We start from the raw sequence: 72,089 nt of genomic DNA, 5'->3' as shown, positions 1-72,089 counted from the left end.
GTTCCGGAAGTTCCCACCTCTTCGGCGTCCTCCTCCCACTTGGCATCTCAATGTCATCTTAGCCCAACTAATGAAGGCGCCATTCGAGCCTATCCATAGGGCGGACTTAAAGTTTCTGACCTGGAAGGTATCCCTTCTCCTTGCTCTGACGTCATCTCGTCGCGTGCGTGATCTTCACGCTTTTACTGTTAAACCTCCTTTTCTCCAATTCAAACCTGACTGTGTGGTGCTTCGCACCAACCCAACTTTCCTGCCGAAGGTGCCTACGGCTTTCCATCTAAATGAGCCTGTTTTCTTAAAGACTTTCTTTGCCGATCCTCAATCTCCGGCAGAGCAACGATTGCACTCTTTGGACATCAAACGATGCCTTAAATTTTACATCAGCAGGACTGCCCCTTTTCGCAGGTCCGATCAACTGTTCATTGCCTACGGACGCATGCGTAAAGGGCGCCCTGTTACCAAGCCAACTATTACATGTCGAATTTCTTCAGCCATTGTCTTCTGCCATCAGCAGGCCGGCAAGCCTCTACAATCTTCAGGGAGGGCTCATTCCACCAGGGCGATGTCATCCTCTACCGCCCTGTTTGCTGGTGTGCCGCTTCATCAGATCTGCCGAGCATCCGGCACACGTTCACGAAGCACTACTGCTTGGATGCCATCAACGAGGCAGATACAGTAGTGGGACAGGCAGTCCTTTGTCATCTTTTTAACTAAGGTGAGCCTCTGTCTTCCCTCCTCCGCTATGGTTTTATATGATTGCTATAAGTACTTACATGACTTTAATATTACTGTCTCTTTGGTTTTCTCCATGCTGTTGCATAGCAACCGGACCTCTTCGGATGTTACTGCTCTCTATTCTATTCAATACAATCAGAAAAAGGAGTGCCTCTCCACAACTCAGTAACACCCCTATTCATGGGAAATTGAAAACGCAAGCTGTCGTTTCCAACAAGGTACTTTTATTTATACCATTCAATTAAACACTTATATTTAATTTGTCGAACAAAACATATTAAATGCAGACAAGACCTGTGTTAAACATAAGTTCAAACTAAAATGAGACTTTTGAATACACTACAGTGTAAGCACAATTTAACAAACACACAATGTGTAAAAAACAATGTATGGAAAAACAATGTATGAAAAAACAGACAGTGACATTTAAACATACATCACACTAAATAGTGAATACATTTACATTTGACATTTATAACCAGCCCAACAGTCAATTACCTCTTGAACTCCCGTCACCTTGACCCACATCATTGTTCTCGCACACAGCGCCACAGGCCAGTTTACTCATTTAAGTGCGACGAAGAACCTGCACTCAACTTAGAGACAACCGCCAACATCGATCTTCAAATAAATGACGGTATGTCCAACTATAATTAATTCATATCGCGCTCCTAGTCTACCCATTAGCGTTTCAATTGGTATAATGTTAATTCACTTTGTTGTAGGTAGTTCCATTGCCTTGGACCCCTCTACAATCTGCACTGCCATACGTTCAATGATTTAGCCTCCTTCAAATAGCGGTAGGTCCTTTATGCTGAGTGTCACTACACAGGGAGACTTTGTCCCTTCTTTAAGATACTCATACATTGTTTTTTTGATAATTTCACAGACAGAATAACCATGCCCTGAAGAGAATCCGGATAGTAATTCCCAGGATTCGAAACGCGTCGGCTAATGTGAAAAGACAATTCACACACCAGCTACCACTGGTGTCATAAGATTCTCGAATTCATTTTTCGCGTCTCTTCTTTCAACTTCTTTCTTTCCTTCTCCATTTTTCCACTTTGCTTCAATCAAATGTTAAAATGTATTCACTATTTAGTGTGATGTATGTTTAAATGTCACTGTCTGTTTTTTCATACATTGTTTTTCCATACATTGTTTTTTACACATTGTGTGTTTGTTAAATTGTGCTTACACTGTAGTGTATTCAAAAGTCTCATTTTGGTTTGAACTTATGTTTAACACAGGTCTTGTCTGCATTTAATATGTTTTGTTCGACAAATTAAATATAAGTGTTTAATTGAATGGTATAAATAAAAGTACCTTGTTGGAAACGACAGCTTGCGTTTTCAATTTCCCATGAATAGGGGTGTTACTGAGTTGTGGAGAGGCACTCCTTTTTCTGATTGTATTTACTAGGCCCAGCCTCCCCACTCGTCCACTAGGGCCAAGCTCCCCTTGTACTCCTCTATTCTATTCAAGCATGCGAATCTATGAAAGACACCCTAATACTGGAGAAGAACAATTGTTACTTACTTGTAAACAGGTGGTTCTCCAGTACTGGTGTCTTTTATAGATTGAACACTCCGAAATCCAGTTTAGAAAAAAGCTTTCAGTAGATAGCTTGGTTGGGAGGAGGGGGGGACAGTCACTCCACTTGTCATAGCGCGGGGACACGCCAGTGGCGTAACCAGGCGCTTAATAAATGTCCAATAATAATAATAATAATAATTCACATGCGACCCACCCTCCTCCCCTCAGAGGCTCGTTTCTCCTCATAGACTCTTTTGTCACTCTTGTGCTACGAAAATCTGAGGGTCTGAGCTCTGAGGAGAAGGTTCTGGAAGGGTGCTGGCACCTGATTGGCTGTAGTTTGGACTAACATAATAACAGGAATATGTTACAAGTGTTTTTTCTCTCTATCATGTATTCCTATGTAGGAATTGGTTCTTTGAGCCTTTATTATGTATTTACTACTATTATTTGATGTGTTATGTATTTACATGCATATGTTATTGGTATGTTATTGCTATTTTATTTACCGTGGGACTCCCAATTCGACGACGAGGAATATTCAAGCATGTGAATCTATGAAAGACATCAATACTGGAGAACCACCTATTTACAGGTAAGTAACAATTGCTCTTCTGCAGAGACTGCAATTTATGTTCTTGAGTGTCCGTGCATAAATTAACCATGAGCCATGATGTGAAGAAAGGGTTGGAACTGAAAAGGGAAAAAAAATGGAAAAAAACAAAAAAATAACATTTAGAATGGCCTTCATGTTCATATATCTGCCGGCCGCTGTCAGAGACTAGTGCAAAAAAGTGAAATTTATTATCTTACTAAAGTGAGGTGATGTCTTCCTTCCAAATGAAGAAAAGGGTAGGGAAACAGTGAAGTGCCCAAAAATGTGAAGTCTCCCTTCCTTTCCTCCTGAAAGAAACATATAAACAAACTGTTAAAATCAACATTGAATTAAAATGTAGAAACTTATTCACATTGTTGCAGTACTACACATTTAAACAGATGGAAGAAATATATATATATATATAAATACAAATCTACCAATACTTATATCCAGACTTTCCTCTTGACAGATCCCTGTACCAAGTTATACAGCTATTAATCTTCATGTAAGTGAGTTGCTAATTCCTCATCTAAATTGTGGCCCCCACGTCTCCCTATATTCACTTGTTCCACTGCAAAGAATCTCAAAAGGGAGGTATTTGACTGGTGGAATTCCTGGAAGTGTCGTGCAATGGAGTAATGTACATCTACGTGTGTTATCGCCCTAAGGTGTTCTTGTATGCGTTTCTTGACCATGCATATAGTGCTCCCCACATATCTCCGTTTGCACGGACACTCAAGAACATAAATAACATAGTTCGTATTGCATGTGAGAAATTGTTTGTTTTTCTGCGTTCCGAATTTCCTGGAATTTCGACCTCCCTTACCATGTTACTGGATTTGCATGCCCTGCAATGTCCACAAGGGTAGAAACCTTTAAGACCCTGTATGTGCTGTTTCTTATTATCTGAGATGTCTCCTTTTACCAGGATGTCTCTCAGGTTCTTGCCTCTTCTGTATGTAATGTGTGGTCTTTCCTTCAATTGAGGGCCTACAATGTTGTCTGCTTTAAAAAAATTCCAGTTATCTACCAGGATCTTGCGAACCTTGTCTGATCCTTGGTGGAAAGTGGTGATGACTCTAGTCATTACGTTGTCCGTCTTGGTGTGAGGTTTGGGTGTGAGTCTTTCTGATCTTTCTACATCTGCTACTTTTTTAGCGGCTTTTTGCAAGACCCATTCTGGATAGCCCCTCTCTCTAAATCTGGCCAACATAGTCTCCTGCTCTTAAGCAAATCCATCATTGCTGCTGCAATTTCTTCTTGCCATCAGTAGCTCTCCATATGATATGCTCCATTTTAATGGGTCTGGATGAGCCCTGAGGGCATGCAAGAGGCTGTTGCCTGCTGTTTCCTTCCTGTGAAGATTAGAAACTAGGGTACCATTTCCAACCTTAATTTCTGTGTCTAGGAATTCGATACAATCTCTACTCATGTTGTATGTAAGATGTATGTTGTATCCGGTATTGTTGAGTTTGTCGATAAAGATTTCCGCTTCCTTCTCTGTACCTCGCCAAACAATAAACAGATCATCAATATATCTGATCCAGGTATCCACCTTAGCAAAATTTGACAATAGACTAACATCACTCCTGATCTCCTCTTCCCACTTCCCTAGGAAGAGATTAGCAAAACTTGGTACAAATGCTGAACCCATGGCCGCGCCACGTACCTGTTTGTAAATCTCTCCATCGAACAAGCCTATATCCCTGTTCCTGAGGAAGTGGTAACTATCTGCCATACCCTGGACGTGGTCTATGATAGTATACAATGCACTCACGTCCATTGTAATGAGCAGAGATCTCTCTGTCCACTGTATGTTGTCTATTTTATTTAAAAAGTCTGTGTTATCTCTTGTATACGAAGGTAAAAGGCAAACATATTCCCTTAGAAAGTGATCAATGTATTTTCATACATTTTCATTTTCATTGATACTTCCTATAGAGGATATAATGGGCCTACCCGGTGGCTCCCTGGGATTTTTGTGAACCTTCGGTAGAAGGTAAAAGATGGGTAGTTTGGGATAATCCTTCATTAAAAAGCGGAATTCCTGCCATGTGAGCAGGCCTTCAGTACGCCATTCATTCCGTTTCTCCCATGTGTCAGAGATGCTCTCATTATATTCACTAATGTTGCATCTACAATAAAAATTACTTCCATCGAGTTGTTTGAGGGCTTCTCTCACATACATGTCCCTTCCCCATAAGATAATGTTACCCCCTTTGTCGGAGGGTCTCAAAATAACATTTCTATCCTCAGCAAGTGAAAAAATGAATTCCCTTTGTTCCTTGGAAAGGTTAATGTCCCCATTTGTGAAATTCAGACGCTTATGTTTAAGTTTAGTGAGTTCCTTGGTCACTACCTTGTGGAAGGTATCTATGGAGTCATGGGGCAGGGTAGGACAAAAGACAGATTTGGGTTTTAATGAGGTACATGCGGCCCTGTCTGTCCTCATCTCCCTGAGGCCTACTACTTGATTATCATTCTCACCATTAAATGTGATATCCCCTAACGAATATACCCTGTGTAGCATATCCACATCACCTACAGTAAGTTCAGGCAAGCTGCTACTAACCACTGGTTCTGTTACTGTTCTGTTACTAACGAGGGTATGCCATTTTGACAATTTCAATGTTCTCACAAATGTAAAAATATCTACCCTCGTATCAGAATAGTCAAACAGTAAAATCAGCCGAACTACGAATTCCGATTTGCTCACCTGTTATCAAGAGAGACCTCAGTGCTGCATCTTTCAGCCCACTACTGATCCTGAAAAGTAATTCTAATCGTAGTTACAGTAACTTTAGTTTCCTTCCGTAGGCTAACATTGACTGGTTTCACATGGAAATTTTTCTAAGTGTGGAGTTTTGGAAGTTTAAAGAATTCCTGTAAAATCAGCCGAACTACGAATTCCGATTTACTCACCTATTATCACGAGAGACGTCAGTGCTGCATCTTTGAGCCCAGGATGGCCCCTGAAAACTAAATGTAACCATACTTACAGTAACTTGAATTTCCTTCCATAGGCTAACATTGACATGTTTTACTTGGAAATTCTTCTAAGTGTGGAGTTTTTGAACTTTAAAAAATTCCTCTAAAATCAGCCGAACTGCGAATTCTGATTTACTCACCTCTTATCAAGAGAGACCTCAGTGCTGCATCTTTCAGCCCACTACTGATCCTGAAAAGTAATTCTAATCGTATTTACAGTAACTTGAATTTCCTTCCATAGGCTAACATTGACTGGTTTCACATGGAAGTTTTTCTAAGTGTGGAGTTTTGGAAGTTAAAATAATTTCTGCAAAATCAGCCGAACTACGAATTCCGATTTACTCACCTGTTATCATGAGAGACATCAGTGCTGCATCTTTGAGCCCAGGACGGACCCTGAAAAGTAAATGTAACCATACTTACAGTAACTTGAATTTCCTTCAATAAGCTAACATTGACATGTTTTACTTGGAAATTTTTCAAAGTGTGGAGTTTTGGAACTTTAAAAAATTCCCCTAAAATCAGCCGAACTACGAATTCCGATTTACTCACCTGTTATCAAGAGAGACCTCAGTGCTGCATCTTTCAGCCCACTACTGATTCTGAAAAGTAATTCTAATCGTAGTTACAGTAACTTGAATTTCCTTCCATAGGCAAGTATTGACATGTTTTACTTGGAAATTCTTCTAAGTGTGGAGTTTTGGAACTTTATAAAATTCTTCTAAAATCAGTCGAACTACGAATTGCGATTTACTCACCTGTTATCAGGAGAGACCTCAGTGCTGCATTTTTTAGCCCACTACTGATCCTGAAAAAAGATTCTAATCGTAGTTACAGTAACTTGAATTTCCTTCCATAGGGTAACATTGACATGTTTCACTTTGAAATTTTTCAAAGTGTGGAGTTTTGGAACTTTAAAAAATTCCTCAAAAATCAGCCGAACTTCAAATTCCGATTTAATCAGCTGTTTTGATGAGAGACCTCAGTGCTGCATCTTTCAGCTCACTACTGTTCCTGAAAAGTAAATTTAACTGTACTTACCAGTAACTTGAATTTTCTTCCATAGGATATAATTGCCTGCTATATAAAATATATATAAATTAAAAAAATATTGAAAGAAATAAAAATATTACAATTTCAATATTTTTAAAAACATTTATTTTTCAATTTATATAAAAAATATGTAATGTAATTAAAAAAATAAAAGATCTAAAAATAAATAAATTAAAATAATGTAGTAAATCAGTATAAAAAAATATAACAATTAATACATTTAAAAATTATCATTTACAAAACCTTTGAAATTCACTAAAAAAACATAGGTTTCTGCCACGTTATAGTTAAAAATGAGCATTTAAAAAACCTTAGAAATTCACAGAAAAAACCATAGGTTTCACCCGCGTTATAGTTAAAAATTAGCATTTAAAAAGCCTTAGAAATTCACTGAAAAAAACCATAGGTTTCACACACGTTATAGTTAAAAATTAGAATTTAAAAAACCTTATAAATTCACTGAAAAACCATAGGTTTCACACATGTTATAGTTAGCTGGACATTTCACTCATTAAAACCATTGAAATTCCCCCGTTATAGTTAACTATAACTCGCACGCCTGCAATGCACTGCTGATGACGTCTGCCAGATCCGAGGAAACTCTTTTGGGCTTGGCCGCACAGGAACAGAGATGCCTTGTCCCAAATCCACCTTAACAACAATCCAGAGCTCGGAGTAAATGAGTCTCTAAATTATTATCTTGGGGGAAGGGGGATATTGGATAAAATAATAAACAGAAAAGAGATGAGAAGAAACTGTCTTGGGTGGTCAATTCGTCCAGCCCGTCCTGCAGACTGTTCTATGGTACCTGAAGGGAAAATAATATATTATTTCTAACTTCCTACTCTAGCACCCTGACTCCCTTATATATTTGTATATATATATGGTATGTTTCTAACTACACTTACCCACTACTTCCAAGAACTAGCCTCTCTCCTACTGCTCGCATTAGGTTTCGTTTTTTCTTGGCTTGTAGTCTTCTTCCTAACGGCTCTCTCTCTTCTAGTCTGTAACTCTGCACAATTTAAATTAACACATTTAAACTCTCTCTCCTCACTGGAACCCTTACTTTTATTATTCCCTACCATGCCCTAATACTCACTTATTTGTTATCTGATGAATCATTGTCTTTCTTTCCTTCTTGTTAATGTATTCCTTCGTGTAATGCTATCTGTGTTGTTTGTAGAACTTAATCCTCAATACTTTTATTTCTCTCACTCTCTAGGCATTCCAAAAGAACAAGTACACTTCTTCTTTAATGCTACTATAATTCTTTGTCTCAAAATGTGGTATGTACTCTTTAATTTATTTTCTTTTACTCTTGCTGTAAATATTTGAAAATGTCTATTGACTTAGCTCTCATGGGTTGCTGTTCTCTCTCTCTCTCCTCTCTTCAGGAGCTCAAGACGACTACACAGCTCGAAGTCTTCGGAAAAACCCAACCTCCGTTGAGTTCTGTGTTCTGACTAGGGTAACGATAATCTCTAATGAATGTAGAGACTCGCAAAATCGTTAACTTCAACTCTCACAAGATTTAAACTCTATTAGATTTTCCGATTTTCTGTGACGCTTCCTCTCAGGATAGAATCCTTGGTGAAGTGCGCAGCTTCAATGTAGAGCACGCGTCACCCGAACTCTAGCGATGACTTAAACTGAAAACTAGACTGCTAACCCGAGCGCGAACCCGGCGGACATCTTAGAATGCCGAATTCGCGTTAGCTCGGACCATGTACTCTTGACCGGGCCAATTCCTTTACAACTTGATCTTGTATGTTGAATGGTGGCCACTTGAGCTCCGTGGGTTCTGACAACGTCACATATTACATCACTCATGACATGGTCAGTGACATCACTCATGACATCACTGATGACATCTCAAATGACATCACGGATGACATCACTGATGACATCATCCTTGTGAAAGAGTGACAGACCTCCTCTCGGCGTAATAGCGTAATGTAACCCTTGATACACACATTCAAAAATAGAAACTAAAATTTTAAAAAAAAATGGAAATACCAATTCAAGTTAGAACAACCTATTCAGTAATTCTAAAATCTACATGCACATCCAATCATTCACTAACAGTTCTATATAGGCACTCATACATGTACTCACTCATATGTACTCATAAATCTATACATCTTATTACACACCGACACTCATCTATAGAGTTACTCACACATAAACTGACACATGCAAATAAACTATCAAACATCCATTTACTTGCATATACAGCTATACACCCACCACTACACTTACTTCTACAGATTCGTACACATACTTACTCTCTTAAACAATCACTTATAGAAACAAATACTTATTTATACAGGAACTCTTACAATCTCTCGCTCTCACATATACTCACTTATATACATCACTTTTATACATCAATACTCACATATACTAGTTTAAAACATATGTAGTTACTCATAAAGATACTATTGAGACAGTGATTCACTCACTAACACACCCATACACACACTCATCCACCCATACAGTCCTGCAAACATGCTGTCTTCAAAACACATACAAACAGTGAGTCACCCATTCATGCATCTATGCGGTAAGTAATACCCCCACCAAACCATACAGACACTCATACTGATACAACTAATAACCCATATCGACACTCATGTAGCTAGTCACCAACCCATGCAGCCACTTATACACAAAGTGAGACACTGATACAGATATTTACATATGTAAACATTACTCGCTAATACATGTATTCACTAAGATACACTTAATAAGTCAGTTATACAATCATTTTTACAAAAAAAAACATCCATTTAGACACTTATTTACACATTTATTCTTCCATCGGCCTTTAGATATACATATATAAAACATATTTATTATTCAGAAAGACACACATTCATAGGATGATGTCATCAGTGATGTCATTTGTGTTGTCATCAGTGATGTCATGAGTGATGTCACTGACCATGTCATGAGTCATGTAATATGTGACGTCATCAGCAGTGCATTGCGGGAGCGCACGTTATAGTTAACTATAACAGGGGAATTTCAATGGTTTTGTATGAGTGAAATGTCCAGCTAACTATAAAATGTGTGAAACCTATGGTTTTTCAGTGAATTTCTAAGGTTTTTTAAATGCTAATTTTTAACTATAACGTGTGTGAAACCTATGGTTTTTCAGTGAATATATATATATATATACATATATATTAGATTCCGTTGTCTACCTGGATTCTTCCTGCACACGGACACAGACCACCAGATAAGTGCACAAATTATTTTGTTGCGAGGCAGCCATTACGCGTTTCAGCTCAAAATGAGCCTTGAACATATATAAATGCTACTTTTTCCACCCTTGGCCAGCGCACTCGCAGACGAGTGCCTCAGTCGCAGGTGTGTACCCACATTAATCAGTTTCAGCTTTGCAAAGTCAGGGAAAGTCCTACCTTGAATAAGAGGCATTCGCAGGGGTGAGTTTCAAAAGTTGTTTAATTACTCATGCAAAAACAAACGCGTTTTGCAGTTGCCTTCTTCTGTGTCATCAGGCGCATCGGAAACGGTTTACAATTATGCATGTAAATTCATTATAATAGAAAATGGACTGCATTTGAAAATGTCCTTGTTATCTATAATCAAAAGGCAGTGCCTTCTTAGCATGATTAAGTGTCAATGTCAAACAATTATTACTTCAACGTTGATATAAATGTTGCTACTGTCATGCATATATGCAACAAAATTCTTCTGATTTCCTTGTGTTTGCTTTGTTTGTCCTAAGTTGGCATGGTATGCCCAGACGTGTGTCCCTTGCTCACTTTGCCACTGGATTCAAGCTAGCCTGGCTGATGAGGGGTGTTACCCCGAAACCGGTCCCAGGACGCTTGTTTCCGGTCCAAGGAAAACATGGCTTAGAGGTTTGGGCTTGACTATTCCGTTGAGGCACAGGGTCAAGACTGATTTGCGTATAGCTGTGTCTGAACTGGGGTGGCGAAGTGAGCTAAAGAACGATGATGGATTAAACCCAGATCTGTGACTGTGGGTGAGTGTCTGAAAAGTTTCAGAGCTCCGTCCATCATCTCCTTGTGTTTGCTTTGTTCGCCCTAAGTTGTCAGGGTATGCCAAGACATGGGGTCCCTTACTCACTTTGAACTGAATTCAAGCTAGTCTAGCTGGTGAAGGGTGATTCACCGAAACTGGTCTGTGAGGAGGTGGCCTCCGTAGACACCATGCCCCTCCTACCGTCGTACCTGAAACCGAACCATCCCGTTCCTCGGAGGCAGGGAGAGAAAGAGTTAATCTCTTCCACTGCCTCATGCACACAGGGAGGAGTTCCATCTGAGGAATGCGGGAACAAATGGCACAACAGGAAGGCGGACTTGGGGAGTACTTAAGGATCCCGGGAGAACAGCTTGACGTTCTTGAACCGGAAGGAGGAGGAGAGCGGAGCAGCAAGGAGAGGAGCCAGACGGAGGACGAAAGTAACGAGGAGAACAGAGAACAACTTGAAGAGACGAGTGAGGAAACCAGCCCCGACGCTTCCCACGAGCCTGAGGAAGAATCGGAGTCCTGGACTGAAGAGTGGTGGGTGCCCCCGGTGGACGCTGAAGAACGCCTGCAACTCAGGAGGGTTGCGGCTCTCGGGAGGGAGGGAGGTAGTAAGGGGTGGGTCACAGGGTATCAGGTTAACAGGGCACTATGAATACCGTTTGCACGTATACCCCTTTGACACTCCACTGCTGTGTCACCTGTATCTTTATCACCAAGCACTAGTTGACGTTTACTTCTGAGCACTTGTGTCGTTCCTCTCAGTGATTCCCCACCAGCCCCTGGCATTCTTCTTAAATTACCTGCTTGTGCGTCCTGGATCGTCCTTAGTGTGTTTTTTTTTCTTTAGGTTTCTCTACCGTTTTGAAACCTTATATGTCTCCCCATAATTTCTTGACACAGTCAGGCTGTTACCAGCCAGACCTAGGGAGGAACACGAAGGGTGTACCTTACCTTGGTGAAGGGTTCTCATTCCGTAGGATGTGAGGCCAAATAATTTACCGCCATCTCTATCTTTATCTTTTCTGAGGCTGCCGGGGTGCATATCCACATCAAGACTACCAGCCAGTGATTACAGCCCTACAAAAACCCTGCAAGGAAAGAGCCTCCAGTGTCAACCAGTGAACTAACCTATGGATTACCTATATTTGTGTTGTTTATGAAGGAATCCTATCACCATTGATCCACTAATTCGGCCTCCCCGCTTTTTCTTTCACCCATCCCTCTCACACGGTCCCAGGATGCTTGTTTTCGGTCCAGGGAAGACATGGCTTGGCGATTTGGACTGGACTGTTCCCATGAGGCATAGGGTCAAGAATGATTTGCGATTAGCTGTGTTGAACTGGGAAGGCGAACTGAGCTAAAGAACGATGATGGATTAAACCCAGATCTGTGACTGGAGGTGAGTGTCTGAAAAGTTTCAGCGCTCTGTCCATCATCTCCTTGTGTTTGCTATGTCACTGACCATGTCATGATTGATGTAATATGTGAGGTCATAAGCAGTGCAATGCATGGGCGTGAGGTATAGTTAGCTCAGGTAACTATAACTGTTGAATTTCTCTGGTTTTTGACGAGTGAAATGTCAGCCTCACAATAACGTCCTTGTATCCTTTGTTTTTTTCGGTGAATTTCTAAGGGTTTTAAATTCTATTTCCAAGCTATAGCGCCCCTGTAACCTTCGTTTTTTCAGTGAATTTCTAAGGTTTTTTTAAAAGGCTAATTCTTAACTATAACGTCCCTGTAACCTCTGTTTTTTAAGTGAATTTCAGCCACCACCACATTCAAAACGTATAACTGCAAAATAGATTCTAACCGACACACTATTATCTAAATGACTCTATGATAGCATGTATAACTCCCTTAATATCTCTATAACACAGTGTGTAACAATTTCAGTGGAATTTGTGACTGCATGCATCACTGTATCAGTAAGTGTCTCATTCACTGTATACATATTTGAGTGGGTCTGTAAGGCGATGCATCAGTCTATCAATGGTTCTGTAACGAACTGTGTGACTTTCTAAGTGCAGCTATGAGTGGATGCAACCATGTCTCAATGGGTCTGTGATTCGTTGCATGAGTCTGTCAGTCGATCTGTGAGTAGGTGCCTGAGTGCTTTGTGCTTTTGGAAGTAATTATATAACTGTCTGACTGTATCTGTGAGTGGACACATGAATGTCTGAGTGGGTGTCTGAGTTGGTGAGTGAGTGGGTGCATGAGTGTCTGTGTGGGTCTGTGAGTGGGTGCATGAGTCTCTAAGTGTATGGGTGACTGGTGCAAAAATCACTGAGTGGGTCTGTCAGTGGGTATGTGAGTTTCTGAGTGGGTCTGTGAGTGGGTGTATGAGTGTCTCAATTGGTCTGTGACAGAGCATATGTCTCTGAGTGGGTGAGTGAATGGGTGCATGCATGAGTGTCTGAGTGGGTCTGTGACTGGGATGGCGAGTGTCTGAGTGGGTCTATAAGTGGATGCATGAGTCTTTGAGTGGGTGAGTGAGTGGGTACATGTATATCCGAGTGAGTCTGTGAGTGGGTGTGTCAGGGTTTCTATGGATGATCAGTTATGTCATGAGTTCTGTCATTTGAGATTTCAACAGTGATTTCATCAGTGATGTCATTTATTATGTGAGGTCAGAAGCAGTGCATTGCTGGGGCATGTGTTATAGTTAGCTCAGGTAACTATAACTGTTGAATTTCTGTGGTTTTGTACAAGTGACATGTTCGCCTCACTATAACGTCCTTGTAGCCTTTGTTTTTTTCAGTGAATTTCTAAGGTTTTTTAAAGGCTAATTCCTAACTATAATGTCCCTGTAACTGTTGTTTTTTTTAAGTGAATTTCAGCCACTACCACATTCAAAATGTGTAACTACAAAATGGATACTAACCAACACACTAAACACATTAATTTCTAAATGACTCTATAATAGCATGTATAACTCCCTTAATATCTCTATAACACAGTATGTAACAATTTCAGTAGAATCTGTGGCTGCATGCATCACTCTATCAGTAAGTGTCTCATTCACTTTATAAGTATTTGAGTGGATCTGTGAGATGGTGCATCAGTCTATCAATGGTTCTATAACAAACTGCATGACTGTCTCAGTGCTTCTATGAATGGGTGCATCAGTGTCTCAATGGGTCTGTGATTGGTTGCATGAGTCTGTCAGTCGATCTGTGAGTAAGTGCCTGAGTGCCTTTGTGCTTTTGGAAGTAATTATATGACTGACTGTATCTGTGAGTAGATACATGAATGTCTAAGTGGGTGTCTGAGTGGGTAAGTGAGTGCGTGCATGAGTGTCTGTGTGGGTCTGTGAGTGAGTGCATGAATCTCGCAGTGGGTCTTTGACTGGGAGCATGAGTATATGAGTGATTATGTGAGTGGGTGCGTGGGTCTCTGAGTGGGACTGTGAGTGGGTGTGTGAGTCTCTAAGTGTATGAGTGACTGGGTGCAAAAGTCTCTGAGTGGGTCTGTGAGTGGATGTGTGAGTTTCTGAGTGGGTCTGTGAGTGGGTGTATGAGTGTCGCAATGGGTCTGTGACTGAGAGCATAAGTGTCTGAGTGGGTGAGTGAATGGGTGCATGCATGAGTGTCTGAGTGGGTCTGTGACTGGGAGGGTGAGTGTCTGAGTGGATCTGTAAGTGGATGCATGAGTTTTTGACTGGGTGAGTGTATATATGAATGAATCTGTGAGTGGGTGTGTCAGTTATCAGTTATGTCATGAGTTCTGTAATTTGAGTTGTCAACAGTGATTTCATCAGTGATGTCACTGATCATGTCATGAGTAATGTAATATGTGAAGTCATAAGCAGTGCATTGCGGGGGCATGAGTTATAGTTAGCTCAGGTAACTCTAACTGTTGAATTTCTCTGGTTTTGTAAGAGTGAAATATCAGCCTCACTATAAAGTCCTTGTAGACTTTAGTTTTTCCAGTGAATTTATATGGGTTAATTCTATCTCCAAACTATAACGTCCCTCTAACCTTTGTTTTTTTCAGTGAATTTCTACGTTTTTTTAAAGGCTAATTCCTAACTATAATGTCCCTGTAACTGTTGTTTTTTTTAAGTGAATTTCAGCCACTACCACATTCAAAATGTGTAACTACAAAATGGATACTAACCAACACACTAAACACATTAATTTCTAAATGACTCTATAATAGCATTTATAACTCCCTTAATATCTCTATAACACAGTATGTAACAATTTCAGTAGAATCTGTGGCTGCATGCATCACTCTATCAGTAAGTGTCTCATTCACTTTATAAGTATTTGAGTGGATCTGTGAGATGGTGCATCAGTCTATCAATGGTTCTGTAACAAACTGCATGACTGTCTCAGTGCTTCTATGAGTGGGTGCATCAGTGTCTCAATGGGTCTGTGATTGGTTGCATGAGTCTGTCAGTCAATCTGTGAGTATGTACATGATTGACTTTGTGCATTTGGAAGTAATTATATGACCATCTCACTGGATCTGTGAGTAGATACATGAGTTTCTAAGTAGGTGTCTGAGTGGGTGAGTGAGTGGATACATGAGTGTCTGATTGGGTCTGTGAGTAAGTGCATGAGTCTCTCAGTGGGTTTATGACTGGGAGTCTGAGTATCTGAGTGGTTCTGTGTGTTGGTGCATGGGTCTCTGAGTGGAACTGAGTGGGTGCTAGTCTCTAATTGTATGAGTGACTGGTTGCATAAGTCTCTAAATGGATCTGTGAGTTTCTGAGTGGGTTTGTGACTGGGTGTATGAGTTTCTCAGTGGGTCTGTGACTGGGGAACACACGTCTCTGAGTGGGTGAGAGAATGCATGCATGCATGCATGAGTTTTATGAGTGGGTCTGTGACTAAGAGGGCGAGTGTCTGGATAGGTCTGTGAGTGGATGTGTGAGTCTTTGAGTGGGTGAGTGAGTGGGTGCATGTATATCTGAGTGAGAGTTTGTGAGTCTCTGGGTGTATGAGTGAGTGACTGAGTGCATAAGTCTCTGAGAGGGTCTGTGACTGAGTGTCTGAGTTACTGTATGGGTGTGTGAGTGGATGTCTGTGTGCCTGAGTGGATCTGTGAGTCAGTTGGTGTGTGAGTGTCCCAGTGGGTCTGTGAATATATATGTGATCGTGTCTGTAAGTGGGTGCATGAGTCTATGAGTGAGTCTGTACATGGGTGTGTGACTCTCTAAGTGAGTCTGTAAGTGGATGCATGAGTATCTGATTGGGTCTCCGAGTGGGTGTATGAGTGCCCAGGTTGGTCTGTGAGTTGGGGGTAAGAGTCTTGAAATGGTGAGCCTTTGCTCAGGAGTGTATGAGTGGGTCTCTAAGTAGGTGTGTGTCTCTGAGTGGGTCTGTCCTTGGGTGCGTCACTCTCCAATTGAGCCTGTAAGTGGGTGCATGAGTACCTGAACGGGCATTGAGTGGGTGCATGAGTATCTGAGTAGGTAGGTGATTCGAATGTATAAGTCTCTGAATGAGTTTGTGAGTGTGTACATGAGTCCGTAACAGTGACCTGAGAGTGTGTACAAATATTAATATATTTTTTGATATTTTCAGCAATATCTGTGATGTCACTGCGATGTTACATGGGGGCCACGCTGGCGTCATCGCACATATCGTGTGCGATCAAAAAATAATAATTCTTACAGACATTTCCCCTTTTACACCCTTATGTGTTAGAGTGGAACAATCTTTACCTGCACCTTTTTCTGTAAAAGAAATTCTTGCCTTTACTGCAAAGGCAAATATCACGTCTCTTCCATTACTTCATCATACATGTTCCTTATTAAGCGTTCATTGTTAACCAGAGATCTCTACTTGAGATTCTTTCCTACAATCTCCTGTTTGGTATAACTGTCTTATTACTATTAACAATAGACCTTTATATTGGAAATCTTGGAGACTCTGGGGAATAGTTTGGGTCCGAGATATGTTTGACGGTATGACCCCTTATTCTATCCCTCATTTTCCAGCTACTTTTAAGTGTCCACACTCTTTTTGGAGATAATTTTAGATGTCTTTTACTCCTTCCCCTCTGATGCCTCTACATCCTCAAAAGATTCACTTTTAAAAATGTTGTTGTTGTTTCGAAAAGCTTCCCTGATCTATAAACACCTTTTTACCCCAGACCATGCCCGCTCTAAAACTAATTTGCAATTGGCCTGGGAGACGGATTTGGGCTGTGTATGGAGCGTTGACTTCTGAAACAAGATCTGGGCAATATCGTTAAAAATCTCTAGATCCGCTTCTACCACTCAATCTACGTTTTTTCTATATCATAGGTTGTATCTCGCTCCCCTATTAATAGCTACATTTTCACAAACTCGTAATTATTCCTTCTGGTCCTGTAAAACCCTTTTAGATCATTTTTTGCATCTTTTGTTTTCCTGTCCCAATGTAGTCTCCTTCTGGGTGAATATATGACTACTGATATCCAAAATCTTTAATGTACATACTCCTTTATCTAGTTATACTCTTTTTGCAGGACGTATGATAGAGTGTTTGGGTTTATTTTCACTTGAAAAAAAGGGTTATTTGACCTTATTCTGGCTTTAGCTTTTCAGCACATTACACTAAACTGGAAATGTTCAACTAAACTCTCAGTTAAGTCTTGGTGGAATACTTTTTGCAATTATAATAGACTGGACATAGCTTTTGCCTCCTCTTACAATCCACTTGCTAATAGAGACTTGTATTGGTTACCATTAACTAATTATTTAAACAAAGTTGCAAAAGTGCATGTATCTTTTAAACATTCTGAAAATGTTAAACCTCCGTAAATTGGTATTTTCTCTTCTATTTACTCTACATTATTTCTTAGTATTATATTGTTTTTTAGACATGTTAATTATTTCTTTATTTATTATTAGTGTGCAATGATACGCGATACTCAGTTGTAGAATTATATTCTATCCTCTCTTCCATCCCTCCCTATGATAATGTCAAAATGTAAATAGCTTTTTACTTTGTTTAGCCTTCTCATCTTTGGTATTTTAGTTTAAGAAAATCCATATGGCTTACTCTTTATAATAGTTTTTTGTTCCAAATAAAGTTTTTAAACTTAAAAAAAATTCTATTTTGGACACTTAACTTGTGTCACTAGTACCCCCATTTCTTAAACATGGGGTCAGAGTATCTCCACCCTGACCCCTTATCTTAGCTTTCACTGAAATTTTCACCCCCGGGAACCGTTCCCGATCGATAAAATAGCGACTGCAACTTTCTTATCCGGTTGCTTGCAGCCAATCACAGCATTTTCGCTGGCACCCTTTCACGATTTACCTCGAACACGTCGTGAGTGAACTGCGATCACCGCAGAACCACCGTAATTTTCTGTTCAGGTTGCTTCCAGCCAATCAGAGCATCCGCGCTAGCGCGTGCTTTGGCGATTTACCTCAAACATGCTGTAATTTCACAGCAAAACTGCTGCGAAATATCCGCAGCCAGAGATACCACTATATTGTTTGTTTTAATTTCACAAATCTACTGAACGGATTTGCACCAAATAGCAAAAAGCACAGTCTGCATAACAACAACTACCTTTCTGCCAAGTTTGGTGAAATTCTGTCTAGCGGTTCGGGCTGTAGGTTCAACAACCAAAAAAGTGCAATTGAAAAAATGCTGTTCCTATGGAAACTAGGTCCTAAGTATAACTATCTGCTGGCAACCGCACATCCACTATGGGTCATGTATTCTTTCTAGAAAATCCTTTTCTTTAGTCCAACTTTTATTATTTTTTTCTATTGTTTTACTACAATGAACTTTATTGTCCCACATACAGACGCCCAAATGGAGTGTTTCAGTAGTTTGATACACTGATGTGATTTCATGAGAATCTGTGTTTAAACTGAGTGTTATTGGTTTAAATATTTACAAATCTATAAATAGCAGCGCACGCCAAACGTCTACCCAATTGAAGAACCGGGTTTTTCTAGACCCAGTGGCGCCAGGGGCACGCCCAAAGTCTTCAGGTTCACCTGTCTTAGAATACAGAGACACGGGATACTTCTTGGTGGCGTCAAAGATCGAATTTATTGGCTGCAACCAGAAACAGAAGTCCACGAAGTACAACACAGCGTATATTCGTAGGAGACTGCTCAAATTTGTAAAACGAGTCATCCCCTTATATGCCAAAAATCCCATTCCGGACAAACACCCACTATTTACAATTCGTCCAATCATAGGTATTATTACAAAAGGCATCGCATGACGGCAAACCCACTTTTCGGTTGTCCGGCCCATCATTAATTATACAGAAAAGACCAACATTCCTTCTCACACAAGTCGGACAAACCCATAATAAAAGGACCACAACCCATGTCATAAAAGAGGCCATAAAGGAAGAAACAGAAATAGATACAGAGCAGGATAGGGGATGTGTGTGCATATCAAACTTTACAATGTCCTGTGCTCTGATCCTCAATCTTGATCAGCTATCGGGCAAAGAACTGGCCTAGCAAGATCAGCTTCAGGCAACGAGGTCAGTTCACTTGGTTCATCCAGAAGTCAGCTCGACCTCGAGCTAACATGTACGTGTACCAAGGACTCGTTCGGCCGCAGTCGACGGCCTATGTGAGGGCAACCAAAATGAATGGCTGCCATGCACAAAATGGAACCCATGGTTTGGAACGAAATCTCCAAATACATAGTGAATCTGTCGGTTTAACATGACGAAATCACTCGTACTTGCCAAACTCACTGGTTACGGTTTACTGCTATCAAATTCATAACGAAACCATGACATTAATAGAACGGGTTCAGAATTCACGGAACCTCAGCCCCTCCTTTTGCCCTTACATAGGCAATCACTCAGTCTGCGTCTGAATCGATGTCAATATTCATCAGATCATCAAGATGCTGCTGGAGCATCATCCTATTACTCTGTACTTCTCTCGGAACGGGTCTTTTCACACACGTAGTAGCACAAAGGCCACATATGGCAGGACCACACTGTAGACAGAGACAACATGAGAAAAGGATCGCTAAAACCATCTCGATGATCATCAGAATCTTCCATCCCCAAGTGGATAACAGTCACCAGAACCATCCAGTCAACGACCAATCTCCTTCGTCCACGTATATAGACTCGGAGATCTTATGTAACCTAGAAATGGCCTGGTATACTGTAGGAGCATTAGCTGGTATGAAAACGCAGCAACTCGATTGGATCAATTTACATACCCCACCTCGATCTGCAAGTATGACATCTAAAACCATTTGATTCTGTAATGTCATAAAGCTATCCGCTTGAAGTTCAGCAGTCAAATTACTAAGGGCACTGGCAGTTTCATTTATGGTGGACTCAACCACTCTCGTCAATTGCCGTATGTTTCTACTATTAGTCATAGGTCCCTAAAACGGTAGGAAACCCTTGAGAAAGTCTCCCACTTCTTGTCCCGCGGTATCTTCCTGATTGAAGACACCCCTGACAACTCTCGTTCTGCAGCAGCAGTATACGTAGGGTTACAAATATGCAACATAACATGTTCCCGAAAAATCAGGAGGCAACCATGTGTATGCTCTATCATAGCAAACAAAATATGTGCCCTTAGCTGCTAAAAACGGTGGGGAAGTTTGGGACGCAAAAACATACGTCTGAGTGCAAACACTCTTCCCTAACTGAGCTCTCGGATTCTTGCCTTTACCTTGTAGACAAAAATGACCACAATGGGGTACGATCGAAATCGGAGGTGATCTTTTTCGTCTCTGCTTTTCACTCAGACTAACACTATATCCAGTCACGTTCCATCCGATATAAGCTAATGCCTCATCCTTAGGAATAATCTCATATGTGTCGAAATCTCTGATCATATCCGTTATTCCCTTCACTAAGGCACTATTACTCGAGTTCTCTTTCATGGAACGCAGGGGATAGATTTTGTTGGCATAAATAAACATCGTCTGATATGCCCATACAGACCCATTATAACTAAATGGCAGAACCAAATAGGGAATACCTCTATCCGTATTATGTGGCATAAGACCACACACCCAACAATTAGTGGTGTTCACTACCAATTGGTGTTGATGCAGAAGTTGTACAAAAGAATTATTAATAAACTCTGACCTTCTAATCAGTTCATGTTCAGGTAAAGTATGGAACGAATGCAAAGAAGTAGTAGTAGGGAAAGACATAGGTTGGGAGGTGGGTGTAAAAGTCAATTGGGTAGCAAAAACAATCCCACCCATCAGAGACAACGTCATGCTAAAAAACAATATAAGACACGTTATTAAAAAACATTTGCTTCGAATCAATTTACACAATTTTGGCCTAAAGTTCATCTCTGCAACAGCTCTCTCAATCTCAAAAAAACTCCATCCTCTAACCGTGCTGTTCGCGGCAGTTGGTTTTCTTCACTCAGGTGTGCGTCTGCAAGTCTAGGGAACACCCTAGAACAAACCAGAACCGTCAACCTTGAGTCTACACGGTTTGCCACTCCAAGTCTTGATACCGCGACCCTACAGCTGAACCCGGATGGTGGTTCGAAAAAGGAAAAAAAAGAACAAAACAGCTTCTTGGATGAGAGAGTGCAGTCCCCCCCCCAAAAAGTGTGGGGGGGGGGGGGGTTCAGAAAGAGATAATTTTTTTATTAGTCCATTGTTTCTTGGTCGCAAATTATAACGGCCTTTACCAGGCACCGTCTGATCTCGGAACAACAATTCAGGCTCGGTGTCCAATCTCAAAGGCGGAGGCACAGCTGCTTGCAAGATATCGTCGCCCTCTCGCTCAGACCTGGTCCATACCTAATGTGCGTCGCTAAACTGCATGAATTTCGGCACTCTTTCTGTTTCTGAATTGCCAATACCCTCACGGATCCACTGGTCGTACGGCAGAGATAAAGGTACCCTCTTACAATGTACGCCGTGGATCCAATTTTTCTTGCCTTGGACTCTTACTGCTGTTCGTGTCGATAGAAGTACTTTGTATGGGCCGGTCCAACGGGGCTGAATGTTCTTGGTCCGCTGGAAATTTTGCACTAATATCCAGTCTCCAGATTGATGGTGTGACCTGGATCTTCAGATGCTTATGGGAGGTTATCATGAACCTGTTGATGTAAGACGTGTAATTTAGCCGTCAGATCATACAAGTAATCAACCAACACAGGATGTTCGATGTCGCTAAACTTCATTGGTCTTGGCACTCCCCACACATTAGCCGGGCGACCAAACACAATTCCGTATGGACTAAGTCCTATTCGGGAATGCACTGTAGTTCTAGTTGACAAAAGTGCCAACGGCAACGCATCGGCCCATTGGAGACCAGAACTCTCCTGAATCTTGGCTAACTTAAGCTTCAGAGTACCATTATAGCACTCGACTAACCCAGCTGATTGGGGGTGATTCGCAGCATGAAATTTCTGCCTTATGCCCAAACCTTCACACACTCTCTTCATGATCTGGCCCATAAATTCACTTCCGTTATCACTCCACACCATCCTTGGCAAACCAAACCTAGGGAAAAATTCCTTGAGCAAAACTTTAGCTGTGGATAAGGCAGTGTTATCCTTTAGGGGATAAGCCTCTACCCATCTTGAAAAGGCACAGACAACCACAAGGACGTATTTCAGATTGTTACATCTATCCATGTGGATAAAATCCAATTGCAACACCTCGAACGGATACGTCGGAGGCGCGAAGTGACCGGCTGGAGTTGGGGTTCCCTTACCAGGATTATGCATCAAACAAACCATGCAGTTTTTGACCAGATTCTCCGCACACTTAGGAATTCCACCATTCTCCCACACTGGAGCCAACAACTTACAAATCCCTTTCGCACTAATGTGAGCCATTCCGTGTGCCATCGTAACCACTGCAAGCACATACGCATCAGGCAACAACCATCGCTGGTGTTCTGACAACTCAACCCAACAACCGGTCGAATCCAACATTCCCGTACTCTCTCTCCACACACTTAATTCTTTCTCAGTAGCTTCAGCTTGAATCAATTTCACACTCTCTATTGTGTCTTCACACATTCCTCTATCCGGAACCCATCTCGCTGGACCTGCAACATACATTCGACTTGTCACATCTTTCGCCGTTTCTCTCGCTACATCATCCGCAAACGCATTACCACGACTAACATCATCTGTAACTTTCTTATGCGCACTGCATTTCACAATCGCAACTTGCGTCGGCAACGTAAGTGACTCAAGATGTTCATTCACCAACTGTCCGTGCTGAATCTTCGAACCATGGGAAGTAAGGAATCCACGTTCCTTCCACAATCGCCCAAAGCTATGGGCAACGCCAAACGCATATTGACTATCGGTATACACAGTCACTCTCTTTCCTTCTGACAACACACACGCTCTTGTCAGTGCAATCAATTTTGCTGCTTGAGCTGAATTCTGTGGAATATGTGAAGCTTCAACAATCGTGTGCAAAGTCGTAACCGCATACGCTGCAATCGTATCGCCATTCGGAAGCTTAAAGCATGAACCATCTACCCATAAGGTGAGGTTCCGTGAATTCTGAACCCGTTTTATAAAGGTCATGGTTTTGTTACGAATTTGATAGTAGCGGACCGTAACTAGTGAGTGCGGCAAGTACGAGTGATTTCGCCATATTAGACCGATGGCTTCACTACGTATTTAGGGATTTCGTTCCAAACCCTCGGGTTCCATTTTGTGTATTGCAGCCATTTTGTGGTTGCCCTCACATACGCCAATGACTACGGCCGAACGAGTCTTTGGTACACGTAAACTTTAGCTGACTCCTAGGTGACCTGAGCGAACTGACCCTGTTGCCTGAAGCTAACCTTGCAAAGCCAGTTCCTTGTCCAGTAGTTGATCGAGATAGAGATCAAAGAACAGGACATAGTTGAGTTTATGGCACACGCACACACCCATTATCTTGTTTCTCATCTGTTACTGTTCCTTCTTATATGGCCTATTTATGGTTTGGGTTGTGGTCTTTTATTATGGGTTTGTCCGGCCTGTCCGAGCAAGAATGTTGGGCTTTCCTGTGTAATTGATGATGGGCTGGACAACTGAAAAGTGGGTTTGTCGTCATGCGATACCTTTTTGCAATGTTACCTTTGATTGGACAAACTGTAACTAATGGGTGTTTGTCCGGAATGTGATTTTTAGCATAAAAGACGATGTCTTGCAAAAGGAAAGTTGAGCCGTCTCTGACAAACCTACTTGTGTCGTACTTCGTAGACTTCTGTTCCTGGTTGCAGCCAATAAATTTGATCTTTGACGCCACCAAGAAGTATCCCGTGTCTCTGTATTCTAAGACAGGTGAACCCGAAGACTTTGGGCGTGCCCCCTGGCGCCGCTGGGTTCTAAACCCGGTTCTTCAGTTGGCGCCCAACGTGGGGCGACTTCAGTGGTACCGGTCCAAGCCTGAAGATCGTGAGGAGCTTCGTGAGGAAATTCTGGAAGACGGCCCCCACATCATCGACCCCTGCATGTCGAACGTGGACTGAAGGTTCTTTCTGCGAGGCTTCCCGCTTTCCGACGGCTAAGAAGGACTGCTGCCCTGACTGTCGCCCTGTCTTGGACCCTTCGTGATGATTTGTAGAGCGAGACGATAGACGGGTCTTCTGGTGACGTGATTGATACTTCAGTTAAGTATAAGTGGGTCGCTCCCAGTCCTTAGTTTTGGGTTTCCTTCGGGATCTTTGATTTGGTACTTGCAAAGTGCCAAAGCCGAGGGACTCGTATATTTGCGAGACTATCGTTTTTGGTAATCCCTTGAAGTTTGAAGCTAGATTAGTGAGCGAAGATGCCTGGTCTCAGCAAACTTGGAAAGATATTTTGTTGTAGTTGTAACAGGGATTCCCGATTGGAGGGCTCGTGTCCGATACCTCCGGTTGGAACTCTGACTTATGAGCTCTATTCTAAACATGGCGTGGGCCCCATTACGTATAATGAATTATGGGTCCGATACACTAGAAAAGATGGTGTTTTACAATGGCCCCAACATGGTAGCTATGACACGGAGATTTTAGATAATCTGGAAGTTAAACTATTTAAGAAGAAAGCCCGGCCGGCAATGTTTGACTCTTTCCGCCTCTGGCGTTAGGAAGCCAAACAGAGAGCAATTAAACAAGCGAAAAGAGATAAAAGAGAGAAGGGTATATCGATAATGCAAGCTGCTAGGCAGTTTAAAGATAATGAAGAAGATCAAGCGAGTGAAGAGTTGCATAGGCAACATAAAATGGCCATCGATAAATCCAAATCGATCCAGCTTTGTCACCTCTTCTACAAGGTGCAACGAAGGACCCTGAAAAGGATCCTTTGATGTCACATTTGTTGAGTTCACCACCCCCTTATGTGCAGAGTGCTACGGCACCTCCGCAACCTTCAGTTGTTCAGCCTCCTGTTGTTGCACAGCCGCCAGCTCCTCTTCAGCTGGTTCCTCCTCCTTTGGCGCAGCCTTCTCTAGGGCCGCCGACTTTGCTATCAGTTCCGCCTCAAATTCCTATGACTTTTTCTCCTGTACTTGCTACTTCTTCTGCTACTACGCCTACGTTTGTTTCATCTCAGTCTGCTTTGTCTCCTGTCCTTCTGACAACTTCTCCTTCTGTTCGACAGAGAATGACTGATACTGTTACTGGTCTTCTGTCTCCTTTCTTTGGGTCATTGAATGTGACCCCTGTTTCTGCACGTAAACAGTTACGTAGCCAGTTTCCTGGTCCCGAACAGCGGGCAGTGTTGGATTATTTGGCCCGTAAATGGGTTACTAATTCTTTGAGATATGATTTTGATTCGTTATGGATGTCTTCCGGCAATGGGAAGCACCAAAGCAGGGGTATGTCTTCGATATCATGTGTACTTTCCTCCGTGAGGAATTGGAAGATGGTGAGTTGGGTCAGACCCCATCGGAGTTGTTTAATGTACAGTCCGAATTTGCGAAAGGGACGATAGTGGATTCCGATGTTGAGAAAGCAGTCGCAACGTTGCTTGCGTTTAGGAGTGAGTGTCCTTCGCAGTCGTTGTTTGAGCCTGATCCTTCTGTTAGGAGAAAAGCTAGACAGTATCCAATAAGAGAGGTTCCTCCGGTATGGAAGGAGGCAGTTCAGGCTGATGTTAATCTGAATATTCAAGCTGTGCCGGCTCATTTTCAGGGTGTCTGGGTACATGTTCCGTGGAAGAGAGCTGAAGTTTTGGCCCTTAAGCAGACTCTACCTGACCCCCGCAAGAATCCTGCAGGGTGTCACAGACAGCTGACACGTGCATTATGAATTTAGCCAATATAGATATGTTGTATGGTAATGTGGTTCCTCAACTTTTGTGGGGAAAGATTCGTCATGTGGATCATGCGCAAGAGTTAGGTGATACATGGACTATTATTACAGCTGCAGATGGTCTTCATGGTGGAGGGGGTAAACCTGAGGCTTTAGTTGCAGAACTCCCCAGTAGGATTATTAATTATATGAAGACTCTGATGCCTGCTATGCGAGTGAACTGGGATAAGTTGTCTGCATGCAAGCAGAAGAAAGATGAAAGTGTGTCTGATTTCTTCACTAGGTTCGAAGAGACGTTTATCGATCAAAGTGGTCAAGATATGAGTACGGAAGGTGGCCAAAGGTTGTTTGTAGATAAGTTTGTTCATAATTTGCTTCCCGAGTTGTGTAATAAGTTGAAGGATTCAGAGAGTTCATGGGCTGTTTCTTCGTCGGCCCAGATATTGACTACCGCACAATATTACGAGAATAGAGATAAGGATGAGAAAGAGAAAGCAGAGAAGAAGACTAAATACTTAAAGACGAAGGTTCTTTTGGCACAGGCATATCCGCCTCGTTCTAATCAGCGTGAGTTTCAGCAACCTCAGCAGTTTCAGAGAGGATCTCAAAGGCCCGAGTCTTTTCAGCAGTGTGTTCCTCCAGGCCCTAATCAGTGTGCTTATTGTAGAGAAGGTCACTTCAAGAGCAATTGTCCGGTTCTGTTACAACGTACGAATGGTGCGTCTGGTGTGAGAGGTCGAGGTGTTCAGCAAGCTCCTAGAGGAAGAGGACGTGATGTGTTCCCCCAGAATGCACGTTCCTTTCCTCCACAGAATACGATGAATTGTTTTGATCAGCAGAATGTTGCCTCCGGTAGATCGACTCAGTATTATGCTGATGATTACTATGTTGAGAATGAGAGTACTGATTATAATGATTGCTAGGACAGCCAAGGACAAAGGGAGGGAGTAGTGTCAGTTCCAGTAGACCAGAATGGACCTTATGTTGCAGTAGTTACATCGGGTGTGGTAGAGCCTTTTCTCTTGGATACTGGTGCGGCGAAAAGTTCTATCATGCACTCTAAACTCCCTGGCGCACCTTTGTCTGGTTAACGAATGTTTCAATAGGATTTTCTGGCGCCCCAGTTCGTAATCCAGTTTCTAGTCCCTTGTCTCTTTCTATTGGGCCTCGTGAATTGGAATCACCCCTTATTCTAACGACAGGTTGTGGTGAGAATTTGTTGGGTCTGGATTTGTTAAAGAGATTGCATGCAACATTGTATTGTTCTCCCTCGGGAGTACATCTTACACTGGGTAAGAAAGTGATATCTCCGATGTATCTGTCCAAAGATCAACTTCCACTGGAATTGCGTTGTCTCCCTGATACTCTTTGGGCTACTGGTCCTAATGACGTGGGTCATTTGTAGATTCCACCATACGTTGTGACGCTGAAAGCAAATGCTAGATTACCACGTATTCCCCAATACAGGATCTCTAGTGATGGTGAAAGAGCGCTTTTAGCGATCATCTATGATCTGATCGAGAAAGGCGTGATAGAAGAAACGAGAGGTAATGTGTGCAATAGTCCGGTTTTGCCTGTATTGAAAAGTACTGATTCTTCTCAACCACCTGTGTATAGGTTTGTGATCGATCTTCGCGAAGTGAACAAGATTGTTGTACCACAGTTTCCTGTTGTTCCAGATATTACTGCTTTGCTGACTATGATTCCTGCTTCAGCTACTTGGTTTTCGGTGATTGAACTGAAGAATGCTTTCTTCAGCATCCCGATTGCGGAAGAGAGTAGAGATATTTTGGCTTCTCTTTGGGAGGCCGAAGTTTCCGGTGTAAGCGTGCTCCTCAAGGCTATTGTGAAAGTCCATCTATTTATAGTCAGGCTTTGAAAACACAACTTGATACGATTGTCTTACCTGATGGTGCCGCAACTTATTCAGTATGTAGACGATTTGTTAGTTGCTGCTGATGATGAGGAAACTTGTAAAGAAGCTACTTTTTCTTTGTTGCGACATTTGTCTGACCTCCATCATAAAGTGTCACATTCGAAGTTACAGTATTGTCGACAAGAAGTGGCCTACTTAAGTCATCTCTTATCGAAGGAGGGAAGAAAGTTGACCCCAGAACGAATTCAAGTGATTGCGAAAATGAATGTGCCAACTGCACAGAGAGAAGTGCGTGCTTTCTTGGGAATTACTTCGTACTGTAGACAATGGATCCCAAATTTTTCGCTACTTGCGAAACCTCTGTTAGCACTTACTCTTAAGGATACTCCGAATCCTCTTCCTTGGTCTGACGAATGCCAGAAGAGTTTTTCTGCATTACGTGATGCATTGTGTTCGGCTCCTGTGTTGGGTACTCCCGACTACAGTAAGCCTTTTACACTCTTATGTCCATGAGAGAGAGGGATGTGCAATGTCAGTCTTGACTCAGCAGTTTGGCAATAAACAGTGTCCATGTGCGTATTTCTCGTCGATTTTGGATCCGGTAGCTAGAGCGTTGCTGAGTTGTTTGAGAGCTACAGCAGCAGCAGCTGTTTCTATTCCACAGTCTGCTGGCTTGGTGATGGATAATACGTTGATTGTGATGGTTCCACATGCAGGGGATACTTTATTAAACAGGACGAAAACACAGCACTTGACTAGTGCTCGATTGTCAGGTTACGAGTTGACACTTTTGGCGAATCATATACATATAAAGCGATGCAACACGTTGAATCCAGCTACGTTGTTGCCGATTTCTGTAGAGACAGATGTTCAGGAACAGCATGATTGCTTTCTTAGGACAGAGGAAGAAACACAGGGTAGAATCGACTTAAAAGATACTCCTCTTGTGAAGTCTGATGGTACCTTATGGGTAGATGGTTCATGCTTTAAGCTTCCGAATGGTGATACAACTGCAGCATATGCGGTTACTACTTTGCATACGATTTTTGAAGCTGCACGTGTCCCACAGAATTCAGCTCAAGCAGCAGAGTTAATTGCACTGACGAGAGCGTGTGTGTTGTCGAAAGGAAAAAGAGTGACTGTGTATACCGATAGCCAGTATGCGTTTGGTGTTGCCCATAGCTTCGGACGCTTGTGGAAAGAACGTGGATTTCTTACGTCTCATGGTACGAAGATTCAGCATGTTCAGTTGGTGAATGAGCTTCTTGAGTCACTTACATTGCCGACGCAAGTTGCGATCGTGAAATGCAGTGCACATAAGAAGGTTACCGATTACGTTGGTCGTGGTAATGCGTTTGCGGATGAAGTTGCGAAAGAAACGGCGAAAGATGTGATGAGTCGAACGTATGTTGCATGTCCGGCGAGATGGGTTCTGGATATAGGAATGTGTGAGGATACAATAGAGAGTGTGAAGTCAATTCAGGCTGAAGCTACGGAGAAAGAATTGAATGTATGGAGAGAGAGTACGGGAAAATTGGATGCGACTGGTTGTTGGATTGAGTTGTCGGAACATCAGCGATGGTTGCTACCGGACGCGTATGTGCTTGCAGTGGTTACGATGGCGCATGGAATGGCTCACATTAGTGCGAAAGAGATTTGTAAGTTGTTGGCTCCAGTATGGCAGAATGCTGGAATTCCTAAGTGTGCGGAGAATCTGGTTAAGAATTGCATGGTTTGTCTGATGTATAATCCTGGAAAGAGAACTCCAACTCCAGCTGGTCACTTTGCACCTCCAACGTATCCGTTCGAGGTGCTGCAATTAGATTTTATACACATGGAGGGATGTAACAACTCAAAATACGTCCTTGTAGTTGTTTGTGCCTTTTCGAAATGGGTAGAAGCATACCCCCTGAAAGATAATACTGCCTTGTCCACTGCCAAAACCCTACTCAAGGAATTCTTCCCTAGATTTGGATTGCCAAGGATGGTGTGGAGTGATAATGGAAGTGAATTTGTGGGTCGAGTCATGAAGAGAGTGTGTGAAGGTTTGGGCATAAGGCAAAAATTTCATGCTGCAAATCACCCCCAATCAGCTGGTTTAGTCGAACGCTACCATGGCACCCTGAAAATGAGGTTAGCCAAGATTCAGGCGAGTTCTGGTCTCCAATGGCCCGATGCTTTGCCATTGGCACTTTTGTCAACCAGAACTACAGCACACTCTCAAATAGGTCTTAGTCCATACGAGATAGTGTTTGATCGCCTGGCGAATGTATGGGGAGTGCCGAGGCCGACAAAGTTTTGCGAGATTGAACATCCTGTACTGATCGACTATTTGTATGATTTGACGGCTTAATTGCGTGTCTTACACCAACAGGTTCACGATACACTTCCATTAGCATCTGAAGATCCAGGACACGCCATTGATCCTGGTTCATGGATATTGGTGCGCAACTTTCAGCGGACAAAGAACGATCAGCCCCGCTGGACGGGACCCTTTCAGGTCCTTTTGTCGACGCGTACCGCAGTGAGAGTGCACGGCAAGAAGAACTGGATCCACGGCGTTCATTGTAAGAGGGTTTCTTTGCCTCTGCCGTACGACCAGTGGGTCCAGGAGGGTCTTGGTGATTCAAAGACTGAGACAGTGCCACGTTTCGTTCCATTCAGTGACGCGCGTTTGGTTGGGACAAGCTCTGAGCGTGAGGACGACAATATTTTGCAAGAAGCTATGCCCCCTTCTTTAAGACTAGACACTACTGAGCCTGAGTTGTTGTTTCGCGATCAGACATTGCCTGGTAAAGGCCGTTATAATTTACGACCAAGAGTTGATGGACAAATAAAGTGATTCCTTTTTGCTTTTGAAACTACGTTCTCTCATCCAAAAAGCTATTTTGACCTATTTTTCTTTTTCGAACCGCTATCTGAGTTCAGCTGTAGGGTCGCGGTATAAAGACTTGGAGTGTACAACCGTGTAGACATAAGGTCGACAGTTCTGGTTTGTTCTAGGGCATTTCCTGGACTTACAGACGTACATCTGAGCCGAAGAGAACCACCTGCCGCGAACAGCACGGTTAGAGGATGGAGTTTTTTGAGACCGAGAGAACTGCTGTAGAAATTAACTTAAAGAGAAAAATGTGTAAATGAATGAGTAGTAAATGTTTCTTGATAACGTGTTTTCTAATGCTACTTAGCATGACGATGTTTTTGGTGGGATATGTTGTTTTCTCTTTTCTAGTGACATTTGCACCCACCACACAACCCATGTCTTTTCCTACTACTATTTCTTCGCATTCTTTTCATCCTTTGCCTGAACATGAATCCATTAGAAGATCAGAGTTTGTTAATAATTCCTTTGTGCAACTTCTGCATCAGCATCAGTTAGTAGTGAACACCACTAATTGTTGTATCCCTTATTTGGTCTTGCCATTCAGCTATAATGGATCTGTGTGGGCATATAGGACGATGTTTATTTATGCCCATGAAGTTTACCCCTTGCGTTCCATGAAAGATAGTCTGAGTAATAGTGCTCTAGTGAAGGGAATAGTGGATATGATTAGAGGAATCAATTCCTATGAGACTATTCCCAAAGATGAGACACTAGCTTATATTGGATGGAATGTGACTGGATATGGTGTTAGTCTGAGTGAGAAGCAGCGAAGGAAAAGGTCATCCCCGATTTGGATTGTACCCCATCGTGGTAATTTTTGTCTGCAAGGTAATGGCAAGAATCCGAGAGCTCAGTTAGGGAAGAGCGTTTGTACTGAGACGTATGTTTTTGCGTCCCAGACTTCCCCACCGTTTTTAGCAGCAAAGGGTACGTATTTTGTTTGCTATGATAGAGCATATACATGGTTGCCCCCTGATTTTTCGGGAACATGTTATGTTTCATTTTTGTTGCCCCCTACGTATACTGCAGCCACAGACTACCACAGAACTCGAGTAGTTAGAGGTGTCTTCAGTAAGGAAGATACTGCAGGACAAGAATTGGGAGATTTTCTTAAAGGTTTCCTGCCGTTTTGGGGACCTATGGTTAACAGTAGGAACATACGGCGATTGACGAGAGTGGTTGAGTCCACCATAATTGAGACTGCCGGTGCCCTTAGTAATTTGACTGCTGAGCTCCAACCGGATCGTCTTATGACGTTGCAGAATCGAGTTGCGTTAGATATCATACTTGCAGATAGAGGAGGGGTATGTAAATTGATTCAATCGAGCTGCTGCATTTTCATTCCAGACAATGCTCCTACAGTGTACCAGGCCATTTCCAAGCTACATAAGATCTCCGAGTCTGTACATGTGGACGAAGGAGATTGGTCGTTGATGGGATGGTTTTGGGGATTGTTATCCACTTGGGGATGGAAGATTCTGATGATCATTGGGATGGCTTTAGCAATTCTTTTCTTGTTCTGTTTTTGTGTACAGTGTGCTCCTGCTATATGTGGCCTCTGTGCTACTTCGTGTGCAAGGAGACCTGTCTCGAGAGAGTTACTAGGTACTAGGATAATGCTCCAGCAACATCTTGATGATCTGATGAATATAGACCTATATTCAGATTGACGTGAGTTTATTTTATTGCCTATGTAAGGGCAAAAGGAGGGTCTGAGGTTTCGTGAATTCTGAACCCATTTTATAAAGGTCATGGTTTCGTTACAAATTTGATAGTAGCGGATCGTAACTAGTGAGTGCGGCAAGTACGAGTGATTTCACCATATTAGACCGATGGCTTCACTACGTATTTAGGGATATCGTTCGGAACCCTCGGGTTCCATTTTGTGTATGGCAGCTATTTTGTGGTTGCCCTCACATAGGCCAATGACTACGGCCGAACGAGTCTTTGGTACACGTACACTTTAGCTGACTCCTTGGTGACCTGAGCGAACTGACCCTGTTGCCTGAAGCTAACCTTGCAAAGCCAGTTCCTTGTCCGGTAGTTGATCGAGATAGAGATCAAAGAACAGGACATTGTTGAGTTTATTGCACACGCACACACCCTTTATCTTGTTTCTCATCTGTTTCTGTTCCTTCTTTTATGGCCTATTTATGGTTTGGGTTGTGGTCTTTTATTATGGGTTTGTCCGGCCTGTCCGATCAAGAATGTTGGGCTTTCCTGTGTAATTGATGATGGGCTGGACATCTGAAAAGTGGGTTTGTCGTCATGCGATACGTTTTTACAATGTTACCTTTGATTGGACAAACTGTAACTAATGGGTGTTTGTCCAGAATGTGATTTTTATCATAAAAGACGATGTCTCGCAAAAGGAAAGTTGAGCAGTCTCTGACGGACCTACTTGTGTCGTACTTCGTAGACTTCTGTTCCTAGTTGCAGCCAATAAATGTGATCTTTGACGCCACCAAGAAGTATCCCGTGTCTCTGTATTCTAAGACAGGTGAACCCGAAGACTTTGGGCGTGCCCCCTGGCGCCGCTGGGTTCTAAACCCGGTTCTTCAAAGGTACCATCAGAATTCAAAAGAGGAGTATCTTTCAGATCAATTCTACCCTTCGTTTCTTCCTCTGTCCTGAGAAAGCAATCATGCTGCTCTTGAACATCTGTCTCTACAGAAATCGGCAACAACGTTACTGGATTCAACGTGTTGCATCGCTTTATGTGCACATGACTCGCCAAAAGTGTCAACTCATAACCTGACAACCGCGCACTAGTCAAATGCTGAGTCTTCGTCCTGTTCAATAAAGTATCCACTGCATGTGGAACCATCACAACCAACGTATTATCCATCACCAAACCAGCAGACTGTCAAATAGAAACAGCCGCTGCCGCTGTAGCTCTCAAGCAACTCGGCAATGCTCTAGCTACCGGATCCAAAGTTGACGAGAAATACGCACATGGACGTTGCTTGTCACCAAACTGTTGCGTCAAAACTGACAATGCACAACCCTCTCTCTCGTGAACATAGAGTGTAAAAGGCTTACTGTAGTCGGGAGTACCCAACACCGGAGCAGAACACAATGCATCACGTAATTCAGAAAAACTTTTCTGACATTCGTCAGACCAAGGATGAGGATTCGGAGTATCCTTAAGAGTAAGTGCCAACAAAGGTTTCGCAAGTAATGAAAAATTCGGAATCCACTGTCTACAGTACGAGGTAATACCCGAGAAAGCACGCACTTCTCTTTGTGTGGATGGCACAGTCATTCGCGCAATCGCTTGAATTCGTTCTGGGGTCAATCTTCTTCCCTCCTTCGACAAGAGATGAGATGACCTAAGTAGGTCACTTCTTGTTCACAATACTGCAACTTCGAAGGTGACACTTTATGGTGAAGGTCAGACAAATGTCGCAACAAAGAAAGAGTAGCTTCTTTACAAGTTTCCTCATCCTCAGCAGCAACTAACAGATTGTCCACATACTAAATAAGAGCAACACCAGCAGGCAAGACAATCGCATCAAGCTGTGTTTTCAAAGCCTGACTATAGATGGAGGGACTTTCACAATACCCTTGGGGAGCACGCTTAAACCGGAAGCTTCGACCTCCTAAAGAAAAGCCAAAAATATCTCTACTCTCCTCAGCAATTGGAATACTGAAGAAAGCATTTTTCAGGTCTATAACCGAAAACCAGGCAGCTGAAGCAGGAATCATAGTCAGCAAAGCAGTAATGTCCGGAACAACAGGAAACTGTGGCACCACAATCTTATTAACCTCTCGAAGGTCGATCACAAACCTGTAAACAGGTGGCTGAGAAGAGTCAGTGCGCTTCAGAACAGGCAAAACAGGACTGTTACACACATTACCTCTTGTTTCTTCAATCACACCTTTCTCAATCAGATCATGGATGGTCGCTGAAAGCGCTCTTTCACCATCGCTAGAAATCCTATATTGGGGAATACGTGGCAGTTTAACATTCACTTTAAGCGTTACAACAAAAGGTGGAATCTCCAAAAGACTAACGTCATTAGGACCAGTAGCCCAAAGAGTATCAGGGAGAGAGCGCAATTCCGGTGGAAGCCGATCCGTAGACAAATACATCGGAGAGATCACTTTCTTACCCAATGTGAGCTGCACTCCCGAAGGAGAACAATGTAATGTTGCATGCAACCTTTTCAACAAATCTAAACCCAACAAATTCTCACCACAACCTGTCGTTAGAATAAGGGGTGCTTCCGATTCACAAGGCCCGATAGAAAGAGACAAAGGACTAGAGACTGGATTACGAACTGGGGCGCCAGAGAATCCCACCGAAACATTCATTAAGCCAGACAAAGGTGCGCCAGGGAGTTTAGAGTGCATGATAGAACTCTTCGCTGCACCAGTATCCAAAAGAAAAGGCTCTACCACACCCGATGTAACTACTGCAACATAAGGTCTACTCTGGTCTACTGGAACTGACACTACTCCCTCCCTTTGTCCTCGGCTAACCTAGCAGTCATTATAATCAGTACTCCCACTCTCAACATAATAATCATCTGCATAATATTGAGCAGATCTGCCAGTCGAAACATTCTGCTGGTCAAAATAATTCATAGAATTCTGTGGGGGAAAGGAACGCTCGTTCTGAGGAAACGCACCACGCCCTCTACCCCTCGATACTTGCTGGGAACGGCCACGACCTCTCGAACCCGACATACCACTAGCACATTGTTGTAAAACAGGACAATCACTCTTGAAATGACCTTCCTCCCTACAATACGCACACTGATTTGGACCTAACGGCGGTCTTGGAGGAAAATACTCAGGCTTCTGTGATATCCTCTGAAACTGTGGCTGTTGTTGAAACTGCGAACGTTGCTGTGACTCTTGTTGAGTCGGGCGAGGCGGATACGCCTGCTGCAACAGAACTTTTGTCTTTAAATCTTTAGTCTTTTTCTCTACTCTATCTTTCTCATCCTTGTCCCTATTCTCGTAGTACTGTGCAGTCGCCAATATCTGGGCTGACGAAGAAACAGCCCATGAACTCTCAGAATCTTTCAACTTATTACAGAGCTCGGGTAATAAATTAAAGACAAAGTTGTCCACAAACAACCTCTGACCACCTTCCGTACTCATATCCTGACCACTATGATCTATGAATGTCTCCTCAAACCTAGTGAAGAAATCAGACACACTTTCATCTTTCTTCTGCTTACATGCGGCTAATTTATCCCAATTCACTCGTAGAGCCGGCATCATTGTCTTCATAAGATAGATAATCCTGCCGGGTAACTCTGCAACTAAAGGCTCAGGCTTAGCTTCACCAACCTGTCTACCATCCGTAGCAACGATATTCACCCATGTATCACCTAACTCTGGCGCATGATCTTCATGACGAATCTTAGCCCACAAAGGTTGAGGAACTACGTTACCCAACAACATGTCTATGTCAGCTAAATTCATGATGCATGCGTCAACTGTCTGGGACAACTCCTTGTAATATCCAGCCGGATTCTTACGGAGATCAGGTAAAGACTACTTGAGGGCCAAAACCTCAACTCTCTTCCACGGAACATGTACCCACACTCTTTTGAAATGTGCTGGTACAGCTGGGGTATTATTATGCACACCAGCGGCCACCGCATCGTGCCATACTGGAGGAACTTCTCTCATTGGATACTGTCTCACTTTTCTCCTAACAGAAGGATCAGACTCAAACAGTGGCTGAGAAGGAAACTCGCTCCTAAACGCGAGCATCGTCGCAACTGCTTTCTCAACGCCGGGACACACTATCGTCCCTTTCGCAAACTCGGACTGTATATTAAGTAGGTCCAATGGGATCTGACCTGACTCATTATCTTCCCATTCCTCACGGAGGAAAGTACACATAACTTCAAAAACGTACCTTTGCTTCGGTGCTTCCCACTGCTGGAAGACATCCATAACTGACTCTAGATCATATCTCAAGATATTCAAAACCCATCTCCGGGCCAAAAGATCTAACACTGCCCGTTCTTCGGGACCAGGAAGCTGGCTACGCAATTGTTTACGTGCAGAAACGGGGGTCATACTCAATGACCCAAAGAAAGGAGACAAAAGACCAGTAACGGTATCAGTCATTCTTTGTCAAGCAGAAGGAGAAGCTGTCATAAGGACAGGAGACAAAGTATTCTGAGGTGATAGAACCGTAGGAGTAGTAGCAAGAGGAGTCGAAGGTACAGGAGAGTAAGACAAAGAATTTTGAGGCAGAACTGATAGCAAAGTCGGCGGCCCCAGAGGAGGCTGCGCCGTAGGAGGAGAAACCAGCTGAGGAGGAGCTGGCGGCTGAGCAACAACAGGAGGTTGAACAGCTGGAGGTTGCGGAGGTGCCGTAGCTCTCTGCACATAAGGGGGTGGTAATCTCAATAAGTGTGACATCAAGGGATCCTTTTCAGGGTCCCTATTTGCACTTTGTAGAAGTGATGGCAAAGCTGTATAACATTTATCGATGGCCATATTATGTTGCCTATGCAACTCCTCGGTCGCTTGATCTTCTTCATTTTCTTTAAACTGCCTAGCAGCTTGCATTATTGATACACCCTTTTCTCTCTTATCTCTTTTAGCTTGTTTAATTTCTTTTTGTTTGGCTTCCTTACGCCAAAGGCGGAAATAGTCAAACATTGCTGGCTGGGCTTTCTTCCTAAATAATGCAGCTTACAAATTATTTAAAATCTCGGTATCGAAACTACCATGTTGGGGCCATCGTAGGACACCATCTTTCCTAGTGTAGCGAACCCATATTTCATTAAACGTAATGGGACCCACGCCATGTTTAGAGTAGAGTTCATAAATCGGAGTTCCAACCGGAGGTATCGGACATGAGTCCTCCAATCGGGTATCCCTGTTACAATCACAACAAAATATCTTCCTAATTTTGCTAAGACCAGGCATCTTCACTCACTAATCTAGCTTCAAACTTCAAGGGATTATCAAAAACGATAGTCTCGTAAATGTACGAGTCCCTCGGCTTTGGTAATTGCAAGAACCAAATCAAAGACCCAAAGGATCCCAAAGCAAAGGAATGGGAGCGACCCACTTATACTTAGCTAAGGTATCAGTCACGCCACCAGAAGACCTGTCTGTCGTCTCGCCGTACAAATCATCACAAGGGGAGGGTGTCCAAGACAGGGCGACAGTCAGGGCAGCAGTCCTTCGTAGCCGTCAGGAAAGCGGGAAGCCTTGCAGCAAAAACCTTCAGTCCACGTTCGACATACCGGGGTCGATGAAGTGGGGGGCCCCTTCCGGAATTTTCTCACAAAGCTCCTCACGATCGTCAGGCTTGGACCAGTACCGCTGAAGTCGCCCTGCGTTGGGCGCCAACTGAAGAACCGTGTTTTTCTAGACCCAGCGGCGCCAGGGGCACGCCCAAAGTCTTCTGGTTCACCTGTCTTAGAATACAGAGACACAGGATACTTCTTGGTGGCGTCAAAGATCGAATTTATTAGCTGCAACCAAAAACAGAAGTCCACAAAGTACAACACAGCGTATATTCGTAGGAGACTGCTCAAATTTGTAAAACGAGTCATCCCCTTTTATGCCAAAAATCACATTCCGGACAAACACCCACTATTTACAATTCCTCCAATCATAGGTATTATTACAAAAGGCATCGCATGACGGCAAACCCACTTTTAGGTTGTCCGGCCCATCATTAATTATACAGAAAAGCCCAACATTCCTTCTCACACAAGTCGGACAAACCCATAATAAAAGGACCACAACCCATGTCATAAAAGAGGCCATAAAGGAAGAAACAGAAATAGATACAGAGCAGGATAAGGGATGTGTGTGCATATCAAACATTACAATGTCCTGTGCTCTGATCCTCAATCTTGATCAGCTATCGGGCAAAAAACTGGCCTAGCAAGATCAGCTTCAGGCAACGAGGTCAGTTCACTTGGTTCATCCAGAAGTCAGCGCGACCTCGAGCTAACATGTACGTGTACCAAGGACTTGCTCGGCCGCAGTCGACGGCCTATGTGAGGGCAACCAAAATGAATGGCTGCCATGCACAAAATGAAACCCCTGGTTCGGAACGAAATCTCCAAATACATAGTGAATCTGTCGGTTTAACATGACGAAATCACTCGTACTTGCCGAACTCACTGGTTACGGTTTACTGCTATCAAATTCATAACGAAACCATGACATTTATAGAACGGGTTCAGAATTCACAGAACCTCACAATAATGGATCTGACTGGTGTCCCATTTTAGGTCTGAGAGCTGTATACGTTTAATGAAGCAAATAGGTTGTACCATGGCTCATCGCTAATCATTTGGATTGTGCGCTAACGATCAATGTGGGTTTTATGGTTGTGTGTTGTCACTGATGTTTCAAGGTATTTAAGCTTTCCAAGGAGATTGGTAAGGAGGGCAAGTGCCATAGTTCTATATTGCTGCTGATAAGTCGCAACATCTTGTAAGGTCACAATGAAGTTTAGTATAACTCCTCTCTCACTCGCAGTTCCCATTTGTATGTTTTATATGTGTGCATGATATGCATGGCACCAGCTGTAGCATTCTAGGGCATGTAACTTCGCCCACAAATTGTGTACAGTTTTGCCCTTGATCGAACCCTAAGATCTAGTGCAATTCATTGCATTGTGCAAATATCGCAATAAGTGCAAAGGGGCAAATTAGGCTGGTAGCTACCAATACTACCTATTTTTGTGCGTACAAATCTGCGTGTTGATGAAAAGAAGGGTCTGAATGGTCTGACCCTATGGTCTGATGTTGTTCAATCAATCAATCAATCAATCAAAGACATTTATAAAGCGCACTACTTACCCGTAGGGTCTCAAGGCGCTTGGGGGGGGCGGTGCCGTTACTGCTCGAACAGCCAGGTCTTGAGCTTCTTCCTGAAGGAGAGGTGGTCTTGGGTCAGGCGCAGGTCGGTCGGGAGGGAGTTCCAGGTCTTGGCGGCCAGGTAGGAGAAGGACCTTCCTCCTGTTGTCGCTCTTCGGATGCGGGGGACGGCGGCGAGGGCGTGGTTGGCTGAACGGAGGTGGCGTTTGGGAGCGTAGAAGTTGACTCGGTTGTTGAGGTAGCTCGGGCCTTGATCGTGTAGGGCTTTGTGTGCGTAGGTGAGGAGACGGAAGGTGATTCTTTTGTTGACGGGGAGCCAGTGCAGGTCTCTCAGATGTCCGGAGATGTGGCTGGTTCGTGGGATGTCGAGGATGAGTCTGGCTGAGGCGTTCTGGATCTGCTGGAGTCTCTTCTGGAGCTTGGCGGTGGTACCGGCGTAGAGGGCGTTGCCGTAGTCCAGTCGGCTGGTGACGAGGGCCTGGGTGACGGTCTTCCTGGTCTCGGTGGGGATCCACCAGAAGATCTTCCGTAGCATGCGTAGGATGTTTAAGCATGATGAGGAGATGGCGTTGACTTGCCTGGTCATGGAGAGGGAGGAGTCCAGGATGAAACCCAGGTTCCGTGCGTGGTCCGTCGGTTTGGGTGCGGTGCCCAGGGCGGGGGGCCACCAGCAGTCGTCCCAGGCGGAGGGCGAGGAGCCCAGGATGAGGACCTCCGTCTTGTCTGAGTTCAGTTTCAGGCGGCTGGTTGTCATCCACTCGGCTACATCTTTCATCCCTTCGTGCAGATTGGCTCTGGCGGCGGCGGGGTCGTTGGTCAGGGAGAGGATCAGCTGGGTCTCGTTGGCGTAGGAGATTATGTTGAGGTTGTGTTGGCGTGCGATGGCCGCGAGGGGGCTCATGTAGACGTTGAAGAGGGTGGGGCTCAGCGAGGATCCTTGAGGGACGCCGCAGATGACTTCGGTGGCCTCTGACTTGAACGGTGGTAGGCGGACTCTCTGTGTTCTTCCGTCGAGGAAGGAGATGATCCATTCCAGTGCCTTCTCCTGGATTCCGACGTTGCCGCGGCGCTGCACTAGGGTGCGGTGGCAGACAGTGTCGAAGGCCGCGGAGAGGTCTAGGAGGATGAGGGCCGCTGTTTCTCCGTTGTCCATCAGGGCTCGGATGTCGTCGGTGGCGGCGATGAGGGCGGTCTCGGTGCTGTGGTTGGCTCGGAACCCAGACTGTGAGGGGTCGAGGGATCCGTTCGTCTCGAGGAAGGCGGCAAGCTGTCTGTTGACGGTCTTCTCGATGACTTTGGCTGGAAACGGGAGGAGCGAGATGGGGCGGTAATTCTTGAGTTCGGTGGGGTCCGCTGTGGGTTTCTTGAGTAGGGCGCTGAGTTCGGCGTGTTTCCAGCTCTCAGGGAAGGTGGCTGTGTCGAAGGAGGTGTTGATGATGTCCCGCAGGTGGGGTGCGATGACAGCGTCCGCCTTGTTGAAGACGTGGTGGGGGCAGGGGTCGGTCGGGGATCCGGAGTGGACGGAGTTCATCATGCGGACGGTGTCTTTGGTGTTGACCGGAGTCCAGGCGCGGAGGGTGGGGGTGGGCGGCGTTGCTGTGGTCGTGGCGTGCGTCGGTTGAATGCTGAAGCTGTTGTGTATGTCCGCGATCTTGTTGTGGAAGTAGGAGGCGAGGGAGTTGCAGAGGTCTTGCGAAGGGGTGATGTCATTGCTTCCTGCGTTGGGGTTGGAGAGCTCTTTCACGATGTTGAAGAGTTCCTTGCAGTTGTGTGCGTTGTTGTCCAGCCGGTCCTTGAATGCAGTTTTCTTGGCGGTGCGGATCAGTTGGTGGTGCTTCCGGGTGGCGAGCTTGAGGGAGGCCATGTTGTCCGGTGTTGGTTCCCTTCTCCAGGCTTTCTCGAGGGCTCGGCAGTTCTTCTTGGAGCTCTTGAGTTCGTCGGTGAACCATGGGGCCTTCTTGCTGCCGGGTCTGCTGGGCGGGGTCCTCAGGGGGGCGAGTTCGTCCGCGCAGTTGCTGATCCACTTTGCGAGTTTGTCGGCGGCCTGGCTGGGGTTCGCTGAGCTGGCAGGAGGGTGCTGGCTCAGGGAGGCGGCGAGCTGGTCCGCCGTGATCTTGTTCCAGCTTCTTCGAGCGGCCTGTTGCTGGTGGTGGTGGACCGTCATTCTATCGAAGGTGAAGTGGACACAGCTGTGGTCCGTCCAGTGGAGTTCTGTGGCATGGCTGAAGGTGATGTCTTTGCTGGATGAGAAGACGGCGTCGAGTGTGTGTCCTGCGAGGTGGGTGGGGGTGCTCACCAGTTGCTTGAGTCCAAGGTTGGCGAGGTTGTCGAGCAGGGTGCTGGTGTTGCGGTCATTGTTGTTCTCCAGGTGAAAGTTCATTCTAATGTACAAAATACGTCAAATGTGTTCAAGCAAGCAAAGATAGTAACTGTCATAGGATTTAAAGTGTAAGTGTACAGTATGAGATCAAACATTTGTTTGACTGGAGAATCATGTAATGGACATATAAATGTTCAAGATACAGCAATTATGTGCAAATGGGCAAGTTAGAATTATAGCTGCCATAGGGAAGAAAGTGCAAGTGCACAATTAAAATCCAGTATTAATTTAAATGGTGTACCAAAACATACTCTGTATCCTCAACTCCTACTTTGACCTCAATGAAGCCTTACTTCTTATCTCCTCCCTCTGAATATTAAACCGTTAAGAACCACATACAAATAAACATTCTCCCGCAGTTGAAACAATAGATAGCATGAAAATCCTCTATTTCAGATAAAATCTTAAAATCACTCCTGGGCTCTACATTAAATCACACTGTGTCTAATCAAAACATTACACTTCTAAAAATTCATATAAAAGATCAAATAAAGCATAACACAGATTCACAATTCTAAGATGTTGTAAGATTCTTCCTCTGTACTCTGGTGTCTCCATATTAGCTGAACTTTGTAGAAGACATTTACCTCACCCAGAAATATCTTTATTCGATTCAAAGAAAAGAATCATAAAAGAAAACAAGTTGTAAAAATATTCAAAGACTTCCAAGACTTCCTAGACATTTACCTCAGTACCGAACTGCTAAGCTAGGTGTATGTGCAGTCCTTCATCAGAATTAAGGCCATTAGGGTTTTTACAGTCGAGGATAATAATGTAACGAGACTCCAGTTTTCTCAGCTCAACCTCCCTATTGCCTCCTCTTCTTTTTTTTTGGTACGGAGTCAATAACGAAGTACATTAAGTCTTCAATTCTACCTTGGTGTATTTCATTGATGTGGCGAGCCACTGGAAAGGCTGGATCCTTATTTTTAACTGCTCCTAAATGTTGGACCTAACGTGGGCTGTATGGATGGTAGTGCCAACGTATGTCAAGGGGCACGTGCATTGCAGCACGTACACCATATAATCACTCCTACAATATAAAAACCTAGGAATCCTCCACAGTTTAGTTGTTAACAGAAGCTGTATTTCCTTTTTGTTGACCCAATGCTCAAAAGGTTTGCACTTCAAGCATTTGTTAAATCCTGGATTGGCTTTCAGCCAACTCCCTGTTTAAATCCGTACCGGGCTGTGGTTGACTAATTGTTCCTGCATGGATCTGGCCCTTCTGTAGGAGATAAGTGTTTTTCTAGGAACTGCATCTTTTAGGATCGGATCCCTCTAACAAGGTGCCAATGCCTACTCACGCTGGCTCTCACCCTAGCATGGTAGGCATTGTAGCCGGTTATCATCCTAATGTCTTGTCCTTGCTGATTGATGTTCGTTCTAGTCTTTCTGCTTTCCCCAAATAGTATTTCATTACAAGACAGGAGGCTACATTATGCATTAATCTTTTTAATGCAGCTCACAGCCGCTTACATCACAAAGACTTAGAATAAGAATCAAGTGACATCACAGTATCCATAAAAGGCGTGTGCCAGGAAAGATCAGCCTCTTTTAAATGCGGCTCACAACAGATAAGTAACTCCTCATACCATCCTTACTCAACTGTTATGCCAGTTTGCCATTTATTCTCATTTGATGACTATATTACTATTTTGATATGATGTGTACTTTTATTCTTGAACTGCTTATTATTATATGTCATTATTGAACTCTTTATTTCATAATTATTACAGAAAAAATGCCTATTTCCACGGTTTAACCTGATCTTGTGGCGTGACTCGTTCCCCACCCTTCCCTCGATCGCTGCCACTCCCCGCGATCTCCCCCCCACCCTCCCTCGACTTCCAATCTATGGTTGTCGATCACGCGTCTCTACCCGATTTCTTCCCCTTTGCGCACCCCCTCTGTCTCGCGCAGACCTCCTACCTCCTCCGTTCACTGCGGTATTGGTCTCCCCCGTTCGCCCTCTGCCTCAGTTCTGTCCCGCAAAAGCCCGACATCTCCCTCGCCTAGATTTGAGGAATGGACCTCGGCAACAGCAATGCAACGCTGTGTATCTGGCAGGGTCCATTCCTCGACCTGATTTACCTTCAGCTCGAGCGCATCGGTTGCCGTTTTCGAGGCTTTACCGACTGCGCTCCTGCCAACAGCTGTTTCTCCTCAGATCTGGTCTATAGCATAATTTAATTAGCATTTAATTGGCATTAATAGTTACTGGCTTAGCTTTAACTGAAATTATTACTACCTTAATTTAGCTTATGCTAGCTTAGCTTTAAGCTGAAATTACTACTACATTAATTTAGCTTAGGCTTCCTGTTTCGAGATATATAACAATAAAATAAAAAATATATAAAAAAAGGGAGCTAATTTGATACTAGCCATTTAATTTATTTAATAACCTTGTAAATGTACTTACCTGTCATGTCTGATCTAGAATCAGATGACGCTATGGCAAGCTCCCCCAATCATAACTGTGATAACTTCAAATCCTTCCTTCAAAAGGAAATGAGGACCTGTATGCTAAATACATTCCGTGAACTTATGTCTAATAAAAGGTCCCTCTTACCTGATGATGACACTTCAGACCTGGAAGCTGAACACTCTAACTCTACCAAAAAAAGCAAACACTGTATGAACACTGATGGAGGTCGCGCTACCTCATCTGAGATGGGAGGTCCAAGCACCTCAAAAGGCATGGGAGGTCCAAGCACCTCAAAAGGCATGGGAGGTCCAAGCACCTCAAAAGGCATGGGAGGCTCAAGCGCCCCAAAAGGTAATGTTGCCCCTAGAGGCATGAATTTAACGAGCGCCATTGGCAACGCAACTACTCTCAGTGTTCCCGTCAATTCCTGCTCAGAGGAAGATGAATTCTTCCTGGATCCTGAGAACAAATTCGTCCTGGACCTTGACAAGCAAAATACCGATGAATGGGACCCTAACCCTCTCTCAGAGGCGGACTCCTCCCCATCGTCAAAGGACGCGATCCTTGACCCTCTTGGTGCCGAAATGTTCTCCCCAGAAAACATCTCCCACCCTAACAGCAAAAGGTGGTACCCCCACGATCACGTGGCTAAGTTTGTCACCAAGTGGCTGAGAAACTCTCTTCAAAGAGAATCTCGCAACACCATGAGATCTGAGTGCCCCCGTCCATTCATTGAGGGCAAAGTCTGTCAAACTCCCAATTTAGACCCGGACTTAATCAAGTTCCTATTTAAACTAGGCAAGGATCCAAGAAAAGGTCTGAAAAGAGCCCTTAAAGCCTGTCAGGATCACCTTCTTGACCTTCTAGGCCCCCTCACCAGAATCCTCGACCTTGCTGAGGAATCACACATTTCCAACACACCCCTAGACATTAACCTGATTAAAGGTTGGAGTCAGAGAGCCATTGTACTACATGGTAATGCCAACCCCTCCCTCAATATTGAAAGGAGAAAATCTGTCCTCATCAGAATCAACCCGAAACTCGGGGACCTTGCTGAAAAAGAGCCATCATCTAAACCTAATGGCCTCCTCTTTGGACAAGATATGATAAAAACTCTTGGCAAATATGTGGCGACCTTTACAGCCTTAGACAAAGCCCAAAACAATATGAAACGTGTTTTTGGTCAGGCCGGTGGAAGAGGCCGTTCTTCCGGCCGAGGGAATTTCCGGCCTTTCACCTACGGAAGAGGAAGAGGTTCATCCGGTAGAAGTAGAGGCTTCTACCCCTCCAACTCCAGACAGTACTTGCCACAAAGAGGGAGAGGTTCACGCGGAAGAGGCTTCCCCGCTCGTGGTGCTTCCAACAACACCACCTCAAGTAAGTGCACTTCTTTCTCCAAAAAAGACTCAAACATTTCCTTCATGTCTGGGAATCCTTAACCCAAGACCCGTGGGTTCTAGAAACAGTTCAGGGCTTCAAAATAGACTTCACAGAGATTCCTTTCCAATCTACCACTCCCAATCCTCTGACTCTCTCTTCAGAACATCTAGAAATCGTCAAAGAAGAGGTTTCCTCTATGTTAAAGAAGGGTGCAATAATAGAGGTCCCTTGGTCTCAAAAGAATTTTGTGAGTACCCTTTTCCTAGTCGAAAAGAAAGACAAGGGTTGGCGCCCAGTAATAAACCTTCGAGAGGTAAACAAGTACCTCGTCTACCGTCATTTCAAGATGGAAGGCATCCATCTGCTCAGGGACCTTCTTCTCCAAGGAGATTGGCTAGTCAAATTGGACTTAAAAGACGCCTATTTTACCATTCCCATGGCAATAGAACATCAGTCCTTTCTCCAATTCATCTGGGACAATCGCCTTTTTCAATTTCAGGCCCTCCCTTTCGGTCTTTCATCTGCCCCTTGGTGTTTCACCAAAATCATGAGAACGATAGTCTCCATCCTAAGAGCCAGGGGTATTCGTCTCATCATCTATCTAGACGACATACTGATAATGTCCCAATCTCACTCTCAGATTCTAGAAGATTTGCAAACCTCTATGAACCTCATAGAAAACCTTGAGTTCATTATAAACAGGGAAAAATCAATCCTTTTACCCTCCAAATCTCGGGAGTTCCTTGGCTTCGCTGTGGACACATCCATCTGTCTTCTCTTACTCCCCAAGAAGAAGATTGCCAAAATTCGGAAAGAAATCAGATTTGTCCTCAAACATTACTCTTTATCCCTCAGAGAACTGGCCAGACTCCTTGGTCTCCTTTCTTCCTCGATCCAAGCTATCTTCCCTGGCCCCCTGAACTACCGTGCTCTTCAGAGAGTAAAAGCCAAAGCTCTCAGATCTGGACTTTGGTACGGAGACCAAGTCTCTCTAGACGAAGAAGCCAGACTGGAATTTTCTTGGTGGCTGGACAATTTGGACGCCTGGAATAGAAGAGCTATATTTGGTTCAACTCCAGACTTCGTTCTAGAGTCAGACGCCAGCCTTCACGATTGGGGTGCTCGTCTCCTCGACCAGGACACTGGTGGTGTATGGACCCCTTCGGAATCTTCCCACCACATAAATTTCTTAGAAATGAAGGCCGGGCTCTATGCACTGATGAGCTTCAGACAGTCTCTTCAAGGCAGATCCGTTCTCCTGAAGATGGCCAACGTTTCCGCAGTCTCGTATATCAACCGTCTTTACGGTACGAAATCTGCCGACCTATCGGATCTAGCCAAGAAACTTTGGATGTTCTGTCTGGAACACAAGATTTCCCTGAGGGCAGAGTACCTCCCCGGAAAATCCAACCTCTCCACAGACTGGAACTCGAGGTTCCTAGTAGACTTCAGCGATTGGAAACTCAATCCGACCATTTTCAATTCCCTGGTCCACTATTGTGGTCCTTTCGATGTGGACCTTTTCGCAAGTCGCTTGTCTTCCCAACTTCCTCAGTATTTCAGTCGGATGCCAGACCCGGGTGCTCTCGCTGTCAACGCTTTTCTCCAACCTTGGGCTCCTCTCCGACCATACGCCTTTCTCCCCTTTGCCATGATTCAAAGGGTTCTACAGAAAGTGAGAAAAGAACAGTGCTCCCTGGTCCTGATAACCCCCTTCTGGCCGTCTCAAGCATGGTTCCCCACAGCTTTGGAGCTCTCTTGCAACATTCCCCTCCTAATCCTGTCCTCTCAAGGTCTCCTCCTAAACGCAAACAGAGAAGATCACCACCTGGTTCTTTCAGGGAGCCTGAACCTTCTTGTTTGGAAAGTGTTGGCAATCTAATCAATTGTCTGGACTTTCGTCATCTGCTCTTACACTCCTCGGAGAATCTTGGGCACCTGGAACACACTACAGATATAATAACATCTGGAAAAAATGGTCTAGTTGGTGCTTGAAAAGGGACTTGGATCCCGTGGAAGCTCCTATCGTTAATATAGTCAATTTCCTAGCGGAACTTTTCGACAGTGGTCTCTCTTATAGATCCATTAACTGTTATAGGTCTGCCATTTCCGCAGGTCACTCTATTGTCAACGGTAAAACGGTAGGTAAAAACGCTATTGTTTGTAGGGTCCTTAAAAGTATCAGGCTTAAAAGACCCACCAGGCCTAAATATCAATCTGTTTGGGATGTTAAATTATTACTTGACCTTTTTTGCTCCTGGTCTGATAACTCCCTTCTGAACAGAAAATGTCTTTCAATTAAACTTGCCTCTCTTCTTTGTTTAATCTCCTGTCGCAGAGTTTCAGATGTTAAAGCTCTGGACATCTCCAATAGATGTTATGACATGTTTGGTCTTAAATTAACCATGTCTGACTTTATCTTCTATCCACGTTTTGATTTTTGCAAAAAGCTCTGTGTGGTTGATTGTATGAAGGAATACGACTCCAGGATGTCTAATCTTCGACCCCCTGATGCAAATCAACTCCTTGTTTCCTACGTTAAACCCTTTAAACCCATCTCATCCTGCTCTATCACAAGGTGGGTTAAATTGGCTATGAATTTCAAAATTTCAAGCTCACTCACTAAGAAGCGCAATGGCCAGCAAGTCATACTGGTCGGGTGGTAAGTTGGATGCTATCCTTAAAGCTGCTGATTGGTCTAATGCCTCTACCTTTGCTCATCATTATTGTAAACCAATTGAACATGTTTCTGATGTTGTGATTCAAGGCTACCAACATGCATAATGTAGCCTCCTGTCTTGTAATGAAATTGTGATTCTCCTATTAACATGACCAGAGAATCTGGATTTCATTAAAGACATGGAGGCTAACATTATCCCTCCTGTCCCTCCCTTGAGGGATATTGAGGATTAATTTGGTTTACAATGTTTTGAATGTTTCATACCTTTTAACCTTTTGCTGTGCTTCTCTTGTTGCTTCTTCTGAAGGTTACCTTGTGCTTTTCTTGATTTGCTTTATTTTCTTTCAGACAATTCGAATTGATGATTCTCAAAGGATTTTACAAGTTTCAACTATACTTCCTCCAAGTTTCAAGATGTATTCTTCGTTTGACCTGTCGTTCAAGGCATTTAAAAGAGGCTGATCTTTCCTGGCACACGCCTTTTATGGATACTGTGATGTCACTTGATTCTTATTCTAAGTCTTTGTGATGTAAGCGGCTGTGAGCTGCATTAAAAAGATTAATGCATAATGTTAGCCTCCATGTCTTTAATGAAATACAGATTCTTTGGTCATGTTAATAGGAGAATCACAATTTCATGTCTAGACACACTATTCACCTTGGTCAAAGCTTGATCAAGGACAACCTGACTATATCCCTGTTCTGTAAATATTACAGTCAGATCTGATTGGGCTTGTGCTAATTTAAGTGCCTCGCTGCAGTTCCTTTTCATTCGGAGCTGCTCTGCATAAGGAATACTGGGCCCGATTCACAGAACTAACTTAACACAAAATCCTAAACTTACTACCATTTTGGTATTCACAGAAGGCACTTACTCATTGTGGTATTCACGGAAGGCACTTACTCATTTCGATATTCACAGAAGTTAGTCCTAACTTTAGGACTCCTAAATGCCTTCTGTGAATACCGAAAGTCTTAAAATTAGGATTTTTCCCAGTTTAATAGTAGTAAAGTTTGGATTCCTAACTTTAGGACTCCTAAATGCCTTCTGTGAATACCGAAAGTCGTAAAGTTAGGATTTTTCTCAGTTTAGGAGTAGTAAAGTTAGGAGTCCTAACTTTACTACTCCTAAGTGCCTTCTGTGAATTCCAAAATGAGTAAGTGCCTTCTGTGAATACCAAAATGGTAGTAAGTTTAGGATTTTGTGTTAAGTTAGTTCTGTGAATAGGGCCCAGTATTCCTTATGCGGAGCAGCTCCGTATGAAAAGGAACTGCAGCGAGGTGATATTTTTCTCAGTTTAGGAGTAATAAAGTTAGGACTCCTAACTTCTGTGAATACCGAAATGAGTAAGTGCCTTCTGTGAATACCAGAATGAGTAAGTTCTTTCTGTGAATACGAAAATGGTAGTAAGTTTAGGATTTTGTCTTAAGTTAGTTCTGTGAATCGGGCCCATTGGGCTTTAATTTCTGGGGATTGAAACGTTTGCAATGTAAAACAGACTTTCCTGCAGTAGGCTTTCTGAAAGTATGCATATGCAGGCATTCTTCACTGAAAAAACCTAAAGATCTAAAAAAAATGTACAGATGAAGAGCTAAGTTGTCTGTAAAATTCAGGTTAAGATCATTTACATTTAAAGACCTGATAAACGTTTTGGCATTAGTAGAAGACCATTAGTAGAAGTAGAATGTTTGACAATGTTCAACATTCCGTCCATCATTGTTGTGTGTTGCATTTTCACCCTAAGGGGGAAGGGTATGCCCATATGTGGGTCTCGTGCTCACTACGCCACTGGAGTCAAGCTATCCTTGCTGATGAGGGCTGAAAGCCCGAATCTGGTCCTAGGATGCTTGATTTCAGTCCAGGGAAGGCATGGCCTGGCAGTTCGGTCTGGACTGTTCCCATGAGGCACAGGGTTAAGACTGATTTGCATAAGGCTATGTCTGAACTGGGGTGGCGTGGTGAGCAAAATAATGATGGATTAAAGCCAGATCTGTGCCTGGGGGTGAATGTTTGACAATGTTCAACATTCCGTCCATCATCTTTTGTGTTGCATTAGTAGAAAACCCTCTCCAAATAATAAACAGGTCATCAATAAATCTGACCCATAACTGGATGTTGGTCTCCCACTCCGTCCTAAAGGTGGTTCTGAGTACCTGCTCCTCCCACCAGCCCATGTGAAGCATGGCTGGGGGCAAAGCAGGTACCCATGGCCATTCCCTCAATTGATTAAATGTGTCATTGCCATATTGGAATATGTTGTTCTCCAGACAAAGCTCTGGCATTCTCATTAGCGTCTCTGAGTGTTGGTACAATGACAGGGATCTTTTGCCTAAATAGTATCTCAGAGCCCATAGTCCATCAGCATGGGCGATGCTCGTATAGAGCGTGGAGACATCAAGGGGGATTAATAAGCCCCCTTCTTTCATACGATCTTTTTAGAAAGTCCCCAGTGTCTTGGATATGGGATGGCAGCTTTTTGACAAAGTCCTGTAAAAAATGGTCTAAGAATCTTGATTTGGTTTCTAAAAGACTGCCAATAGCCAAAATAATCGGTCTCCCTGGCGGTGTTGTAACATCCTTATGAATTTTTGGTATTAGATATAATATAGGTATTACTGGATTTTCCACTTTCAAGTATAGGAGCTCTGCCTCGGAGATCAATCCCATGCCTCTTCAACGAGCAAGTTCCTTGTGGAATTTAGCTTAAATTTCCAACAGGCTGTTTGAAGGGACTTTCTGATAGCATTCCTATCTTTTAATTGAGAGCTTGCCTCTGCATCATACTGGCATAGGGCCACAAGACCACGTTGCCCCCTTTATCTGACTGTCTGACAACTATATCTTTCCTTGCTTTGATCTTCTTCATGATATTTTCATATTTAATATCTTCCTTTACATTTTTGTAATAGTTTTTACTGGATTCTTTGGCCAGATCCTTGAGGTCATCAATTACATGTTCTGTGAACATATCAATGGAGTCCTTTGGCATGACTGCTGTAAATGTCGATTTCTTTCTGAATTCTGTTGTTCTCGTCCCATAGATGTTGAGACCTGGTCTCTCGACCGTATTTGTATTCCATAACTCCTCATGTGCGCCAATTAGCTTCTCTTTCCAGTTCATCCATGTCTCTGAGTAGATTCAGATCAGCCACTGTCAGGTTGTCTACTGCTGCTTGCTAATTCGTGCTATTGATTGTTGTTCCTTGTGGTTTTTTCTTGTTAAAGTATTTGGTCAATTTTAGTTTACGCACACATTTTTAAAAATCTATACATGTTTGCGTGTAATTAAAATTGCTGTGACTGCAGAAAGACAAACCTAGTGATAAGATGTTCAGATCTTCTTCTGATAATTCCAACTCAGATTAATGTATTACTGTAATGGAGTTGCAGTTAGCTACTTCCGTTTGTATTCCTTCTTTCTGGAGCCTGATCTTAGTTCCATGCCTTCTCTTTCTCTTTCGTTTTTGCTGTAACCCCTGCCTCTTCCTCCTCTCGAAGGCTTCTGTCTGGCCGTGATGTTGCGATCCATCCCTAAAAAACTGAATTCTTGGACAACTGTGGAAGGATTAAACTGTTTGCCACTGGCATTGTCCCCTTCCTCCATGTCTGCGTCTGCCTCTGAGCTCCACTCTGTATCTATATTTTTCCTTTCTTTGTTATTGCTGATGGAGGCTAGGTTACCAGACATCACAGGCAGCAGTGGTGCAAGCTTCTCACACTCGCAAGAAGGACATCACAGGCAGCAGCGGTTCAAGCTTCGCACACTCACAAGAAGGACATCACAGGCAGCAGCGGTGCAAACTTCTCACACTCGCAAGAAGGCCATCACAGGCAGCAGTGGTGCAAGCTTCTCACACTCACAAGAAGGACATCACATGCAGCAGCGGTGCAAGCTTCTCATACTCGCAAGAAGGGCATCACAGGCAGTAGCGATGCAAGCTTCTCATACTCGCAAGAAGGGCATCACAGGCAGCAGCGGTGCAAGCTTCTCACACTCACAAGAAGGAGATCACTGGCAGCAGCGGTGCAAGCTTATCACACTCACAAGAAGGAGATCACAAGAAGCAGTGGTGCAAACTTCTCACACTCACAAGAAGGAGATCACTGGCAGCAGCGGTGCAAGCTTATCACACTCACAAGAAGGAGATCACAAGCAGCAGTGGTGCAAGCTTCCCTTACACACTCACAGCAGGTACTGTGCCAAGGCAGCAGCAGCAACAGAGCAAGAGTCCCTTACTAAGAAGAGGCACAGCACAGAGATGCGCAATGCAATCTTCTCATACTCACAGGCAGCAGCGGTGCAAGCTTCTCACACTCACAAGAAGGACATCACAGGCAGCAGCGGTGCAAGCTTCTCACAGTCACAAGAAGGAGATCACTGGCAGCAGCGGTGCAAGCTTATCACACTCACAAGAAGAGCATCACAGGCAGCAGCGGTGCAAGCTTCTCACACTCACAAGAAGGACATCACTCACAAGAAGGACATCACAGGCAGTAGCGATGCAAGCTTCTCACACTCACAAGAAGGACATCACAGGCAGCAGCGGTGCAAACTTCTCACACTCACAAGAAGGAGATCACTGGCAGCAGCGGTGCAAGCTTATCACACTCACAAGAAGGAGATCACAAGCAGCAGTGGTGCAAGCTTCCCTTACACACTCACAGCAGGTACTGTGCCAAGGCAGCAGCAGCAACAGAGCAAGAGTCCCTTACTAAGAAGAGGCACAGCACAGAGATGCGCAATGCAATCTTCTCATACTCACAGGCAGCAGCGGTGCAAGCTTCTCACACTCACAAGAAGGAGATCACTGGCAGCAGCGGTGCAAGCTTATCACACTCACAAGAAGGACATCACAGTCAGCAGCGGTGCAAGCTTCTCACACTCACAAGAAGGACATCACTCACAAGAAGGACATCACAGGCAGTAGCGGTGCAAGCTTCTCACACTCACAAGAAGGACATCACAGGCAGCAGCGGTGCAAGCTTCTCACACTCGCGAGAAGGACATCACAGGCAGCAGCAGTGCAAGCTTCTCACACTCACAAGAAGGAGATCACTGGCAGCAGCGGTGCAAGCTTCTTACACTCACAACAAGGAGATTACAAGCAGCAGTGGTGCAAGCTTCCCTTACACACTCACAGCAGGTACTGTGCCAAGGCAGCAGAAGCAACAGAGCAAGAGTCCCTTACTAAGACAGGCACAGCACAGAGATGCGTAATGCAATCTTCTCATACTCACAGGCAGCAGCGGTGCAATCTTCTCATACTCACAGGCAGCAGCGGTGCAAGCTTCTCACACTCACAGGAAGGAGATCACTGGCAGCAGCGGTGCAAGCTTATCACACTCACAAGAAGGCCATCACAGGCAGCAGCGGTGCAAGCTTCTCACACTCACAAGAAGGACATTACATAAGAAGGACATCACAGGGAGCAGCGGTGCAAGCTTCTCACACTCGCAAGCAGGACATCACAGGCAGCAGCGGTGCAAGCTTCTCACACTCACAAGAAGGACATTACAGGCAGCAGCCGTGCAACCTTCTCACACTCGCAAGAAGGACATCACAGGTAGCAGTGGTGCAAGCTTCTCACACTCGCAAGAAGGACATCACAGGCAGCAGCGGTGCAAGCTTCTCACACTCACAAGAAGGACATCACAGGCAGCAGCAGTGCAAGCTTTTCACACTAACAAAAAGGACATCACAGAGTGCAGAGTGCAGATTCATAGTGCATATTCATAGTGCAGATTCAGAGTGCATTTTCAGAGTGCAGATTGAGAGTGCAGAGTGCAGATTGAGAATGCAGAGTGTAGATTCAGAGTGCAGAGTGTGAGTGCAGAGTGCAGATTGAGAGTGCAGATTGAGAATGCAGAGTGCAGATTCAGAGTGCAGATGCAGAGTGCAGAGTGCAGATTGAGAATGCAGAGTGCGGAGTGCAGATTGAGAATGCAGAGTGCAGATTCAGAGTGCACATTCAGAGTGCAGATTCAGAGTGGAGATTCAGAGTGCAGAGTGCAGATTGAGAATGCAGAGTGTAGATTCAGAGTGCAGAGTGCGAGTGCAGAGTGCAGATTGAGAGTGCAGTGTGCAGATTGAGAATGCAGAGTGCAGATTGAGAATGCAGAGTGCAGATTGAGAATGCATGCAGAGTGCAGATTGAGAATGCAGAGTGCAGATTCAGAGTGCAGATTCAGAGTGCAGATTCAGAGTGCAGAATCAGAGTGCAGAATGAGAGTGCAGAATCAGAGTGCAGATTCAGAGTGCAGAATCAGAGTGCAGAATGCAGATTCAGAGTGCAGAGTGCAGATTGAGACTGCAGAGTGCAGATTCAGAGTGGAGATTCAGAGTGCAGAGTGCAAATTCAGAATGCAGAGTGCAGATTCAGAGTGCGAGTACAGAGTGCAGATTGAGAGTGCAGAGTGCAGATTCAGAGTGCAAAGTGCGAGTGCAGAGTGCAGATTGAGAGTGCAGAGTGCAGAGTGCAGATTGAGAATGCAGAGTGCAGATTCAGAGTGCAGATTCAGAGTGCAGATTCAGAGTGCAGAGTGCAGATTCAGAGTGCAGATTCAGAGTGGAGATTCAGAGTGCAGAGTGCAGATTCAGAGTGCAGAGTGCGAGTGCAGATTCAGAGTGCAGAGTGCGAGTGCAGAGTGCAGATTGAGAGCGCAGATTGAGAGTGCAGATTGAGAATGCAGAGTGCAGATTGAGAATGCAGAGTGCAGATTCAGAGTGCAGATTCAGAGTGCAGAATCAGAGTGCAGTGAGTGCATAATTCAGAGTGCAGGGTGCAGATTCAGAGTGAATGAGTGCAGAGTGCGTGTAGAGTGACAGTGAGTGCAGAGTGACTGCAGAGACAGTGTGTAAGGGTGCAGGGTGCACATTGTGTGAGTGTGCAGAATAGACAGTGTGTGCAGATTGAGTGCAGAGTGACAGTGAGTACAGATTGAGTGCAGAGTGACAGTGAGTGCAGACTGAGTGCAGAGTGCCAGTGAGTGCAGAATGACAGTGAGTGCAGACTGAGTGTAGAGTGACAGTGAGTGTTGAGGGACAGTGAGTACAGAGTGATGAGTGCAGAGTTACAGTAAGTGCAGAGTGGCAGTGAGTGCAGAGTGACAGTGAGTGCAGAGTGACAGCGAGTGACAGTGAGTGCAGAGTGACAGTGAGTGCAGAGTGACAGTGAGTGCAGAGTGACAGCAAGTGACAATGAGTTCAAAGTGACAGCAAGTGACAGTGAGTGCAGAGCGACAGCAAGTGACAGTGAGTGCAGAGTGAAAGCAAGTGACAGTGAGAGCAGAGTGACAGTGAGTGCAGAGTCAGAGCAGAGTGACAGTGACTGCAGAGTGAGTGCAGAGTGACAGCGAGTGCAGAGTGAGTGCGAGAGTGACAGTGAGTGCAGAGTGAGTGCGAAAGTGACAGTGAGTGCAGAGTGACAGTGAGTGCAGAGTGAGTGCGGAGTGACAGTGAGTGCAGAGTGAGTGCAGAGTGACAGTGAGTGCAGAGTCAGTGCAGACTGAGTGCAGAGTGACAGTGAGTGCAGAGTGAGTGCAGAGTGAGTGCAGAGTGACAGTGGGTGCAGACTGAGTGCAGAGTGACAGTGAGTGCAGAATGACAGTGAGTGCAGACTGAGTGCAGAGTGACAGTGAGTGTAGAGTGACAGTGAGTGCAGAGTGACAGTGAGTGCAGAGTGACAGTGAGTGACAGTGAGTGCAGAGTGACAGTGAGGGAAGAGTGACAGTGAGTGCAGAGTGACAGCAAGTGACAGTGATTGCAGAGTGAGTGCGAGAATGACAGTGAGTGCAGAGTGAGTGCGAAAGTGACAGTGAGTGCAGAGTGACAGTGAGTGCAGAGTGAGTGCGAGAGTGACAGTGAGTGCAGAGTGAGTGCGAGAGTGACAGTGATTGCAGAATGAGTGTAGAGTGACAGTGAGTGCAGAGTGAGTGTAGAGTGACAGTGAGTGCAGAGTGAGTGTAGAGTGACAGTGACTGCAGAGACAGTGTGTAAGGGTGCAGGGTGCACATTGTGTGAGTGTGCAGAACGAGTGTGCAGTATAAACAGTGTGTGACTATGCAGGGTGACATTGGGAGTGTGTGGGTGAGCAGTGTGTGAATGGGCAGTGTGTGAGTGTGCAGAAAACCCTTCACACACATACACCACACACACATACCATACACACCCCACACACACATACACCACACACATATAGCACACACACAAACCACACACCTCACTCTCTCAACACCACACACTTGTCACCACTCACCACAACACACTCACCACCACACTTTCTCCCCAGGCTCACCCCCACATGCCATTATCTCAAACTCAAACAAACCGAGCCATAATGCATTCCTAATGCTTGTTTTTCTATTGCTGAGTCCCTGGAATGTGAATTGAATCATTTTAGTACCTGGACTGTGCAGTAATCAAGCGTCGGGGCAACAGCTGTTTGCTGCATTGTTCGAGTGGCGACATCGTTCCATGTTCGTGCCGCAGCGTGCCTCCTCCTACCCTTCCTAGCAACAACGAAATGTTGTGAACACGCTGAGACGCAGCAATGCGTTACGGAGCAATGCATCATCACGAACTGTCACGTTGTTTGACCTTATGTGCGGCAATTTTGAATTATACAATTTCGTGAAGAAATTACACTGGAAAGGAAGTGTGCCTTCTCATCACAACTACATTTTTCATACGTTTCAAAATCATCAACTGTGATACACACCGTGTATCCACAAGGCAATCCTTGTTTTTAAGGTGACACGCACACTGCATGTTACTTAAGATACAATTGGTGATTATCATTGTTTTACTACAGAGTACCTTCAGAACTTATCGTGTGCATTCATGTGCCCCGTGATATGCACACATACTGTGATTACATCCTTGCAATGCCTATCTATTTTTAACTTTTATTTCTTTATTATATATATATATAATCGTATGGAATAAAGACAACTTCTCATTGATCTTGATCCCACGGTGTCAGCGCCTGATTTTGTATGTAAGGATCCAGGATTTGAAATTATATATATATATATATATATATATATATATATATATATATATATATATATATATATATATATATATATATATATATATATATATAACCTACTGGCGGTCGCCAGTAGGTAGTTATAGTTTGGATCTACTTTCCATAGAAAATCCGCAACATTCTTTTGGGAATAACTTTGGCGCCGGTGGACGAATCTTTGCGAATTTCTCCAAGAAAATGGCCCGCTCCGCTCCTTCCCTGAAAGTTTGGGGGGGGATTCGTCAAGCGGGGGCCGAGATAAAAGGTGGGTCCCAAAACGTGTTTTCCCCATGTTAATTTCCATAGGGCGGTCGAACTCACTTTTAGCCCAAACGGCTGAATGGATTTAAACCAAACTTGGCAAAATTGTAGGGACTGGTAGCCCGATGTGCCTTTGCTATGTCTCAAGATATGTGCTCCAGTGGATTTTGAGTAATTTAGGTTCAAAAAAATATATATATCTATGGCAGCGCCCCGGTACGCGCACCGGGGAGCCGCCGGGCGCGCCAAGCGACTTGCGCACGGAAAGCTGATTGGCTCTCGGGTGTCTGTAAACATTCTAAACAGTCCGGAGCGGCCGCCATCTTGTGTCTCTGTAAAATAGAGACACAAGAGGTGGCAAAAACAAAGGGGGAAATGACCATAAGAGGGCAGAGTAGACCCCCCCCTGACCCTCTAGGTTTGATGTGGGGGCTATAAAAGGACCCCGCGGGGCAATTTATTTATTTTTTTTCGATTTTCGCCGGGGGAGCGCCCGGTACGCGCACCGGGGAGCCCACTAGGGAGCGTACCATGGGGAAAAAAGAGTGACAGACTTTTCAAAAATTGTATGTTTATTAATTGTTCTTTTTGTTGTTTTTTTTTTTTATTAAGTACCAACATGTAGGTACCAATGCAGAGACTAAAATTTAATATACACAGTCTCCTTTGTAGATATCTTGCATGTTGTTACAGAAGTTATTGTGGTATATGGAATTCATACCATAGTCTGTCAGGAAAGCAGAAACAACATGGAGGCAGGAGATGATAAAGAGATGTTAAATTCACATTGGAGATAATATAGTGGGAGAAAGGAAGTAACTATGAGCAAACTTACTATGTTAGACAAAAAAGTTGCACAGTATACTATAAGTCTTACTTTATATTATAAACATTTTGGAACTACTTGATGAATTACATATAAAAATGAATAATGTCTCAAACAATTTTTAATTATTAAATATAAATTTATTGTTCTGATTTTTCAAAATTTAAAAGAACTTCTAACATTAGATCATCTGGAATGTCCTCATTTGGATTCCATGATTCAATTTCTTCTACACAATTAAGTAAGTCTTGGTTCAGAGAGTGATCCAAAAAGTCTATTTCATCAATGTCTTCCTTAGGATTGTTTTCCATATCCATATCAATTTCAAATGAAATATTAATTTTATTTTGTTCTCCTTCCATTTTCTTGCTGTAAATTGCATAAAAAATAAATATATCAGTAGAGATAGGGCACTGTTGGGTTTAAGTTCAGACAGGTACTTGTGAGTTTTTAACAGTGAAGTTATCTTTGGGCAGTGTATGGTTTCAGGCAGAAAGTAAAACTATTAAAAAGTGCCTGTGATGAAGCCTAAGTAAAATCATAATTATACTAGAGAAGCCTAACTCAATCCATAATTATAACAGAGAAGTCTATCTCAATCTCTAACTCTTACAGAGGGACAGTATATAACTATCAGAAAACGTTTTCTCAAATTAACTTAAAGTGCATAACATAGTTCTCCTTTCAAATTAACAACTTACCTATTTCAAAGTAGTTGAAGTTTTCTGTCAAAATTCTTTCCTAATGTACCTTAGGTAGTGTTAGTCAAAATGGCTGTGCTTCCCTCTCATTTTTCATATATATTCATGTACTTAACCAATCAAATGTCAGAACATAAAAGTACAAAATGTAAGTAACATTTTAATTGGTTGTAAATTCAAACAGTTTCATATGTGTTTTTGTCATGTAATTTACCTCAGGATATTTAGACAGGGCTACAGCGCAAATGGCTCAATGGAATACCACCAAATTTGGGAAAATGGTAGGGACTGCTATGTAGTAGGGCCTATTCTATATTTGGTGTAAGTGTTTTCAGTGGTTTTTCTGTAAATTACTTTCCCACCTTTTTTTTGGGAGCGCTTCCCGGTGCGCGCCCCGGTACGCGCACCGGGCCGCGCACCGGGAGCGCTCCAAAATGAAACATTAAAAAAAATGAATATACTTTAAAAAAAAAAGGTAGTATATTAATATACATATATATTCACTGAAAAAAGCATAGGTTTCACACTAGTTATAGTTAGGGATTAGCATTTAAAAAACCTTTGAAATTCACTGAAAAAACCATAGGTTTCACACCAGTTATAGTTAGAAATTAGCATTTAAAAAACCTATTAAATTCACTGAAAAAACCATAGGTTTCACACCAGTTATAGTTAGCTGGAAATTTTACTGACATAAAACCATTGAAATTCCACGTTATAGTTAGTTGGACTCACTATAACTTGCGCGTGTAATGCACTGCTGATGATGTCACATATTACATCACTCATGACATGGTCAGTGACATCACTCATGACAACTCTAGAGGAGCGTGAAGCGTTAAAAAGCCTAATGAATGATGACCAAATCGAGATAAAGATGGCGGATAAGAGAGGAAATATAGTGGTGTGGGAAAAGAGCTCATACATCATTGAAGCCCATCGCCAATTAAGAGATACGAAATATTATGAGAAATTGAAGAACAATCCAACATCTGAAATAAAAACAAAACTCGACAATGATCTGAAACAATGGAAGTTGAAAAACTTGATTGATGATGATGAACTAAAATATTTAACAGTAAACCATCCCATAACGGCTACAATTTACTTTCTCCCGAAAGTACACAAAGACCAAAGAAACCCACGGGGCAGGCCAATATTATCGGCAAAAGGATCATTACTTGAGCCAGTTTCCAATTATATTGACTATTTTTTGAAACCTTATGTAACTCAACTGAGTTCTTACATCCAAGACACCAACGACATGCTAAGGAAATTGGAGAACATTCCCTGGCAGGACAGCTATCAACTTATAACAATGGATGTAATATCCCTATACACAAACATCAATAATGATATTGGGATAAAAGCATGTAACTATTTCTTACAGGATAGAAACATCAAGTACAGAAACCATAACCAGATGCTACTTGAACTGATTTTGCTATGCCTATCTCAAAACATTTTTTTGTTTGGGGAAGAATTATACAGACAAAACAACCGAACCGCTATGGGTTTTTCTTTTAGCCCAAATTATGCATGCTTAACAATGGGCTATTGGGAAAGAGAAATCGCATGGGCACCAGAAAATGACAACATGACCAGCAAAATCATGTGCTGGATAAGATTTATCGATGACTTGCTAATCATCTGGGATGGATCCCAAGAAGACTTTAAAGAATATCATACCATCATCAATGGAGGCATGCCTGGGATAAATCTAACTTATGAAATTAGCAATCAAAAGATAACCTTCCTGGATACATGTATATATATCAAGGACAACCAAATCCAATCAACCTTGCACAGGAAATCAACTGCAACAAATGCCACTTTGGAAGCAACAAGTTTCCATCAAAGTTCATTGATTTCAAGCATCCCCTACGGGGAATTCCTCCGAATAAAACGGATATGTAGTGAGGAAATTGAATGGCAAAAGCATAGCGAGGAAACAAAAAGAAGATTCAAAAACCGCAAATACAATCAGGGGAATGTTGAACAATGCTGGAAGAGGGCGAATGCGAAACCTAGAGTGGAATGCCTAAACAAACAAATTAAAAACAAAGATGAACAAGAACCAATAAGATTAATCGCAGACTTCTCTGAAGGCAGCAAAACATTTGTAAATATTCTGAGGAAAAATTGGCGAATATTACATCTGGATGAAACAGTAGGCAAGATAGTGGGAAAACATCCAACTATAACCTACAGAAGAGCGCCAAATTTGAAAGACCATCTCATCCATAGCCATTGTAAAACTAAAAATGACAATAAGAAGGATTGGCTAAAAACCACAGGCTTTATCAAATGTCACGGATGTAAAATGTGCCAAATCGCAAAACAAACTAAAGAGGTCAAGATGCCAAACAACAAAACCTGGCAGATACGCCAGTTAATCACCTGCAAAACCGAATTTACCATCTATGGCATAGAATGCCCATGCCCACTAATGTATGTGGGGAGCACAAAGGGTGAGTTAAAAAAGCGCATCATGGAACACGCTAGAGCCACCACTCATAAAGACCGAGCGAACGCGGTGGCAAAACATATGGAACAGGCACATAATGGAGACTGGCTGAAACTGAAATTCTTTGGAATTGAGACAATACCCAAACACATACGAGGAGGGGACCGAGAAAAGACCCTAAGACAAAAAGAATCACGACACATAATAAATTTCAGAACTTTAAATCCGTACGGCCTGAATCAATCAGAAGAGTTATATATTCACCTTTGAATAAGAACATGATGAATCTATTTTAATGTATGTTGCAGTAATATCAAACAACATTGGTAAATGGACACTGAATACCAAATTAGCTAATCCTGGTGAGATTGAAGGTGGTCCAAAACAATGTAAATAGAACGATTCCCACTGGAGGAATTGAAATCGAACTTGCACTAACTAACAAATCCCACTGGAGGGAATCAAAATAAGGAGTCAAAGAAGGTGCATAATGCAAAATCCCAGGATTAAAAAACTGGTTAAAAAACTGATAAAATGACTGAAATCTAAAAGAGACTAAGGGGATGTACAATTGAAATCCGTTAAAAAACATTGAAAATAAGGTGTCATTATTTTCCAATGTATAACTTGATAAAATGTATGACTTAAGTTGATTTTATAGAAAAACTGCATTAACCACAATGCTTAGCGGTTAGGCTCAGGAAATGATGTAACATCTAAGTGAATGCCTTAAATATTGTGAAAAAATGGCAGGAAGTCGAACGTGAGCAAGATGCCAGGAGCATCGAAACGCGTAGATCGAATGCTTTCATTTGCCTTAACAAATTGAAAATAAATGAAAATTGTGGAAAATCAAAAGGAGGGCGCCCATATCCTTTCTAATCAAAGGAAGTGTGATGAGGTTTAACGGCGTGGTTCCGCCGTAGGTGAACGCACCCACGAAGAGCTCTCCAAAATCAGGGAGAGGTGAACCAGCGTGTGGAGATATCTATCTATCTATATATATATATATATATATATATATATATATATATATATATATATATATATATATATATATATATATATATATATATATATTCATATTTTTTTTCTGTTTTCTTTCTTTCACCTCTTTCTTTTCCCTTGTGTACTCTTATCATTGCCATGCCAGGAATTGTACCGCCTCCTTACTTTTTGGCAAAGTCTGGTGAACCTCCTATGGACTGGGAGATTTGGGAAGCTGTATTTCTAGCATATGTTGAAGTGCTTGAGGGGGAGGAATGTGAGCCTGAAAGAATACTTGCTTTGTTGAAGCATTGCTTAGGTGAAATTGGTCTAAAGGAGTTTAAAAACTTGCCTGCTTTAAATAATCCTGGTAATATTAATGTTTGCGAATACGCTTCTTTGCAACTCAACCAAAGGTACGGAAAAAAGAAAAAAATCTTCATGGAAAGATTTATATTTTATTCCAGGAAACAACAAGCTGATGAATCGATTGAAGATTTTGTGTCAGCACTCAGGTCCATTGCAGTTACATGCGGTTTCAAGCACATTACGTTTGAACAGATTCTCATCGATCAAATTTTAATGAAGTCAAACAACAAAAAAGTCCAAGAAAGTTTATGGACCACGTCTGACATGTCTTTAAACGCTGACATTGACATACCAAAATCCATAGAGTATTCTGAGAAATTTGTTAAAGAAATAAGAGGCAATGATAAAAGTGATGTATTTAATATTTCTAAAGAAACTGATAATCCCATGAGGTAATTTTTATGAAAGGTTGAGAATTTTACTAGATCTGAAGGGAAATGTAACCCCTTGCATGCTGCGGACGGCCCGGGCCGTCACACGTCCTGGTCCGTCCGAACTCCACCCACTCTCATTTCGCCCGCACAGTGTGAAAATTTGACCAGAGCGCAAGGGGTTAAAGGTATAAAAACTGAAATTGGAAACACCCTTTTATTGTATTATAGATGTAGAAGTAACATGCACTTAGCTAACTCCAAAACCTGTCCAGCCAATGAGAACATTTGTTCCAAATGTAACGAGAAAGGGCACTTTAGTAAAGTATGCAAATCAATGCCAAGAAGGGTGAACATGATACAAAATATGGATGATCTGGATAGCATTTATGTCAGCAATGATAATGTTATCAAAACTGTTATCAATGTTTGCGGAAGTGAAGGAATCAGTCAATTTCCTTCATGGACAATTTCTGGTAATAGTGTTAAATTGGAATTCCTTGTTAACTCATGCGCATGGTATACCATCATCTCCGTAGATATTGTCAATAACAAATGTCCCAATAAGATACTACCAGGAGGTTATACTGGGCGCAAATTTGCCTTGGTCAAATATTTCTGGGCAGATTTAGTGTTTTTGGAATGTCACACTTTTTGGAAAATGTATGTCGCTAGATCAGGGCAATCACTTCTGGGGTGGCCACGCCAGGAGCAAATGGGAAATAGACTTGATGCCAGGGCCAATATCCCAGTTTATGTAGTAGAGTCAGTCAAAACCATTGGTGATGACAATACCAATTTCATTGATGAATTAAAGGTACAATTTCCAAGTGTTTTAGTGGTAAATTAGGTAAATACCAGGGTTTTAAACATGCTATCAAACTGCATAACAATGCTGTACCTGTCCGCCATAGGGTGAGAAATGTTCCTCTCTCTTATTGGAGCAAACTTAAAAGACACATTCAAGGATCTATGTGAGAAAATATTCTAGAACCAATTGAATCATCACCATGGGTTTCTCTGGTGGTGATTTCGGTCAAATCTTCTTATGAGCTCAGGCTATGTGTAGACTTATGTAGCTTAAACAATGCCATTTGGGTGGATGCCCACCCCTTGCCCAATGTGCATGAGATGGTACCTACCTTAGCTGGTGCACAGATATTTTCTTGCATTGATTTAGCCAGTGCGTACCACCAAGTGGTCCTGGATGAGGAATCTAAAAGTTTGACAGCCTTTGTTACTCCAGAAGGGCTTTTCAGGTCATTGCATGCCTTTCAGCCTTGCTAGTGCTGCTTCTGTTTTTCAAAGGCTGATGGAAGATACTCTTGAGGGTCTAAATGGTGCCATTGCCTTTCAAGGTGATATACTCGTATATATCAAGAACGCTGAAGAACATGATAAGAATTTTAAAAAGGTACTTGCTGCTTTATCTGACAATGGTCTCACTCTTCGCCCTGATAAGTGCAAAATCAAGGTGACAGAAGTAGAATACCTCAAACCCACCATCAGTGGCATGGGTATTAAACCCAAACGCAACCACATTGAAAACATTTTCAATGCCCCCATTACTACTTCTAAGGAACAACTAGTGGCTTACCTTGGACTGGTTGAATTTTATGCTAAATTTATACCTAACTATTCTTCAAAAGTAGATCCATTCATATGTCTTCTTAAGAAAAATGCACAATTTGCTTGGATTAATGATATGTTAAAAGCTTTTGAAAGATTGCAGGAATTTATTGTGAACGCTCCATATTCAAAGCTGTTTGTGTGTGGTAAAAAGTGTATTGTGATGGCAGACCCCAGCAATACCGGTTTGGGTGGTTTGCTAATCCACAAGAACAATGGAAAAGAATGGATTGTATTTTACTCATCTAGAGCACTAAGAGATGCAGAGAAACACTATTCAGTTATTGAGCGGAAACTCCTAGCTTGCGTTTTGGGGGCAGAAAATGTCAGATAATTTATTTGGGGCACAAAGTTCACTATCAAAATGGATCACAAACCTCTTGTGTACATGATGGCACCTGGTGGAGGACACACTATGTCCGCACGCCTAGCGAGATTGGCTTCTAGGTTGCAATTGAATATGTGCAAGGTAAAGTAAATGTACATGCTGATTGCATGTCTAGGTTCCTCCCCCTCCCTTGGCAGTCTTGAAGGAAATTCGAGGAAGAAGAGTGTGAGGTGGCTTTTACCCCACAGGATGTCAATTTGGTTTATGGTGAACAAGCAAGTCTATGAGAACATATATGGTTACAAGAAATGGAAAAAGACTTGGAGCTAAAGAAAGTCAAAAGTTACATATTACAAGGTTGGCCTGTGGAAATGAAATGATCAGGTGACATGATGAGCTACTTTAAGGTAAATGATGAGCTGGCTGTTGAAAATAATTAGTCATGAGAAGCGATAAATGTATTCCTCCCCATTCATTAAGGAACATAACTGTAGCAATGGCCCACAAAGGTCATCTAGGCATCTCATTTACAAGAAGACGCATCAGAGAATCCTTCTAGTGGTGACACGTGTGTAGAACATGTTGTATGTACTGGTACTTGTGCAAAGTGCTCTATTAGTGACAAGTCAGCTTCTGCTTTACATCCTGAACCCCATCCTGTAGATTTTCCGGTAGCTCCATTGCGTAAACTTGATTTACCAACAAAGAACAAAAAATGCGTAGAGGGTCTACAGGGGAAATAGTTTAATGACCTACATGCACCCTATCCCCTAGTCAAACTTGCAGAAAACACAAAAGGGGTGCTACCGGTCTGAGAAGGCTAGAAAGTGTCTGTTTTCTAATAAGTGAGTGTGTGCATAGACTGATAAGGTTTGAAGGACTGGGTTCTTTTGGACCCAGCGGTGCCAGGGCACAACACCTGAAACCTTCGTGGGTAACCTGCTCCGGCGTACAAGTCACAGAGACACGGGACACTTCCTTCGGCGTCAAAGAGTCAAGGTTTATTTACTGCAGGAAACACAGAAGTCACAGGAAGTACATCGAGTGTAGTTCGGGGAGACTGCTTCAAATTGGTTTTGTGGATCGCTCCTTTTATACAGTTTTTACCCATAGGCTAACATGATACACAATAGTTTACAACCCGGTTCCCACATTTCGCTCTCAGAGGGGTCGTTTTGGTCACTTTGAAACACACAAGGTCCGGAACATAAGTGCGGAAACATTTGGCGGTTCCCAACTGTAAAAACCCATCTTCCCACCATTAGCAAATTTCAATCAGCAGTAAAGTAGATCGAAATAGGAACGAAGACAGGTGCAGAGGAAGACGGAGACAGTGGGGAGATCGGAAAGGGTGTAAAAGGGGAGGTATCGAGAAGCACGAGATACAGGCATCAAAGGGACGTGCCTAATGAGATGCACGGCTGAGACAATAAGTCCGTGCGGCAAGATGAGCCTCGAGCGGCGCCATCTGCCTTACAGTAGCAACCCCCTCGTCATAAAGACACTTACAAAGGACATGTGTCTTCCGCAAATATCTTGGGAGTCCCAGGGTCGCGAAGCGGACAGCGTCCGTTCGCTGGCTACTTGAGGGCAAGAGACAAAATGGATGCCGTATCTAAGATGGAACCCGTGGGTACAGATGAAAAGCCCACATAACAAACGAACGGTTTAAGTTAGCACAGCGAAACTGCGCACACTTACTAAACTCGTCATTTGCGGTTCATAGATACCAGACTCGACCATATTCGTGCGAGTCGAAAACACCACTTACAATTGTCACGGAACCTCAGACGCTCCTTTTGCCCTCATGTAGGCAAGCACTAGTCGGAATCATATTCGATATTCATCAGACCATCAAGATGTCGTTGTAGCATAGCTCTGTCCAGTCGAGTCCCCTTGGTAACAGATGGTTGTCTCATACACGTTGTAGCACAGAGGCCACATAAGGCAGGACCACACTGCACACAAAGGCAACACGTGAACAGGAACACTACCACAACCCCGATGATCATCAGAATCTTCCAACCCCAAGTCGATACCAGGCCCCAAAACCATCCAAGTAGTGTCCAATCCCCTACATCCACGTGTATGGATTCGGAGATCTTATGCAACTTCGAGATGGCTTGATAGACAGTAGGAGCATTATCTGGAATGAAAATGCAACAGCTCGAATGGATCACTTTACATACCCCACCGCGATCTGCCAAGACGACATCTAAAACCATACGGTTTTGTAACGTCATAAGTCTCTCCGCCTGAAGTTCTGTGGTGATATTACCAAGGGCACTGGCAGTAATATTAGCTGTCGATTCTACCACTCGAGTCAAATGTCTCAGGTTCCTACTATTAACCATAGGTCCCCAAAACGGGAGGAAACCCTTGAAAAAGTCTCCTGCCTCTTGACCGGCAGTATCCTCTTCGCTAATTACGCCTCGTACAACTCTAGTCTTATGATAATCGGCATCTACAGTGAACGTCGGAGGCAACAGATTTGCAATGAAACATGAGCCCATGAAGTCTGCGGGCAACCATGTGTATGCACGATCATGACAGATAAAGTATGTACCCTTGGCAGCCAGAAACACAGGGGACGGAAACATTGGCAGAACGTAACTTTCAGTGCAAGCACTTGCTCCAAGTGGGGCGTGCGAACCACGACCCACAAGACAAAGATTACCAGTGTGGGGTACGACCCATATTGGAGGCGAGCTTTTAAGCTGCTTTTCATTAGTGAACATACTATATTCCCCTCTACTTAGGACCCTATAGGCTTGTACCTCTTCTTTAGGGATAAGAAAAGGATCATGGATCTCATCTTCCATATCCTCTATTGCCATCGATAGCAGCCTCTGATACGAAGTAGGACCAGAGTTGGGGGAACGTTGTTCTTGAGTGGGGTGGAAACCCAGTGCGCTTCGAAACATTGTTTGGAATGCTCGAGCTGACCCTTGGGAACTATACGGTAACACCAGATATGGAATTCCCTTACCCGTAGTATGTGGCATCAACCCACACACCCAACAATTAGTAGTGTTAACCACTAACTGATGCTGATGGAGGAGCTGAATAAAGGAATTGTTGCGGAATTCTACACGTCTAGCCTGTTCGTGTTCCGGTAACATATGAAAAGAATGAGGAGAAGCAGTAGAAGTAGTAAAAGTAAGGTTAGGGTAAGGAGTAGGAGTAGGGGTAGCAAGTAAGAAGTAAGACATAGTGTAATACACCCCACCCGCCAAAAATGCAGAAGCAGTCAAAAACAATACAAACAATTGGAGTATAAAACATTTGGTACGACTAAGTTTCTGCAGCTTGACTCTGTACGCCTGAGCTCCTTCCAAATCATTCAGCTTCGAAAATGCCATTCCCTACGACCGTCCGCAACGTTTCTTGACGCACTCCGTTCTGTGCAGCAATAGTCAATCCCCAGGAGTTCCTAGGAACCGACGGCCTTTAACCTAGCGTCAAGACCTACTGTCCAGAAGGAAGTACGCGCGCGGCCCTACGGCCTTCAATACACAATGTATATATATAAGCACAATATTTCTCAGCTGTGGAAGGAAAAAAGATACAAGGAAGAAGCTTGATATATGTACAAAACAAGTTTCAATGATACGAATGTTCAAAGCTGATCATGGGAAACGAGGATATTGCAGTTATCAATTTCAGCAAAGCAAAAAAAATTTTATTTGTCCTTAGTGTGAGATCGCAAAGAATATCGATGTTTCCCGGGACGTGTCTGCTCGTCGAACAAAGGATCCGTTGAAGAGACAGCGTCCTGCTGATCAGTTGGTTGATCTGGTCTTGAGTCTTTTGCTGACAAGTGTTCAACAGTGGCTTTCTGCTGCGCTGAGGGTTCTCCAACAAGCTGTGCGTCGCTAAAAGGTACAAACGCCGGCAATGTTTCTGTTTCTGTTGACGCAATGCCTTTCCTCACCCACGGGTCTGCCGGCAAAGGAATAGGGACTCGCTTACAGTGGGTAGCATGTACCCAATTCTTCCGCCCTTCAAGACGAACGGCAGTCCTCGTGGCCAGGAGCACCTGGTAAGGTCCAACAAAGCGGGGGTCCAGATTGTTCTTGCGTGAGAAGTTACGGGTAACCACCCAATCCCCGGGCTGGAGCTGGTGGCCTGGACCCTCCGTCTGCGTCGGCAAGGCGTCGTAAACCTGTTGATGAATTAACCTCAGTTTAGCAGTCAAGTCATGTAAGTAATCAATCAACATCGGATACTCAAGATCAGTGAATATTCCTGGCCTAGGAACCCCCCACACATTCGCAGGACGGCCGAACACTATTTCATAGGGACTAAGCCCTATTCGGGAGTGTACAGTCGCCCTAGTTGACAGTAATGCTAGAGGCAAAGCGTCAGGCCACGAAAGTCCAGTCGTAGCCTGAATCTTCGCTAGCTTTAGTTTAAGGGTGCCATTGTACCCTTCAACCAATCCAGCTGACTGAGGATGATTGGCGCTATGGAATTTCTGATTAATTCCAAGGCCCTTACACACACTCTTCATCACACTTCCAACAAACTCACTTCCGTTATCTGACCACACGACTCTAGGCATTCCATACCGAGGAAAGTATTCCTTCAGTAGGATTTTCGCAGTAGACAAAGCAGTATTGTCTTTGAGGGGATAGGCCTCAATCCATCGGGAGAATGCGCAAACCACAACCAAAACGTATTTCAGGTTATTGCATCGCTCCATATGGATGAAGTCCAGTTGGATCACCTCAAAGGGATACGAAGGAGGAGCAAAACTGCCAGGAGGAGTTGGGGTTCCTTTACCAGGATTGTACATTATACACACCATACAATTCTTCACCAAACGTTCAGCACACTTCGTAATGCCATCATTCTTCCACACAGCAGCCAACAACTTGCAAATACCTTTCGCGCTAATATGTGCTAACCCATGTGCCATTGTCACAACGGCCAGCACATACGCATCAGGCAACATCCATCTTTTCTGATCTGACAAATCAATCCAGCAACCATTCACATCCAACCTTCCCGTACTTTCTTTCCACTTCGTCTTTTCAGTATCAGTGGCCTCATTCTGTATTGCTTTCACACTCTCTATAGTATCCTCACACATACTCGATTCTGTAGGCCACCTAACCGAACTCGTCACATACATTCGAGTGCTAAGGCTCCGGGCAGTCTCCTTAGCAATCTCATCTGCAAACGCATTACCACGACCAACATCATCCGTCACTTTACGATGCGCACTACACTTAACAATTGCAACTTGAGCAGGCAAAGTCAATGCATCCAAAAGATCGTTCACAAGCTGGCCATGCTGTATTTTCGTGCCATGTGACGTGAAGAAACCACGCTCTCGCCACAATCGTCCAAAACTATGCGCTACACCGAAAGCGTACTGGCTATCGGTGTACACATTCACACGTTTCCCTTTTGATAACACACATGCTCTAGTGAGAGCAATCAGCTCTGCAGCTTGGGCAGAATTCTGATTCAATCTCGCAGTCTCAACAACAGTATTCAACGTTACAACAGCATAAGCAGTAGTCACATCGCCATTCGGCAATTTAAAACATGACCCATCCACATACAGAGTGCCATCCGGGTCTTCCAATGGGGTGTTTTTAAGGTCCACTCGCCCTTTTGTTTCCTCTTCTGTACGCAAGTAACAGTCATGTTCTACTACTTCTTGTGACTCTGCACTAATTGGTAACAAAGTTGCCGGATTTAGGATATTACCACGCTTTATCTGAATGTGGCTTGCCAAGAGCGTCAATTTGTACCCAGATAACCTCGCACTCGTCAAGTGCTGAGTTTTCGTTCGATTCAAAAGAGTATCGACTGCATGCGGAACCATCACCGTAAGCATATTATCCATGACCAATCCTGCTGATTGTCGGATGGAGACCGCAGCTGCCGCAGTTGCTCTCAAACAACTCGGCAATGCTCTAGCTACTGGGTCTAAGGTCGAGGAAAAATATGCACATGGACGTTGCTTACCACCAAAAGGTTGCGTTAAGACACTCAAAGCACAACCTTCCCTCTCGTGAACATATAACGTGAACGGCTTACTGTAATCAGGAGTACCTAACACAGGAGCCGAACACAATGAATCACGTAATTCAGAAAAACTTTTCTGACATTCTTCCGTCCATGGTAAAGGAGTTGAAACATCCTTGCACGTAAGAGCCACCAATGGTTTCGCTAGCAATGAAAAATTAGGAATCCACTGCCTGCAGTACGACGTGATACCTAGAAAGGCACGCACATCTCTCTGGGTTTGTGGCACAGCCATTCGCGCAATCGCTGCAATTCTCTCTGGGGTCAATCTCCTTCCCTCCTTTGACAATAAGTGACCTAGATAGGTTACTTCTTGACAACAATATTGGAGTTTAGAAGGTGACACCTTGTGATTCAACTCACAGAGATGTTGCAGCAACGATACCGTAGCAATTTTGCAAATGTCCTGAGTATCAGCAGCCACCAATAAGTCGTCGACGTATTGGATTAAAGCCGCACCAACCGGCAACCTAAACGCATCCAGTTGACCCTTCAAAGCTTGACTGTAAATCGATGGACTT

This window comes from Lissotriton vulgaris, chromosome 4_1 (genome assembly GCF_964263255.1).
Source record: "Lissotriton vulgaris chromosome 4_1, aLisVul1.2, whole genome shotgun sequence".
Classification (NCBI taxonomy): domain Eukaryota; kingdom Metazoa; phylum Chordata; class Amphibia; order Caudata; family Salamandridae; genus Lissotriton; species Lissotriton vulgaris.
This window is presented reverse-complemented; position numbering follows the sequence as displayed.